At 45.4% G+C, this 72,089-nt stretch overlaps 1 protein-coding gene across 1 annotated transcript; it reads right to left on the bottom strand.

The window, feature by feature from the left end:
• Positions 1–20,775: 20,775 nt before the first annotated feature.
• On the bottom strand, positions 20,776–51,131 carry LOC124720209 (facilitated trehalose transporter Tret1-like). The gene is made up of 4 exons (XM_047245532.1): positions 51,021–51,131; positions 44,149–44,417; positions 25,835–26,362; positions 20,776–21,339 (listed from the first exon to the last, which is right to left on the bottom strand). The coding sequence occupies exons 1-4, from the start codon at positions 51,121–51,123 to the stop codon at positions 20,776–20,778; spliced, it is 1,464 nt and encodes a 487-aa protein (XP_047101488.1). The 5' UTR covers positions 51,124–51,131.
• Between the last annotated feature and the right edge of the window lie 20,958 nt (positions 51,132–72,089).

The raw sequence follows: 72,089 nt of genomic DNA on the forward strand, positions 1-72,089 counted from the left end.
CACTGTACTAGTGCCGACATTGTGCATGCTCTGTTGCCTGTGTCTATGTGCCTGTGGTTCTGTCAGTGTGATCATGTGATGTATCTGACCCCAGGAATGTGTCAATAAAGTTTCCCCTTCCTGGGACAATGAATTCACGGTGTTCTTATTTCAATTTCCAGGAGTGTAGATAACAAATTTGTGATGCCTGTAATTCCAAATATTTCGTTTATTGACACAAAATGCATAAAAGTGTTATTGCCTAACCCTACTACAACACATAGCAAGACAAAAATACAACAATCTTCTGTTTCATTTGAGATCAACTTTGCTCCTTATGATGTTCGTTAGAATTTGAGGCACTTTCTCACTGTATCCATCATTAAAAATTCATGGGTACAGTGAGACACTTTCATGGTTAATTTTTTAAAAAGGAAAGACAATACATTAAAATATTATTGTACCATTTAGAACATTCTTAAGCACAGTATACATGGTTACCATAAGATATTAAACCAATAAAGATTTTTTAAAAGTGTAATTTGGATTTCAAATTTTGTACCTCACTGTTTCCACTCTTCCCCCACTTCATCCAGATATCTCATCCAACCTTGCTACCTGAAACAGCAATTACTGTGTCGAAGTGAAAACTTCATATGTCTCTTCACTTCTGCTGTCACAGTATCTGTATTTCTCTGATAAGTTTTCATATTTGCGTAGGTCTCTTTGTGACCTATTAAGAGAAACAACCTTTAGTAGATGGCAGTAGGTTTGTGCAATGATTTTAATAATTACTAGCAGCAGGAATGTACAGATTACTCGATTCAACTTAACTTCTCCATATCTTAGTTTATTACTGTTTGGATATTTCACGCTAAATATAATTTATAGAAATGCAATTTTTGCCTCTGCTAGTACTACCACTAAATCTACTGCTGCAGCGACAAGTTATAGAACCAAAGATATTAGAACTTTATGTGTGCATTTATTGTAACATGCAGATACTAAATAATTAATTTTTTGTCTACACTACCCAGAACACCAAACAGGCTACTATATCTAAATCATACTGAACGAGGTAGAGCAGTGGATAGCACAATTCGATTGTATTCAGAAAGATAGTGGTTCAAACCTGCGTCCAAGCATCCTAGTTTAGATGTTCGGTCATTTCTCTAAATCACTTCAGCGAAATGCCGGGATGGTTCCTTTCAAAGTGCACGACCTTATTTCCTTCGCCATACTTTGCTAATCTGAGCTTGTGACCTATCTGTAATGACCTCATTTTTGTAGAGACGTTATACATTGATCTCTTCCTCCTACATCTAAATCATAATTTTGTACATTTCAGAGAGGTGGAAGCTCATGACATGAAAGTGATGCTGTAGCAGCTTCCACCAATAGTGCTGCAGAGCCTACAGAAGGAGGAGGAGGAGATTAGTGTTTAACGTCCCATCGACAACGAGGTCATTAGAGACGGAGCACAAGCTCGGGTTAGGGAAGGATGGGGAAGGAAATCGGCCGTGCCCTTTCAAAGGAACCTATCCCGGCATTTGCCTGAAGTGATATAGGGAAATCACGGAAAACCTAAATCAGGATGGCCGGACGCGGGATTGAACCGTCGTCCTTCCGAATGCGAGTCCAGTGTCCTACAGAAGGAAATGACATGGAGTTGCTGCATGAATAAGTGGGGGGGAATTACCATATATTGTAAAGACCATCTACATGTCACAAAACTGGATGTTATCACAGAACTTAGTGGGGAAATGACATTTGAAATTTCAGCAATAAAGCTGTTGGTAAACAAAGTGCCCCTGATTGTTATAGGTCTGTACTGATCTCCTAGTAGTATTGTGGGCAGTTTCTTACAAAACATGGAGAAAAGATAGAAATTGTGTGTAATAAGTATAAGAACATAAGTATTGTTATAGCTGGTGATTTTAATATAGATTCTTTGAAGTATACTAAAGATTTTGAAAAAGTAAATGTAATTCTGTGTAGCTATAATTTGTGAGACAGAGTTAATGGGCCAACCAGACTAACTAAAGACTCCTCTAGCTGTATAGATGAGTTTTACACCAACTTAGATAACTGCAGAGTTGACATAATAAACCTTCATCTCTGTGATCATCTTTGCCAGATAATGAAAATACTGAACATGTAAGATTCACAAAGTACATGTGACACGATGGAAATAAGATGTACAAATGAAAAACGTTTAGAGAAATTGGAGTCAGCACTGCAGTCTGAGACATGGAATGACATATATTGTGCAGAAAATGTTGCAGACAAATGGAATAACTTTTATAACACTCTCTTTGCCCATTTCAATGAAACATGTCCAGTTCCTTTCAAAAAGAAATATACTCAAAACCACATAAGACTTCCTTCAGAAGTAAAACAGCTGAAGAAGAAAAAGTTTATTACTTGGAAAATCTATAAAGAGTTCCCGGACACAACTAGGGACAACTACCAAACATGTCGAAAAGCCTATAAACAAGCACTACATGTATACACAAAGGAAATTGTACAGCAAAAATTTGCTATCTCAGATAACATAAGCAAATCAGTATGGAACTGTGTAAATGAGATAATCAGCAGAAAACCAAAGCCCAGTGTCAACAATATCCAACTAATGACTGATAATGTAAATATTTCAGATCCATATACGATCAGCAATGTTTTTATTACCCACTTGATAGATTCAGGTAACATGCGTGTTACCTCTGACACTGATGATTACAGAACTCTTTACCAGGCACAAAAATCAGTGTATATGTATGAAAAAGATACAACTGAAGTGAGGGAATCATAAATGAAATGCAAAACAAATTCTCTACGGGATGGGATGAAATCTCCACCATTATATTAAAACAATGCAAACATTCACTCATACCCGTTCTGGTCCACTTCTTCAATGAACGTTTGAATAAAGGTGTGTTTCCATCTGAATTAAAATATACAATAGTCAAGCCATTGCACAAAAACGTAGTATCTAACAAAGTCAAAAACTTCCAACCCATTAGCTTAATTCCAATCCTAAGCAAAAGATTATTTCACTATAATTAGGAAACTTTCATGTCAAAGAAAAAGTGCAACTAGAAACCCGACATGGTTTTAGGGAAGGCTATTCAACACCATCTGCCATATGTGATATAGTACATGTGATACTTATGAAATTAGATGAAAAAGAAAGGGTGGCATGTTTGTTCTGGTGGCATGTTTGTTCCTAGATTTATCACAGGCATTCGGCACAGTACCTCATGAACTGCTACTTGAGAAACTGGAAACTTATGGTATCAGAGGAATAGCCAAAAGTCTCATACAGTCATACCTACAAGACAGAAATCAGGTCACACAAGTCACACACAAAGTGGGCAGCGTTATTAATAAGTGCAGCTCTAGTCCAGCTATAGTAAAGTATTGTGTACCCCAAGGGTCAGTTCTGGGTCCTTTATTGTTCATACTATATGTTAATGATGTGCCCACAGAACACAACAACAAGATACTTAATTAAGCGGATGACACAACTGTTGTTAACTGGGGAACCAACAAGAATGTTTTGGCCCAAAATTGTTCTGGCGTCTTATTTGGATTGAAGAATTACTTCCAAAACAATCACTTAAGCTTAGACATCAATAAAACAAATCTAATGGAATTTCAAATACACCACAAACAAGATGAAATACAATGGAGTGCTGTGTCTGATGATGGTTCAGAAACGAAATTGAATGATAAAAATTCCTTCCTTGGTGTAATGTTAGATCAGCATCTCTCTTGGGGCAATCATATCGATTTATTATGCTAAAAACTAAGCCAATCAATTTATGCAATGTGGACAATATCACAAGTTCTTAAATATGAGCAAATGAGTATAATCTACTGTGCTTTAGTGTCTCCATACCTCACATATGGAATTGAAGCATGGGGATGTGCTGCTGCGAAACATGTAAATAGGGTATTCTTCCTTCAAAAAAAGACAGTTAGGATCATGTGCAAGCTTAGATATAATGAGTCCTGAAAAGAAACTTTCAAAATTAAGAAACTACTAACACTCCCATTACCATATACTTATAAAACTATTCAGCTGATGCTAAAATACAAGCAGTACAATCATCTAAATAGAGAAGTGCACATTTACAATACTAGGAGGGCTAATGATTATCACCTGGAAAGAAATAATACAGAAATTGCAGACAAGAGCCCCTATTACATGGGGATCAAATTTCATAACAAACTCCCAAAAAAAGTTAAAAAGCTTAAGTGGAAGCTGCTTTGAAATTGCCTTGAAGGAGTTCCTCAGCAATAATTGTTTTTATAGCATTAAGGAATTCCTCTCAGATGAGTAGAATACTTTCATTTGTATAAATAGTGTTTACATGTACAAAAAAAGCAACATAATTTTTTATCTGTAGGTCTTTTGTATATAACTGTTTCTCACAGTATTATAAGGGGAAATAATCTATATGCAAACTATCCAAAACAGAACCTTGTATTTGTCCATGGAGAATAAACAAATAAATACTGGAACAGCAACTGCCACCACAAACAATGTGGAATCAGGAGGATCTGCTACACCCAGATCTTCAACACCAACAAAATCTAAGGAGACTGAAGATGGCTACTGTCGTGCAGTGCAACTACTTGCAGATACCCTGAAATAAAATGATAATGGTAATGTGGGCAGTTTCATAAAATATCTCGCAACAGTTTATGAGAACTATTAACAAGCATAGACCAAGACTACAGTAGCACATCAATAAATTTTGTGTATGTTACATGTGCGCACACTATTTAAATGAAATTAGATTTCTATCTTGGAAATGAATTAAATCCTTGTGGGAAAGCTTGTGTGCCTCAGCGATACAGGTAGCTGTACCATAGGTGCAACTGCAATGTCAGGCAAATGGGTGGTTCCTGAAGAAGGGCAGCAGCCTTTTCAGTAGTTGCAGGGGCAACAGTCTGGATGACTGACTGAACTGGCCTTTCAACATCAACCAAATGGCCTTGCTGTGCTCATACTGCAAACCACTGAAAACAAGGGGAAAGTACACCTGTAAGATTTCCTGAGAGCATCCAGTTTTGATGTGTGGTTAAATGATGGCATCCTCTTGGGCAAAATATTACAGAAGTATAATATTTCCTCATTTCGATCTCCGTTCAGGTACTAATCAGGAGAGCAGCATTATCAGGAGAAACAAAACTGGGGTTTATGAATCAGAGCGTTGAATGTCAGATCCCTTAATTGGGCAGGTAGGTTAGAAAATTTAAAAAATGAAATGGATAGGTTAATGTTAGATATAGTGAGAGTTAATTAGTTCAGTGGCAGGACAAACTGGACTTATGGGCCATAAATACAAAATCAATAGGCGTAATGCTTGAATAGGTTTAATGATGAATAAAAATTAGGAATGCAGAAAGCTACTATGAACGTCATAGTGAATGCCTACCACAGTAATACAAGTTTATATGCCAACAAGCTCTGCAGGTGATGAAGAGATTGAAGAAATGTATGGTGAGAAAAAAGAAATTATTCAGATAGTTAAGGGAGACTAAAATTTAATAGTTGCTCGGGAATGGAATTTGGTAGTAGGAAAAGGAAGAGGATGAAAGTAGTAGGTGAATATGGATGTTTAAGAATCATGAAAGAAGGCTGTATATGTGAAAAATACCTGGAGCCACTGAAAATTTTCAGATTGATTAGATAACGGTAAGACAGAGGGTTGGGAACCAGGTCGAAGCATATGCCTACGCGGACGGCATTGTTATAGGCTCAAAAAACTTAAAGAAACTACAGGAGACTATAGAAGACGTGGAAAAATGGTGCAGAAAACACAAGTTTGTGATCAACACCGACAAAACGGAAATGATGGTATTCAGACCAGGCGGGCAAATCCCAAAAACGACAAGAATTGCACTACAAGGAAAGCAAATATCTATCACAAAAGATTACAAATATCTAGGGATAACACTCCAGCCTTCCGCAAAGTGCTTCACTAAACACACAACAGAGAAAGTGACACATGCCATCAGAGCGATAAACAAAATAAGTTCCATCAGAACACTAAATCTAGACACAGCTATGGCACTCTTCAAATCAAAAATAATACCGATACTGGCTTATGGGATAGAAATCATATGGATACACCTAAATGAAAAGAACTTAGAAACATTGGAAAGAGTAAAAGCAACCTATATCAAAAGAGCTTTAGGGGTAGCAAAAACCACAAGATCAAGATTAGTCTACCTTCTCGCCCGAGAATCTTTCCTCATCGAGGATCTAAGGACAATGTTCTTACTTCCCAACACATCAGCATCGGAGAACCTACTAAGATCACTACTCAAGAAAAGAGAGGAAGTACCAACGGAATTCTATGGATCTGGGGCCATGATCGACCGCACTTGGACAGCAGCAAATTTTGAGATGAGACACGTACTTACAAGACTCGCAGTACACGGATTCCACCATGAAATTTGTGCAAATACAACATACCATGAACTGTCAAACCTTTGCGAGTGTACACTATGTGGACAGTCTTGTGAGAGATACCATATAGAAATATGCAACAAGAGGACCAGATCAATTAGAGACTATGCAATAAATGATTCAAAAGATAATCTGTTATAATACCTGCACTGAATGTAACCTACTAAGAATTATGCAGACACTCAATACATCCTTGTAACTCACTCTCAAATGATTGTAATCTAATGTATAACTATAATGGCTATTTTGCTGCAATAAATCTCTTAAATTGTATGACATTTCCAGAGGTAGATGTAGACTCTGACCACAATTTATTGGTTACAGACTATAGATTAAAACTGAAGAAACTGCAAAAAGGTAGCAATTTAAAGAGATGGGACCCAGATAAACTGAAAGAACCAGACATTGTACAGAGTTTCAGAGAGAGCATTAGAGAACAGTTGACAAGGACAGGGGAAAGGAGAACAGTAGAAGTAGTATGGATAGCTTTGAGAGATGAAATAGTGTAGACAGCAGAGGATAAAGTGGGTAAAAAGACGAGATCTAGTAGAAATCCTTGGGTAACAAAAGAGATATTGAATTTAATTGATGAAAGGAGAAAATATAAAAAATGCAGCAAATCAAGCAGGCATAATGAAATACAAACATCTCAAACATGAGATCAACAGGAACCGCAAAATGTCTAAGTGTGAATAATTAGAGGACATATGTAAGGACATAGAAGCATAAATCATTAGGGGAAAGATAAGTGCCGCCTACAGAAAAATTATGGAGACCTTTGGAGGAAAGAGATCCACCTGTATGATTATCAAGAGCTCAGATGGAAAACCAGTCCTAAGCAATGAAGGGGAAGCAAGAAGGTGGAAGGAGTATGTAGAGTTTCCGCACAGTGGTGATGTACTTGATGGCAGTGTTATGGAAATGGAAGAGGACATAAATGAAGATGAGGTGGTAGGTCTGATACTGCATGAAGAATTCGACAGTGCACTGAAACACCAAAGTTGAAACAAGGCCCTGAGTGTTCTGTTAGAACTACTGATATCCTTGGGTAAGCAAGCCATGACAGAACTCTTACACCTGGTGAGAAAGATGGGTGACACATTCGAAATACCCTCAGACATCAAGAAGAGTATTATAATTCCAGTTCCACATAAAGCTGCTGCTGACAGATGTGAAAAGTACCGTGCTGAAAGTTTAATGAGTTACCATTGCAAAACACATGCATGGAAGAATCTGGTGGACGATGAACCCAGGGTAGATACATTTCCATTCTGCACAAATGTAGGAAAACGCAAGCCAATACTAACCCTAGTACTTAGAAGCTAAGTTAAGGAAAGACAAACTTACGTTTATAGCATTTGTAGGCATAAAGAGCTTTTTTCAGTGTTGACTGGAACAAGCTCATTCAAATTTTCAAGGTGGTAGGCATAAAATACAAGGAGCGAAAGGCTATTTACAATTTGTACAGAAACCAGATGGCAGTTAAAAGAGTCGAGGGGCACGAAAGGGCAACAGTGGCTGAGAAGGGAGTGAGGCAGGGCTGTAGCCTATCCCCAATGTCATTCAATCTGTACATGTAGCAAGCCCACTCCATGAAAAACACGACCACACCATAACACCACCGCCTCCGAATTTTACTGTCGTCACTACACACGCTGGAAGATGACTTTCACCGGGTGTTAGCCATATCCCCATCCTGCCATCGGATCGCCACATTGTGTTCCGTGACTCGTCACTCCACACAACGTTTTTCCACTGTTCAGTCGTCCAATGTTTACGCTCCTTACAACAAGCGAGGCGTCGTTTGGCATTTATCGGCGCGATGTGTTGCTTATCAACAGTGGCTTGAGCACGAAATCCAAGTTTTCTCACCTCCCGCCTAACTGTCATGTCATCAATCCTGATGCAGTTTGATGGCCTGGAAAGATGTCTGCCTATTACACATTACGACCCTCTTCAACTGTTTTCACTCTCTGTCAGTTCAAATGGTTCAAATGGCTCTGAGCACTATGGGACTCAACTGCTGAGGTCATTAGTCCCCTAGAACTTAGAACTAGTTAAACCTAACTAACCTAAGGACATCACAAACATCCATGCCCGAGGCAGGATTCGAACCTGCGACCGTAGCGGTCTTGCGGTTCCAGACTGCAGCGCCTTTAACCGCACGGCCACTTCGGCCGGCCTCTGTCAGTCAACAGACAAGGTCGGCCTGTACGCTTTTGTGCTGTATGTGTCCCTTCATATTTCCACTTCACCATCATATCGGAATCAGTAGACCTAGGGATGTTTAGGAGTGTGGAAATCTCGCGTACAGACATTTGACACAAGTGACACCCAATTACCTGACCACATACGAAGTCTGTGAGTTCTGCAGAGCACCCCATTCTGGTCTCTCACGGTGTCTAATGACTACCGAGGTGGCTGATATGGAGTACCTGGCAGTAGGTGGCCGCACAATGCCCCTAATATGAAAAACGTATGTTTTCGAGGGTGTCCGGATACTTTTGATCACACAGTGTAGGTTGCCAGAAAGTGTTTGACACGGTGCCCACTGCAGACTGCTATCAAAAGTCCGAGCGTACAGACTAGGTTCCCAAATATGTGAGTGAAGACCTTTTTTTCATTTATTGGGTTTCGGAAATTGCCCACACAGCCATCTCAAAACTGGAAGCATTATAGTGTAATTTGTTGAGACAGCTCAGAGTATACATTGTTTTAAGTCGTACGCTGTTACGATGTTACATAGGCTCAACATAGGACAAATACCGAGATAGAACAGTTTCTACTTCCTCAGTATACTGAAACCATTTAACAGGGCGAAATGTAGCGCAGGAAACACAGGGGTAGTATTGTATGCTACTGGTAACACAGCCTACTCCTACATCCACAGTTAGATGGATACCCTGCATATCACACATAAGTGTCTGGCAGAGGGTTTGTCGAACTCCCTTCACAATAATTCTCTGTCATTCCAATCCCGAACAGCGGACGGAAAAAACAGAGTGCCAATGTCTTTGTGTGCGAGCTCTGATTTCCCTTATTTTATCATGGTTATACTTCTTCCCCATGTCTGGTCGCCGTCAGCAAAATATTTTCGCATTCAGAGGGGAAAGTTGGTGATCGAAATTTCCTGAGAAAAACGCCTTTATTTTAAAGATGTCCAACCCAAATTCTGTATCATGCCAGTGACACTCTCTCCCCTATTTGTCGATGACACAAAACTTGCTGCTCTTCTTTGAAATTTCTTGATGTACTCCGTCAGTCCCATCTGGTAAGGATCCCTCACCACGCAGCAGTATTCTAAAAGAGGACGGACAAACGTAGTGTAGGCAGCACTTTAGTAGATCTGTTGCATTTTCTGTTTGCCAATAAAATGCAGTCTTTGGTTAGCTTCCCCATACCATTTTGTATGTGTTCTTTCCAGTTTAAGTTGTCCGTAATTATAATTCCTAGGTATTTACTTGAATTTAAGGCTTTTAGATTTGACTGATTTATCGTGTAACCGAAGTTTAATGGATTCCTTTTAGCACTCATGTGGATGACCTCACACTTTTCATTATTTAGAGTAAATTGCCAATTTCCCCACCATACAGATATCGTTCCTAAATCGTTTTGCAATTTGTTTTGATCTTCTGATGACTTTACTAGACTAAAAACGAAAGCATCATCTGCAAATAACTTAAGATGGCTGCTCATATACATACAATAACACGTGATAAATCGGTGTTCGTACACAATTGGGACATTCCCAATTCAATCCATATTAATGACTATGTATCTAAACTAGCAATAAAATGTTCTTTTTGTATGTTACACAAGAACTGTTTTCAAAAGCTGCAGCCAGAGAATTGAATATTTGTTTTTGTCTATCAGCACCGTCTAGACTGGAGAACAGTTTACAGGTACGAGATTTGGGTATTACAGCCACACGTACGGTACATTAGGATTCAGACACGTACTTATACAAGGTACATGGTGGCATATGAGAGTGGTTTAAAAAGTTCTCGGAAGCACCACGGGAGGTCAGTGCTAGCGCAACGAGTTCGTCACGTGATATTCACTGGACTGTTGCCTGTAAACACGTGCCACGTCAGAGAGCTGTGGCTGTGACGTGGCTCTGTTGTTGTTCCCACGCAGTGATTTGCGAAGATGGAAAAAATCGAGATTTGAGCAGTGATTAAGTACCTCATAAAGAAACGTATGAAAGCTAAGGACATTCATGCCGGTTTGCAGAGTACACTGGGGGACTCTACTGCTTCATATTCCACTGTTGCCAAGTGGACAAATGAATTTAAATTTGGTCGGGAGAGCGTAGACGATGATCTGCTGAGTGGTCGGCCAAGATGTGTCACTACTCCAGAAATCACTGCAAAAGAGCACGGAGGATCGCCGACTGAAAGTGCGTGAAAGTGCTCACGCTTGCCAGATGTCATCTGAAAGAGTATATCATCACTTTTTAACTGAAGAATTAGAAATGAAAAATTATCTGCGAGCGGGGTGCCGTGATGCTTCATGATGGATCAAAAACGCGTGAGAATGGACATATTGGAACAATGTTTGGCCTGTCTTAGGAGAAATGAGCAAGCTTTTTTGCTCCCATTTGTGACTACAGATGAAACTTGTGTGTGATACTATAGTCCAGAGACAAAACAACAGTCAAAACAGTGGAAACATGCTGATTCTCTGCCACCAAAGAAAGCCGAGACAATTCCTACAGTGGGAAAGGTCACGGTATCAGTGTTCTGTTTGTAGATTGTCTCTCCGCTGGGCAAACAATTACTGGAGAATACTATGCTAACCTCCTGCAGAAATTGAAGCTAGAGATACGCGGGAGAAGGCCAGGTTTACCAAGGAAGAAAGTCATATTCCATCAAGACAATGTGCGCCCGCACACATGTGCCGTCGCTATGGCAAAATTACACGGACTAAGGTATGAACTGTTGCCACCCCCGCCTTATTTACCTGATATGGCTCCTTCAGACTTCCACCTCTTCCCAAAACTAAAAATTTTTCTTGGTGGACGAAGATTCACTTCAAACGAAGAATTAATAGCTGGAGTTAACTACTATTTTGCTGGCCTAGAGGAAACTCATTTTCGAGATGGGCTCAAGGCACTGGAACATCGTTGGACCAAGTACATTAATCTATAAGGAGACTACATTGAAGAATAAAAAAAGTTTCAGTGACATAAGTAGTTTTTTCTATTCCGTTCTGAGAACGTTTCACACCACCCTCATATGCCTTCCTGTAGCAGGGAAAAGAAGGGAACCGGCGGAAAAATGCTCCTATCGGAAAAAGGCGACTATGGTGCTCTTTATTTAAGAGACTGAAAAGTGGAGTACGATCTGCCTCATTCTGGCATCCTTAGCACCTTTAAAAATTTTACCAAAAATGTTGGTGTACGAACATATCCATGGACCCTGCATGTCAGCCGGGGACTGTTCAAGCTGGTGGAGGCTGTGTATGGTGTGGGGCGTGTACAGTTGGAGTGATACGGGACTCCTGATACGTCTAGATATGAATCTGACAGGTGACACGTAAGGAAGCACCCTGTCTGATCACCTGCATCCTTTCACGTCCGTTGTGGGTTCTGACGGACTTGGGCACTTCCAGCAGGGCAATGCGACCCCACAAACGTCCGGAATTGCTGCCATGTGGCTCCAGGAACACTCTTCTGAGTTTAAACACTTCCGCTGGCCACCAAACTTCCCAGACATGAACATTGTTGAACATATCTGGGATGCCTTGCAACGTGCTGTTCAGAAGAGATCTCCACCCCTTCGTACTCTTATGGATTAATGGACAGCCCTGCAGGATTCATGGTGTCACTTCCCTCCAGCACTACGTCAGACGTTAGTTCGGACCATGCCAGGTCGTGTGCGCCACTTCCGCGTGCTCACGGTGGCCTTACACGATATTAGGCAGGTGTACCAGTTTCTTTGGCTCTTCAGTGACACTCATATTAATACGATGAAATATGTAGAAATGAAATGTCGTACCATTTCAGTGTCATAATATTCTACCTATAAGCGTTTACTGGATGCCTATCATCCGTTTCAGATGCAATACTGTTCGAGTAATTTCGGTCATCTTTGGGTTTTCAAGCGCTATACGTTCAAAAACTCACCGGATCAGTTACATTAAAAGTGGTTATTTGAGAATCTTGACGTCTCTTGGGTGAATTTCTGCGGACACACATCATACACACTGTTAGTCATATTTGGAACAGATGCCACACATTTGAGCAGTATTCTAGAATGGATCGCAGACGTCTTTTGTAAGGGGTGTTCATCGTAGCGGTGCTCACTCGCTGCTAGAATGCAATTTTTTCCCTTTATTGTATTTCGATTTCCCCTGAAAGTGGCGGCCTGGCAGCAGCTTATTACGCTGCTCTGCAGCCTACAGACTTTTTAAAACGTAAGAAAGAAGACAAGAAACAATAAAAACAGGCGATAAAACGGTGACTGAAATTGTAAAAGGGTGGAAAATTGAGAAAAGTTAATACATAAAGCAAAGGGCTGGCAAAGCTAAGAAAATACACAGGAAGCAGACAGGTAACATACTAGACAGACAATTTAAAAAAACATGGCGACAGTGTGGTTTCTGTTCGCAAGACATAAAATCACACCCAGCGACAGTATGATGTCTGTTCGCAACACTGAACACTCACTGTAAACACTGTACTAAAATGGCGGCACAAAGATAACACACCATAGCCGAGGGCAGATGGGGGGAGGGGGGGGAAGTGGACCTGGACAGATGAAGGGGAGAACAACGAGGGAAGAGAGTAAAAACGAAAGGGGGGGGGGGAACCAAAGGAGGCAGAGGACTCATAAGGGGGGGGGGGGAGGGGCAGGGCAGACACCAGAGGGAATGAGAAGAGGCAGAGGAGGGAAATGCAAAAGGACTCGGGAGAGAGAAGTGGGGCAGAGAGAGGGTAGGTGGGGGAAAAAAGAGGATGGAAGGGGGGGGAGAGGGAGCCCAGGAAAAGGACAGAGGAAAGGAGGGGATGAGGATCAGAGTTGATAGGAGGGATAAATGGAGGGAGAGAGGGCATCATCCAGGAGGGGGAGTTGATGGAAGCCACCTTGGGAAAGGAGATGGAGGGTATAGAGATTAGAATGCGGTCTGTTATTCTTCATCCATCACTGTAACTTTTAATACATACCTAGAGAACAGATGCTGTACTAGACTAATTTGCGTCAGCTCTATCGAATGAACTCGTAAAATTCACTTTAAAAGTCATTTTGTCTGTTATGGCGCGTCACAAGACACATTTGATGGCCAGTATTTGTTTTGGCTGACAGCTACTCACTGCAAAAACGAAACTGCAACACGAGAGGAAATAGTGACAGCCCACACAGAATCGCACAGGTCCAGTGTGGGCTGTAATTATCATATGCTAGCGAAACCTGGTAGGTATGCTAATGCGTTGATGCGGAATCGATTTATATGGAAAAGAATTAGGCCCATTTTTGGGTAGCACGCACACACACACACACACACACACACACAGGTACTGGGTGGTCCATTGATCGTGTCCGGGCCAAATATCTCACGAAATAATCTTCAAACGAAAAAACTATAAAGAACAAAACTCGTCTAGCTTGAAGGGGGAAACCAGATGGCGCTATGGTTGGGTCGCTAGATGGCGCTGCCATAGGTCAAACGGATATCAACTGCGTTTTTTAAAAATGGGAACCCCCATTTTTATTACATATTCGTGTAGTACGTAAACAAATATGAATGTTCTAGTCTGACCACTTTTTTTCGCTTTGTGAGAGATGGCGCTGTAATAGTCACAAACGTATGGCTCACAATTTTAGTCGAACAGTTGGTAACAGCCAGGTTTTTTAAATTAAAATACAGAACGGAGGTACGTTTGAACATTTTAATTCGGTTGTTCCAATGTGATACATGTACCTTTGTGAACTTATCATTTCTGAGAACACATACTGTTACTGCGTGATTAACTGTAACTACCGCATTAATGCAATAAATGCTCAAAATGATGTCCGTTAACCTCAATGCATTTGGTAATACGTGTAACGACATTCCTCTCAACAGCGAGTAGTTCGCCTTCCGTAATGTTCGCACGTGCATTGACAATGCGCTGACGCATTCTGTCAGGCCTTCTCGGTGCATCACGATAGCAAATATCCTTCAACTTTTTCCACAGATAGAAATTTGAGGACGTCAGATCCGGTGAACGTGCGGGCCACAGTATGGTGCTTCAACAACCAATCCACCTGTCATGAAATATGCTGTTCAATGCCACTTCAACCGCACATGAGCTATGTGCTGGACATCCATCATGTTGGACGTACATCGCCATTCTGTCATGCACTGAAACATTTTGTAGTAACATCTGGTAGATCATTACGTAGGAAATCAGCACACATTGCACAATTTCGATTGCCATCGATAAAATGGGGGCCAATTATTCTTCCTCCCGTAATGCCGCACCATACATTAATCCACCAAGGTAGCTGATGTTCCACTTGTCGCAGCCATTGTGGATTTTCCGTTGCCCAATAGTGCATATTATGCCGGTCTACGTTACTGCTGTTGGTGAATGACGCTTCGTCGCAAAAAAAGAACGCGTGCGAAAAATCTGTTATCGTCCTGTAATTTCTCTTGTGCCCAGTGGCAGAACTGTACACGACGTTCAAAGTCGTCGCCATGCAATTCCTGGTGGATAGAAATATGGTACGGGTGCAATCAATGTTGAGTAGCATTCTCAACACCGACGTTTTCGAGATTCCCGATTTTGTCTGCTACTGATGTGCGGATTAGCCGCGACAGCAGCTAAAACAGCTACTTGGGCATCATCATTTGTTGCAGGTCGTGGTTGACGTTTCACATGTGGCTGAACACTTCCTGTTTCCATAAATAACCTAACTATCGGGCGAACGGTCCGGACACTGGGATGATGTCGTCCAGGATACCGAGCAGCATACATAGCACACCACCGTTGGGCATTTTGATCACAGTAGCCATACATCGACACAATATCGACCTTTTCCGCAATTGGTAAACTGTCCATTTTAACACGGGTAATGTATCATGATTCAAATACCGTCCGCACTGACGGAATGTTACGTGATACCACGTACTTATACGTTTGTGACTATTACAGCGCCATCTATCACAAAGCGAAAAAAGTGATGCAACTAAAACTTTCACATTTGTTTACGTACTACACGAATATGTAATAAAAATGGGGGTTCCTATTTAAAAAAATTAACGCTGTTGATATCCGTTTGACCTATGGCAGCGCCATCTAGCGACCCAACCATAGCGCCTTCTGATTTCCCCCCTTCAAGCTAGACGAGTTTCGTTCTTTGTAGTTTTCTCGTTTGACGCTTATTTCGTGAGATGTTTAGTCTGGTCGTGTCTGTGTGTGTGTTAATTGTAAAATTAATTAAACATTTAAAATACGATTAACAGTATGCAAAAATGGGTGAAGACAACATAAAAAACGATACAGTACCACCCCACACCCCCTCCCTTCCTCCGTCCTTTCCCTGGGCTCCCTCTTGCCCCATTCCATCCTGTTTCTCCCTACCTAACCTCTCCCTACGTCCCTTCTCCCCCCCCCCCCCCCGAGTCCTTTTGTATTCCCATCCTCTGCCTTCCCCACTCCCTGTTGCATCTGCCCAACACCCCCGACCCCGTTTATGAGTCCTAATCCTCCATTGGCTCCTTTCCCCCTTCCCCCACTTCGCTTTTCCTCACCTTCCCCCCTTTTTTATATTCCCATCATCTGCCCAGTTTCCCCCCACCTGCTCTCGGCTGTGGTATGTCATATTTTAGTGCAGTGTTCCAGTGAATGTTCAGCGTTGTTTCGTCTTTACAAGTGTTGTGAACAGAAACCATGCCGTTGCTGGGTGTGAATTTTATGTCTTTTGCGAACAGAAACCAGACTGTTGCGGTGTTTTTTTTTTAATTGCCTATTATTTTACCTGTCTGCTTCAGATGTATTTTATTAGCATGATCATCCCTTTGTTGTATGTTTTAAGTTCCACGATTTTTCCACCATGTTTCCCTTTCAGTCTCAGTTTTTATCGCCTGTTTTTTATTCTATATTATCTTCACCTTTTCAAAACAAAGTCTGTAGGCTGAAGAGTGGGGTACTAAGCTGCTGCCAGCCCGCCCCCTATGGGGGGAATCGAAATTCAATAAAGGAAAAAAAAAGTGAAAGGCAGTCTCTTATATTGTGAATGAGGTACCTGCCAGTTAGTTTTGAGAACTGTCGACAGGGGCGCCACAGAGTGTAGTTGCTGAAAATGTCGGCTTACAAGGCAGCTAAAGCGTTTTGTGTGCTGGAATTTGCCCGCTGCCAATCGTCAGTGACTATTCAAAGGCCTTTGACGTGATACCACCTGTGCCGTTTCCAACAAGACAGTCTACAGACCGCTTCTTTGCCGAGAGAACTGCCAATAGTATCACCTATCTCGAAGTGCATAAATTGTCAATCGTGCCACAACTTGAAACTGAAAGCATCTTTTAACACTACGGCGCCCCCCCCCCCCCCCCCCACGGCACACCTCCACAACTGTGTATATGAGATAACCGGAACGGGATGTTGCCACATCCCAGGATAGGCCGTGATGCAGGCACTCTCCAGGTGCTACTCGAGTGTCCACAGAGGTCGCCGGACTTGACACCTTCAGATTTTTTTCCTGTGGGGTAACATCGAGGTTTGCACTTCTGTCCCAGTTCTACGGCAGAACCTCCAATACTTGCGACACCACAGTGGAGCAGCTGTTCTTACTGTCTACTCAGATATGTTGGGTATGAGCAGAGTTGGACTACCGATTATGTGTACAGTATGAGGAAGGATGGACACACAGAACATTTATAAACATTGTAAAAAATACTGTGAGGTCCGTCTTTCATATACTGTATCATTTATTACGTTATTCTTGGCTGTTTATCTCTACCAAATTTCTGAAATGTTTCACAGACTTTATAATTACTGTGTATATAGACTCATTCCATGACCAAGTAGCTTAGGATAGCATGGTACCACGGACGTGAAATATAAATAAAATTCTTTTTTAAAAGTCTTCTGGAAGCAGTTTGCTCATTTGGCCAAAGAAGTCGATGTTACACACTGAGTGAAAGGAACCTAGGAGTGAAATTGTATTTTCGTGTTGATATTGCCTGTGTAGCAGAAAAAGCTTTTTCGAAACATTTTTACTTGAGTTAAACAATGCAGACACTTATTGACACTCATGGAAATATCGGCATTCTTTGAATACATCTCATCAATGGGATTTCCATCATCTATGACATACAGAAGCGATGGTTATTTTTCTTTTATTATCTTTTCTTACCCTTCACTCAATACGGTTAGTGAGGGATAATAGTGGTACAAAATTATAACGTTTATACTATCAAAAATTTTAGAGGTATACAAAAATTTATCTTAATATATCGACAGAGTCCTTAAAATACATGATTTTAGGTTCAACATGATAATTACTTCACAATCTATAAACTGAATGAAACGATTCATTGTAATTATGTAACGTGAGCAATGCAAAGAGACCAATATGAAGTGAAGGAATAAAAACACACAAACTGTCGATTCTATGTGGTGGGTCTTTGCTTAAAGATTTTTGGAGTCTGGAACAAATGAATATGGAAGTTAAGTACTTTAGTAAACAGGTAGTGAATTAGGTGTGGAATGGATATTGGGCGTGAAGTTGTGAAGGATTTTCTGGAGAGCTGAATGGAGGGATAATAAAAATAGGGATAATGGGTAATAAATGAAAGATTAGGACATAGAAGAGAAAGAGGCGAGTATGGACATGGAGAAAGAAAGAAAGGGCCCGTGACAGCTGGTGGCACAGGTATAAGCCAGAGTCAAAAGGGGTTCAATGAAAATGTTCTAGGAGATGATGTGAAAATTATGTAGGTATAAGGTAGAGGTATGAGCTGTTACAGACGCGGCAGTGTGTAAAGGCAGGAGGTTAGACAAGAAAAGATACTTTGGATGGTATCAGGTATTTTGGAGCTGTAGGATATTCTTATGTGTTCATTCACAGTGAAGAGAGGACATAATTTGATGAGTGGCTAATTGACTCACCTGCGGGACAAGAAAGGGACAGAGAACGAGAAGTGAATGCTGTTTGAAGACTTAAAATACTTGTACAATTTTGGGGTTCAGGTGGCTAAGTCACATTTAAAAAGGTATGCACTTTATACACCAAGGTTTGAAGATGTAATAATAGATTGCAAAGTGGTTAATTTTGGAGACATTGTTCGGTAGAGGGAGTAGCAGATAGCAGATAGCATTGGGAACAGATAGGCTTTGCTGCATTGTGGCTCGATATGACAAATGGGGAAAGTCTTCTGAAGAAAGAAAGGCACGCTATTAGACTGTTACGATAGTACTGATCGGCTTCAAAGTTTTATACCTAAGGCTTCCCAATAGGTTTACAATCATATGTGGAGGTAGTACAGGATGTGAACAGGTAGGCTATTGGGATTAAGGCATCCAGGTAGGGTCTATAGAGCGACAATCGGATAGACCGATTGATACTTGATTCCAGTGATGATGTTTTCTGCAGTGATTTAGCTGTAATGATAGGTTAAAAATGGGAAAGTGATTGTGTGACCATGGAAAGAGTCATTAGACACCAGCACTTGATTCTGACACGGGGAAGTTACTGTGAGCATTGAGAGTGATGGTAGTGCTAGAGATAGGGAAGGTCTTAGCTGTGCCTGTGAGGAAGTCAAGAGGATTAGAATGACTGGAAAAAGGTTTCACAGCTTACAGGAAAGTGACTGGGTAAGATGGTGAATGCTTTAGGGATTGTTGATGAACAGTGGTGTACCTAAGTCGAGCACTGAGAACTTCATCTCAACACACAGATTGTGGACTGTGTCTTCACTTTGTAAGCCTGTAAGAAGGTCACATTGAGGACAAGGATTTGAAGTTTGTGTTCACTGAGTGTCCTCATGAACAGAATCGTGGTTTGCAGAAACACGAGATCTTGTGGGAAAGGAGATTTCAGCAGTGTCGTAGTTTACTTAACGTTAGGGAGTAGTATTCAGGTTAAGGGGAGTGTGATAAGGTTTACGGAAGGGAACTGAGATGGTTGTAAACGACGTGTACTTGATGAATGGCTCTCAGGTATCCAGTTGGATGGCAGTGTTGAGATACCATGAGACATTCCCCAGACTCGCCCAAACCATTTTCAGGCAAAGTCACTATATCAGAAAGTTATGAGTGTGGCGTGTCAGATTATCTCGACAATACCATTCAGCTGGAAACAATATTTCATTAGTAGCTTACACCAGGGACCATTTTATTCACACAGAAGCGTACTGGGTTGGAACAGCAGGTGGCTAAGAGATCAAGGTGGTATATGGAACAGGCGATAAGGTAAAAAATGGTCAAATGGCTCTGAGCACTATGGGACTTAACATTTGAGGTCATCAGTCCCCTAGAAATTAGAGCTACTTAAGCCTAACTAACCTAAGGACATGACACACATCCCCAGACTGAAGCGCCTAGAACCGCTTGGCCACACTGGCCGGCCGACAAGGTAAACTAGAGGGAAGTCCACCAAATTTGTTGGACAGTGGTCAGGCATTTTACATCTTCAGGTGTGGAAGGGAATTGTATAGGTTTGGAGAGGGGAAGAAAGGGGAGAGGGGATGAGTTATATGGGAACAGTTTAGTTATGTATTCTCAATTCGACTATGGCGACAGTCATTATACAATGGTCAAGCCATTTTATGCTAATTCGGTTGTTCCAGAAGTGTTGGTCCAATAAGGCTCAAAATGGCTCTGAGCAGTATGGGACTCAACATATGAGGTCATCAGTCCCCTAGAACATATAACTACTTAAACCTAACTAACCTAAGGACATCACACACATCCATGCCCGAGGCCGGATTCGAACCTGCAACTGTAGCGGGTCCAATAAGACATACAGGATGGTATGTAAGTGTATGGTACGTATATGGTAACTGCTGTACTTGAGAAAAGTCATGAATCGTGATCTGGAGCACTATTTAAATCAGCTAATGAATGTGATAAAGTCCATGAGCTGGAAACTTGTATCATTTTATGGAAAAAAGGTAGTGGCTCAGTTGGAAGAGCATTACTGGTGGCAGATGAAGGCCTGGGTTCCTGTTGTGGTCCAATAGATTGTTCCAAGTGATCAAGTGAATGTCTGATGTTAGAAAAAGTGAGACCGTGTTACTACCATTCGCTGATTCGTGTACGAATGTGGGTTCATCCAGAGGAATGGTGATCACTGTAACATCCAGATTTGTCGAGGTGAGGAGGCTCATCTGCAGGTGCAGGACAAACTCCATACTCGGGCCCCGCCAGACAGCTGCCTCTGCACCTCCTCCAGCGACCGGTCCTTCGTCTCGGGAACCACGAAGAACACGAACAGGGCGCCGGCGACTGCCACGGAGCCGAAGATCCAGAAGGTTCCCTGGACGCCGACGGCGGAGCTGAGCTCGCTGAAGAAGGTGGTGACCAGGAAGGAGAAGGTCCAGCTGACGAGGCAGCAGAGGGAGCCCGCAAAGGCGCGCACCTCGGGGGCGTACAGCTCTCCGAGCAGCACCCAGGTGACGGGCCCCAGCCCCAGCGAGAAGGCCACCACGAACAGGCAGAGGCTGGCGAGGGGCAGCCAGTCCAGGCCCTCGGCCTCGCCACTGGAGTCCAGCTGGAAGTAGGCTCCCAGGAGCAGAGCGCACAGCCCCACCACTGCGGCGGACGCCACGAGCAGCGGCCTGCGCCCCGTGCGGTCCACCACCAGTGACGCCACCAGCGTCGCCACCACCTGCATGGCGCCCACCACCACGGCAGACGTATCTGCCTCCAGGGCTCCGCCCGACGCCCTCTGCGACACCGACATTTCGAAACGTCTCAGGTCCCTGCTTTTGGAAGGCAATGTAGATAACAGAAACAGTAAGGCGGGTAGCACACTGGGATGCAGTCGACAAAGGGTAGGGCAGGGCAGCATGTGCCCACTTCTACGTGGGCCGCGCTGTGGTTCAATAGTTCAAATGGCTCTGAGCACTATGGGACTTAACATCTGTGGTCATCAGTCCCCTAGAACTTAGAACTACTTAAACCTAACTAACCTAAGGACATCACACACATCTATGCCCAAGGCAGGATTCGAACCTGTGACTGTAGCAGTCGCGCAGTTCCGGACTGAGCACCTAGAACCGCTAGACCACCGCGGCCGGCGCTGTGTCTAGGACACAGTTCACTGTGCGAGCACCACACGGGCCCACTCACACAGATGGTGTCTCAGAATGATGATGGTGAAGGTGAAGGTGATGGAGAAATATTGATACAAGGGCAAATCAAACAGTATGTTACACTTCCAAGTTCTGGCCATTTATTAAACCACATACACATAGGGAACACAGCTGCGGCAATATGCAATGTAAGTTCAGTTCCCCATATAGTCTCCAACAGACTGTAAACATTCCTCGGAATGAGCAACCAAGTTTTCGATTCCAGATGCGGAGAAATCACCCCCAGCGCAATGTGACCACCTGGATACAGCTGCTTTCACTTCGTCATTGTTTCGGAATCGTCGTCTACCGAGATCGTCTTTCATCTTGCTGAACACATGATAATCGCATGGCACTAGGCCTGGATCACACACTAGAATCGCTCAGCAGTTCTGCAGTACACTGTTTGATCATTGTTATCAAAGTCCCAATTTCCATTGTTTTGAAGAGAAAGACACTCCTGGAGTCATGATATGATCAGTGTTTGGATATCACCTCATGTCATAGCTGGTGGGGATTGAATGAATCCTGGTGGTACAACAGCACTTCAAGGACATCCTCATCTCTTCCCTCTCATGTGACAGTCTCATGTGCCATTTGTCAACAGGACACTGGTCGTTCACACGTGCCAAATTTCTTCATGAAATTTGTGCAGCATGTTGAGGTAATCACATGGCCAGCACGATCCCAAGATCTATTCCCAACAGAAGATGTGTGGAACCACGTTAAATGTCAATTGTCTTAGTGTCGGCATCCAGATATTAAGGGTCAGGTGAAACACTTGTGGGCCAGCTTGCCTCAGAATACGGTATAACTGTTTCATGGCTTCTTCTCAACCAAATAAGCACATACATCCAGGCCACAGGTAGGGTAACGCCGTACTAGTAAGTGGGCTCATACTGTCAATTTCTTTTTCAATTTGAATTGAATTTGAAATAACTGAAGTAACGCCACACATCCTTCCACCCCGTCAAGTTTCTTCGTTTTTTCCTTCCCCTGGGTGTTCGGCTTTTTGTCAGGCAGTGTATTGTTACTATTATTTAAATTCTAGTAATCTGTAGAATGTTAAATGTAGTTGGTTGGTTGGTTGACTTGAGGGGAAGGAACAAAACAGGAAGGTCACGAGTCCCATTGGATTATGGAAGGATGGGGAACCATCCCAGCATTTCCCAAAGAAATTTAGGGAAATCACAGAAAACGTAAATCAGGATGGCCAGAAGCGGGTTTGAACCACCATCCTCCCAAATGCGAATCCAGTGTGCTAACCACTGCGCCACATCACTCGGTATTAAATGTGAGTTTTGCAGTATGTGATATTGGGGAGGAGTGGTGGGGGGGGGGGGGGGGATATGGTGAGAAACCAACACCAGAACTGAACTGTGGATCTGTTGTTGCAGTCTTCCACACTATGCTGCCCCAAATTCGAAGCTGCACAGCAACAAAGTTACATAATTAATTTTTCATTTGTTCATAGTTACATATCTCTTGTTCTGATTGAAATGCCTCCACCACAGTACCACAGCATGCTGTTAGATGAGCCAAAATAAAATGGCGCTGCCGATTGCCAGATTTGAGATTGGTGGGGTTCATTACTTTCCTGCATTAGTAGGTTAACAATGTGACAACAATCGATGGTGAATTGGTAGAAGCGTACACCAACAGTAAACCACCATATGAGATGTGGTTAGCTGGGAGGAATGCTTTTAGTGCTGCAAAAAAAAAAAAAAAAAAAAAAAAAAAAGCTGAATGAGAAAGAACTATATCTGTGTGATGGAGAAGAAAGTGGAAGAGTGGTGGAGGCACCAATGTTCGGAGACCAGGGGTATCACTGTCAATCTGATAGTGAGAAATGTCAGAATTAGTCACAGATCAGTTTTCAGTATCTTGGATGGCACATTGGGCACGGCAAAGGCCGCCACCCAATGGTTTCCTGACTGCTTATGCCCATTGTAAAGCCCACCAAATTGATGCAGCTGTGAAGATGCAGCAACTCTCTCAGGCCAGTCCAGAGGACTTCTTTAGCTGCCTGATCTCCATGGCCGAAGTACTGGGTGTATTACAGGGACACTGAGACAAAAGAGCAAAGCAAGAAGATGTGCATTCATCACTATCAGAAAACTCGAAAACTCAACCAACATTGGAGAAGCTGATGATGTGTGTGTTCATGACTGCTACAGTGTGGTTGGTCTACTAGCAATTATACTCGTAAGTGTAAATCAGTCACAGGAGCATACAACTGAAATCTCTTGCAAGGTTATGGGAGGTTGTGATGATGAAGTGTAGCGAGAAGCTGTCCAACTTGGTGCCACTGGTCGATGAAAATGCGCAGTCTGTAGGATTCTGTGACCGTTGTCACTGAAGTTGAAATCTGCTGAGTTGTTAGGCCACATCATTTTTCTTCGCATGATCGCCGTTTCGACCCTGTTGCTTGGATCTTCCTCAAGATCTTATGCTGCAGATTGTGCTCAGTCTACAACGGACAGTAAAAGATCCTGAAGTAGATCCCAGCAGAGGGGTTGAAATGTCGATCACTCCAAGAAATATGACACGATCAGGCCGGCTGGAGTGGCCGTGTGGTTCTAGGCGCTACAGTCTGGAACCGCGAGACCGCTACGGTCGCAGGTTCGAATCCTGCCTCAGGCATGGACGTGTGTGTGCTGTCCTTAGGTTAGTTAGGTTTAAGTAGTTCTACGTTCTAGGGGATTGATAATCTCATAGGTTGAGTCCCATAGTGCTCAGAGCCATTTGAACCATTTTTTGACACGATCAAACAACCCAGAACATTTTAACTTCAGTGCCCCAGATTGCCCTGGACAGGTCACAGTCACACAGCGTGTCTCTTTGCTGTGCAGAATTTTTCCTCATCTCCCTTATTCTCCTGATACGGCACCCATGGCCTTCTTGCGTATCCAGAACCAGGACACAGTGATCTTCAAGGTGGAATGTTTCTTCAACAGCCAAAATTCAGTCTTGTACAACTAAGTGATGCACTGTTGGGAAAAATGTGTCACATTCACGGGTGAATATGAAGGGATAGATAACAATACAAGCAATGTTCATGACCACAGCTTCTCAAGGTGCCACAGATGAAATTTTAACCCAATAAGAAGGGGCACTAGATTGTAAAAATAACATTAAAACTAGATTTGTACTCTTGCCCATTATGGCCGCTCTGTGGTCTTTGTGTGGACCCCAGACGATGTTGGGATACCCGGCAATGAACATGTTGACAGCCTGGCCAAACAGGCCACCAGTAAACCATCTCTGGACATTGGCCTCCCGGAGACTGATTTGCGAGCGATGTTACGCCGCAAAGTTTTCCAACTTTGGGACACTGAATGGCGCAACCTGACCACGCCAAACAACCTCCGTCCTATCAAGGAGACGACGAGTGTGTGGCGGTCATCCATGCGGGTCTCTCGCAAGGAGTCCGTTGTCCTGTGCCAGCTGCGCATTGGGCACACAGGGGTGACGCACGGCCACTTATTGCGCCGTGAGGACCCACCTCTATGTCGGTGCGGATCCGCTTTGACGGTGGTCCACATTTTGTTGGAGTGTCCCCTTTTAGCTGTGCTCAGGCAGACGTTAGCGCTACCTGACACGCCCCCTGCCCTTTTAACAAATGACACTGTCATGGCAGGCTTAGTTCTGCGTTTTATTCAGGCAGGGGGTTTTTATCACGTAATCTGAGTGTTAGTTATGTCTTTTTTGTTTTGAGTCTGGCCTTTGGCCTACGATTATAGACTGGGTTTTCGAGTGTTTCTCGGTGTTTGGCTTTTCCTTTATTATCTCTATGGTCAGTCAACCACTGTCACACTCTGTGTGATTTTATTTCGTTTTGTCTGGTCTCTGTGTATGTCTTTCTTGTCTTGTGTCGTCTGTCGTCTTTTCCATAGTCGTTTTTATTCTCTGTGGGTGTTTTCAGTTTTGGACCAAGGGACCGATGACCGTAGCAGTCTGGTCCCTTTAATCCCACAAACCAACTAAGCTAGATTTGTACTAGTGAGGACTATCTTAGATGGCGCATTCTCTTGGCCAAACGTCCCTCACTGTGAATCGTCACGAGAGTCGCTGGCAGCTTTTGCTCACCAGGAAGATATCGGACGCGTAGAAAAGCACAGCATTGATGCCACAGAGCTGGAAGCACGTGACGAGCCCCAGCCCCGCGACGATTCCCCGACCGGCAGCAGGGGTGCTCAGCCCCTCCCGGAGGGACCCGGACCTCCCGTTCCCGGAGTCCTCCTCCAGAGCCGCCCTCGCCTCGGCCAGCTCCGCCTCCACGTCCCAGCGCGGTCCCCTCAGCCAGCGGAGGGTCGCCCGGGCCTCGTCCTCCTGGCCACCCTGCAGCAGGTAGGGGGGAGTCTCGGGCACCAGCGAGAGTGCCACCAGGAAGACCGCGGGCACCACGGCGCAGCCCACGGAGGTCCAGAACAGGCCGGTCACCGCACCCAGCACGTAGACGTAGAGGGTGCCGACGGTGAGCAGCAGCTGGAAGTAGCCGCACAGTGCTCCCCGGACTTCCTTCTGGGCCACCTCGGCGATGTACACCGGCGCCAGCACGTTGAAGGCTCCGCCCGCAGCTCCGGTCAGCAGGCGGCCCACGCACAGCAATGCCAGCTGCGGATAGAGGTTCCCCATGTAATCTTACAGGTATGTCTGGACTCACAATTGGTCACCCCTTCAAATGAGAACACTAATTGAGCGGAACAATATAGATGATTTAAAAGACATCAGCAGCCACTTTGTTGTTCTTGTTGGTCTCCAATTTATACTCTCTGGTCATAAGAACCGAGTCAGTCCTATGTAATGCGGAATTCACCACTAGATATCAACAGAGGTGGGCCCCTACAGTATAAAACGGGGTGAGGAGTATTGTGTTGTCAGCAGAGAAGCAATAATTTTCACGTGATTTTTCAAACCACTTCAGGGAATCCAGCCAGATAATATTTACAGCGACCACCTATAATTATGTGATCAAAAATATCCGGACACCTGACTGAAAATTACTTACAAGTTCAGGGCGCCCTCCATCGGTTCAAATGGCTCTGAGCACTATGGGACTTTAAGCTCTGAGGTCATCAGTCACCTAGAACTTAGAACTACTTAAACCTAACTATCTTAAAGACATCACATACATCCATGCCCGAAGCAGGATTCGAACTTGCGACCGCAGCAGTCACGTGGTTCTGGACTGAAGTGCGTAGAACCGCTCGACCACAATGGCCGGCCCCTCCATCTGTAATGCTGGAATTCAATATGGTGTTGACCCACCCTTAGCCTTGATGACAGCTTCCACTCCCACAGGTCTATGGTCAATCAGGTGCTCGAAGGTTTCATGGGGAATGGTAGCTGAGTCTTCATGGAGTGCTGCATTGAGGAGAAGTATTGATGTCAGTTGGTGAGGCCTGGCACAAAATCGGCGTTCGAAAACATCCCAAGGGTGTCCAGTAGGATTCTGGTCAGGATTCTGTGCAGGCCATCCCATTACAAGGATGTTATCATCGTGTGACCACTCCGCCACAGGCCGTGAATCATGAATGTGTGGTCGATGGTGTTGAAAGATGTAATCGCCATCCCCGAATTGCTCTTCAACAGTGGGAAGCAAGAAGGCGCTTAAAACATCAGTGTAGGCCTGTGCTGTGATAGTGCCACGCGAAACAACAAGGGGTGCAAGCCCCTCAATGAGAAAGACGACCACACCATAACACCATCACCTCCGAATTTTATTGTTGGCAGATGATGTTCATTGGGCATTCGCCATACTCACAAACCTCCCATTGGATCGCCACATTGTGCACCGTGATTCATCACTCCACACGACGTTTTTCCACTGTTCAACCGTCCAATGTTTATGCTCTTTACACCAAGCGAGGCATTGTTTGGCGTTTATCAATGTCATGTATGGCTTATGAGTAGCTGCTCGACCATGAAATCCAAGTTTTGTAAACCCCCACCTAACTGTCATTGTACTTTGGGTGGATCCTGATGCAGTTTGGAATTCCTGTGTGATGGTCTGGATTGATGTCTGCCTATTACACATTACGACCCTCTTCAACTGCCGGCGGACTCTGTCAGTCAACAGATGAGGTCGGCCTGTATGCTTTGTGCTGTACGTGTCCCTTTAAGTTTCCACCTCACTGTCACATCGGACGTTTAGGAGTGTGGAAGTCTTGCATACAGACGTTTGACCCAAGTGATATCCAGTCACCTGACCACATTCGAAGTCCACGAGTTCCGTGAAGCGCCCCATTCTGCTCTCTCACGATGTCTAACGACAAACTGAGGTCGCTGATACGGAGTACCTGGCAGTAGGTGGCAGCACAATGCAACTAATATGAAAAACGTATGTTTCTGGGTTGGTCAGATACTTTTGATAGTGTATTTCGGCTGGAGTATACCCCGTCATTTTCAAGGCACAAACTGCAACAGACAGGCGATGTGCAAGCAAATTTAAAAGCTCAGTTCTCGGAGTAATTCTGGAATGATAACACACACACAAACACACACACACACACACACACACACACACACACACACACACACACTGTCCACTAGTGCCACCAAGGATGACCAAAGTGAGAGGCATCGACAGTAAAAGACTAAGAACTAGCAAGTGAGGTAACATTGTCTTAGGTTAGTGGTGTTTAACGTCCCGTCGACAACGAGGCCATTAGAGACGGAGCGCAAGCTCGGGTTAGGGAAGGATGGGGAAGGAAATCGGCCGTGCCCTTTCAAAGGAACCATCCCGGCATTTGCCTGAATCGATTTAGGGAAATCACGGAAAACCTAAATCAGGATGGCTGGAGACGGGATTGAACCGTCGTCCTCCCGAATGCGAGTCCAGTGTGCTAACCACTGCGCCACCTCGCTCGGTGAGGTAACATTGTCCTTCTGTTTTCTGACACGGGAAAGAGCAGGATTGCAAGCAGATTTTAAACAAAAACCTGCATCCCTGTTTCCAACGCTGCTCGTTACATTAATCTCAACAGCTCCCATAATAACACTGTCCCGTTATCTCGGTATTGTTATGTAACATAGGGTGACCAGTATCCAAACAATGTTCAGCAGTAGCAGATGTAGAATGAGATTTTCACTCCGCAGCGGAGGGTGCGCTGATATGAAACTTCCTGGCAGATTAAAACTGTGTGCCGGACCGACACTCGAACTCGGGACCCGAGTTCGAATCTCGGTCCGGCACACAGTTTTAATCTGCCAGCAAGTTTCATATCAGCACACACTCCGCTGCAGAGTGAAAATCTCATTCTTGAAACATCCCCCAGGCTGTGGCTAAGCCATGTCTCTGCAATATCCTTTCTTTCAGGAGTGCTAGTTCTGCAAGGTTCGCAGGAGAGCTTCTGTAAAGTTTGGAAGGTAGGAGACGAGGTACTGGCAGAAGTAAAGCTGTGAGGACTGGGCGTGAGTCGCGCTTGGGTAGCTCAGTTGGTAGAGCACTTGCCTGCGAAAGGCAAAGGTCCCGAGTTCGAGTCTCGGTCCGACACACAGTTTTAATCTGCCAGGAAGTTTCAGTAGCAGATCTAGGTTTGACCAATATATGCCAAGCTGCAGTTACAAGGAATCCTATATACAACCGTCTTAGGCAGACCAACCCAAAAACACTCTAATTTGAGATGGAGGTCTGAAAACACATTTCACATCGTATTTCCGTAAAATACGACCGATCTTGTTGGAAATTCTTCTTGCGTAAGGCAAACTTGAGGACAATATTATGGAAATGGAAGAGGATGTAGATGAAGATGAAATGGGAGATATGATACTGCGTGAAGAGTTTGACAGAGCACTGAAAGACCTGAGTCGAAACAAAGCCCCCGGAGTAGACAATATTCCATTGGAACTACTGACGGCCGTGGGAGAGCCAGTCCTGGCAAAACTCTACCATCTGGTGAGGAAGATGTATGAGACAGGCGAAATACCCTCAGACTTCAAGAAGAATATAATAATTCCAATCCCAAAGAAAGCAGGTGTTGACAGATGTGAAAATTACAGAACTATCAGCTTAATAAGTCACAGCTGCAAAATACTAACACGAATTCTTTACAGACGAATGGAAAAACTAGTAGAAGCCAACCTCGGGGAAGATCAGTTTGGATTCCGTAGAAACACTGGAACACGTGAGGCAATACTGACCTTACGACTTATCTTAGAAGAAAGATTAAGGAAAGGCAAACCTACGTTTCTAGCATTTGTAGACTTAGAGAAAGCTTTTGACAATGTTGACTGGAATACTCTCTTTCAAATTCTAAAGGTGGCAGGGGTAAAATACAGGGAGCGAAAGGCTATTTACAATTTGTACAGAAACCAGATGGCAGTTATAAGAGTCGAGGGACATGAAAGGGAAGCAGTGGTTGGGAAGAAAGTGAGACAGGGTTGTAGCCTCTCCCCGATGTTGTTCAATCTGTATATTGAGCAAGCAGTAAAGGAAACAAAAGAAAATTTCGGAGTAGGTATTAAAATCCATGGAGAAGAAATAAAAACTTTGAGGTTCGCCGATGACATTGTAATTCTGTCAGAGACAGCAAAGGACTTGGAAGAGCAGTTGAATGGAATGGACAGTGTCTTGAAAGGAGGATATAAGATGAACATCAACAAAAGCAAAACAAGGATAATGGAATGTAGTCTAATTAAGTCGGGTGATGCTGAGGGAATTAGATTAGGAAATGAGGCACTTAAAGTAGTAAAGGAGTTTTGCTATTTGGGGAGCAAAATAACTGATGATGGTCGAAGTAGAGAGGATATAAAATGTAGGCTGGCAATGGCAAGGAAAGCGTTTCTGAAGAAGAGAAATTTGTTAACATCCAGTATTGATTTAAGTGTCAGGAAGTCATTTCTGAAAGTATTCGTATGGAGTGTAGCCATGTATGGAAGTGAAACATGGACGATAAATAGTTTGGACAAGAAGAGAATAGAAGCTTTCGAAATGTGGTGCTACAGAAGAATGCTGAAGATTAGATGGGTAGATCACATAACTAATGAGGAATTATTGAATAGGATTGGGGAGAAGAGAAGTTTGTGGCACAACTTGACGAGAAGAAGGGATCGGTTGGTAGGACATGCTCTGAGGCATCAAGGGATCACCAATTTAGTATTGGAGGGCAGCGTGGAGGGTAAAAATCGTAGAGGGAGACCAAGAGATGAATACACTAAGCAGATTCAGAAGGATGTAGGTTGCAGTAGGTACTGGGAGATGAAAAAGCGTGCACAGGATAGAGTAGCATGGAGAGCTGCATCAAACCAGTCTCAGGACTGAAGAGCACAACAACAAGGCAAAAAGGCAGTAGACTCAGTATTATCATCAGTGACCCGATGCACTGTTGGTCGATAGCGCAACGCACGTTCAATCTATCACTATAACCATTCTGACGGAATGTAGTTTGAAGATGGGCCAGCTCAGTTGGCAAAGTGTCAGTGCCGGAAATGACATGTGCCCTGTGTACCAAGGTACGGAGTACCCCTTCAAATTGAGCTGGATTGTGACAAATATCAGCCTGTGAATAGAAGTCAGTGTGAGTGCGTTTCCGGTAAACTACATTTCCCAATGATCTATTAATCTTACTCCTAATCAAAACGTGAAGAAAGGGAAGGCAACCATCCTCTTCCACCTCCATCATAAAACGAGTGTTCGGGTGGATCGAGTTCAGATGTTCTAGAAAGGTTTTCAAATTCTCCGTACCATGAGACCAAACAACAAAAGTATCATCAACATATATGAAGAAACAGGCGGGTTTGAAAGGCGCTGACTCCAATGCACGTTGCTCGAGGTCTTCCATAAACAAATTTGCAATCACAGGAGACAACGGGCTACCCATAGCACCTCCATCTGTCTGCTCGTAATGCTGGTCACTGAATAAAAAGTACCGTAAGCGGATGTCAACAAATGTCGAAAGACATTAGTTAATTCAACACCAAACCTAAACTCAATTAACCGCAACGAATCAGACAGAGGAACACGAGTGAACAGAGAGACCACATCAAAACTTACTAGAATATCAGTCATTGAAGTGCATTCGCTCCAAACGACATAAGAAATCATCTGAGTTCCTGATACTTGTAAACAGGGATGGAGATTTTTGTTTATGGTATGTAACAATACCGAGATATTGGCATGCAAGTCCAGCTATTGGGACAGTGTTATTAAGGAAGCTGTTGAGATTAAATTAGCGAGCAACCTTGTAAACAGGGATGGAGGCTTTTGTTTGAACTCTGCTATGAATCCTGCCCTCTTCCAAGTCAAAAAACAGAGGGACAAAGTCAATGTTACCTCACCTGCTAGTTCGTAGTCTTTCACTATCGATACCTCTGGCTTTGGTCATCCTTGTGGCACTAGTGTTCAGCGTCTGTGTGTGTGTGTGTGTGTGTGTGTGTGTGTGTGTGTGTAATCTTTCCTGAATTGCTCCAGGAAACGAGGCTTTAAATTTGCCCGTACATCGCCTGTCCGTTGCAGTTTGTGCCTTGAAAATGGCGGGGAGTACCCCTGCTGAGATATCGGCGGTCGCTGTAAATATTACCTGGCTGAATTGCCATAAGTAGTTTGAAAATTGTATAGATCAGGAGAAAATCAGGTCTCACAGATTACATCAGAAATCAGTGACTTCAAATGTGGACTACTCATTGGATATCCCCTGAGTGACAATCATCAGGAACGTTCCAGGCCCTCTAAAGCTACCCTAGTCGACTGTTGGTGACGTTGTTGTGAAGTGGAAATGTGAAGGGACAGCCACGACTAAACCGAGACCAGAACAGACCTCGTGTACTGAAGGAGAGAAACCGTCGTGCATTGTGAAGATCGACTGTTAAGAGAGGACGGAATCTCCAGTGAGTACCAAAGTTCTACCAGCAGTTCGGCTTGCACAGTGATTGTGCAAAAAGGCGTTAAGAATCATGTGGTACAATAGTCGAGCCGGTCTTCAATTAGTAAGCGGCGCTCGAGACGGTGTAAAAAGCGATGGCACTGCACAGTGTATGACTGTATACACGTGGTTTGGAGTGACGAGGAAGGCTGTACCGTGTACCAATCCGGTGGAAGGATTTGTGTCTCTCGAATGCCTTGAGAATGTTGCCCGCCATAAAGTGTAATACCAGCAGTGAAGTATGGAGAAGACGGTGTTACGGAATCTTTCGTGTCTAGGGCGTGGTTTCCTTATTGTACTTGCAGAGGCATACAAACATGTTTTACAGGATTTTTCACTGCATACAGTAGAGGAACATTTGGGAGATGATGATTGTATAAGGACGACACTGTCCCGTTTTTACGACAGCATCTTTAAGGGGACATTGTACGTGAAATTTGTTGAAATTTGACATTTTCTGTTTTCTACTCCATAATGTACTTTGGAGTTTCCTGAACATTTCGGTACATAATACATTAAAATCAGACAATTGTGGGACCTTCAAATAGTATTTTGAATGTTGACGTGTGACTGTCAAATTTCGCGGTTACGCATATACTGGCACAGTTGAGCAGTCATATCTTGGGAACTACACCGTCTAGAAGGCTGTGAATTGCTCTGTTCTGTGCCTACTGCTACGTCTCAGACGTTCGCATTAATAATAAACAAATCAGTCCTTTGTTTCTGATACTAATTTTCGTTCAAAGTAGTGTCGTGTCTGATTGCAAGTCAATAAAATGTGCTGGAAAAGTAGCAGACAAAGTAATTGATGAATTACAGCAATATTATGCGAAGACCATTAGAGATAACTATGACAATTTAGAGAAGATGAAAAGAGCTGTGTGGAGCACTTTCTTTTATCGAATATCAACCGATGAAAAGCCATGTCATGCTTTGTGTCCACCTCCACAAAACACTTGGTGTAAATATAGGCAAGCTGAATTTTCTGACACCCTGCATGAATTTACACATAAAAATTCTCTTCCTTCAGCAGTAATGGAGGCAATCAAAGATATTTACAGAGATTTGGCAAATCCTGAGCTACTAAACAAATCTTTACATAGGAAGACCCAGAATGTAAATGAGTCTTTCAATTATGTTGTGTGGCGGCATGTGCGTAAAAATGTATTTGTTGGCTTTGTGACTCTAAAGTTAGCAGTGCCTCAAGCTGAAATAACTTTTAATGGTGGGAAATATGAAAGAATTAAGGTTCTGGAGAAGTTAGGGGTAAGATTGGGACAGAACACAGCTAAAGGACTGCAGGAAGTGGATGAGCTTCATGTACGTGAAGCAGAGTTAGCTGCTCAGCAAATGACAAAAGAAACCAGAAAGAAGAGGAGGAGGCAAGCACTGGGCTGTTGTGACACTGAAGAAGACACAGGCTATGGGCCAGGGCAATTCTAGAGCATAAAAGACGCAGAAATGTAAGTCAGTATAAGAATTTGTAATAAAAAAGTTTTAAACCTCAATATCTCTGAACTACATTCTTTTGCAATAAATAACCCATTTTCTAAAAAAGTACTCATGGTAGAGGCATGAAATTTTCACAGCATGCCAAGAGTGATATTCAACACATATGGAACTAGAATGATTAAAATATCCTAAGTTGTTTTGTTTTTGTTCATTTATTTACAAAATCTGTCAAAAAATGAGCGTTTGAAAAAAAAAGAGGACATGCCCCACAATACAATTTTAGTAATAATTCTAGTCCAGTATATCTAGAAAAGTGCATTCAATAATTATGGAAAACTGTAAGTTTGTCTCTTAAAGAGTTTCCACGATAATGGGTCACAAAATTAGATAAAATTTAACATTGGCAGCAAAGGAGAAACTGGGTGATCAAAAAGTCAATATAAATTTGAAAACTGAATAAATCACGGAATAATGTAGATGGAGAAGTACAAATTGGCACACATGCATGGAATGACATGGGTTTTATTAGAGCCAAAAAAATACAAAAGTTCAAAAAATGTCCGACAGATGGCGCTTCATCTGGTCAGAATAGCAATGATTAGCATAACAAAGTAAGACAAAGCAACGATTATGTTCTTTACAGCAAATGCTCAATATGTCCACCATCATTCCTCAACAATAGCTCTAGTCGAGGAATAATGTTGTGAACAGCACTGAAAAGCATGTCCGGAGTTACGGCGAGGCATTGGCGTCGGATGTTGTCTTTCAGCATCCCTAGAGATGTCGGTCGATCACGATACACTTGCGACTTCAGGTAACCCCAAAGCCAATAATCGCAGGGACTGAGGTCTGGGAACCTGGGAGGCCAAGCACGACGAAAGTGGCGGCTGAGCACACGATCATCACCAAACGTCGCGCGCAAGAGAGCTTTCACGCGTCTAGCAGTATGGGATGGAGCGCTATCCTGCATAAACATCGTACGTTCCAGCAGGTGTTTATCAGCCACGCTGGGGATGATGCGGTTGTGTAACATATTGGCGTACCTCTCACCCTTCACTGTAGCAGTTACAAAACCAGAATCACGCATTTCCTCGAAGAAAAAAGGCCCGATAACGGTAGATGTGGTAAATACAACCCATACCGTGACTTTTTCGTCGTGCAATGGAGTTTCCACGACAGTTTTAGGATTTTAGGTAGCCCAAATTCTGCAGTTGTGGGCGTTGACAGACCCTCGGAGCGTGAAATGAGCTTCATCGGTCCACAACACATTACTCAACCAATCGTCATCTTCCGCCATGTTTTGAAACGCCCACACCGCAAATGCCCTCCGCTTCACTAAATCGCCAGGTAACAGTTCACGATTCCGATGGATTTTGTACGGATAGCATCGGAGGGTGCGCCTAAGTGCCAACCAAACAGTAGTGTATGGAAAGCCAGTGCGACGTGCGACTGCACGAGCGCTGACTTCTCCGTGCATAGACGAACCCGCTACAGTATCCATTTCTTCCTGAACTGTCTCAGCAGCATTACGCCTTGTGCTCGGTCGGCCACTATGGGGTCTATCGTGTAAACAACCCGTGGCTTCAAACTTCGAAATCATTCTCGCCACAGCTGCATTTGTCAACGGACCTTTACCTGTTCCAATCCCCTTCCTATGGCGATAGGATCGTAACGCTGAACTAGCACATTCCCCATTCTGATAATACAGCTTCAGTAAAGCCGCCTTTTCAGGTAACGTCAACATGCTGCGACTGCTGGCGCATCTGATTCTCTCTCTTTTTTTTTTTTTTTTTACTTTATTGTAATTTTGAAACCTGTACAACAGGCAGGCTGTCAGCAGCACACTACGCTGCTCTTCAGCCATAGAAGACACAAGCAGCAAAAACAGGGAGAAGACACAGAAGTCACAGAGCGGTGGGCAATAAAACAGGAGACACATAGAGACAATCACGGAGCCGGTCACACTCGTCGATAATCCACACTGCTAGCTGATGAGACGACGCACAACCACTGAAGATGATGATGGCACTGGTGAACGAGGGAGGGGACGGTGAACACTAAACACGAAACACGAAACACACAAAACACTGATGGCGGCGACCTCCGCCGCGCGAATGTCCACGTAACGTGTGCGAGTCCGGGGACCTGCCAAGAGGGGTAGAAGGGGTAGGTGGGGGAGAGGGGAGAAAAAGGATGCCAATGGCTGAGGAGTCGGGGGCAGGAGGAGAGGAACAGGGGAGGGGAGGCCCGGGGGAGGAGGGGGGGAGAAAAGGAGGAGGGAGGGAAAAGGGAGAGGAGGGAGGGAGGGTGCCCGGAGGAATAAGTACAGGAGGAGGGTGGGAGGATCAAAGTTGGTAGGAGGGGTAGATGGAAGGGAGGAGGGCATCATCAGGGAGGGGGAGCTGGCGGAAGCCACCTTGGGAGAGGGTAAGGAGGGTGGAGAGATGGAGACCGGGTGGGACGTGCGAATACAGGCGCGGCAGCGGGCGGGGGTGGGAGAGGATCGGGGAGACGAGCGGGTGAGGAGGATCGAGTTTGCGGGAGGTGTACAGGATCCGTATCCTCTCAAGGAAAAGGAGGAGGTGGGGGAAGGGGATGAGATCGTAGAGGATCCGCGTGGGGGAGGGGAGACGGATGCGATAGGCGAGGCGGAGAGCATGGCGTTCAAGGATTTGGAGGGATTTATAAAAGGTAGGGGGAGCGGAGATCCATGCTGGATGGGCATAACAAAGGATGGGGCGGATGAGGGATTTATATGTGTGGAGGATGGTGGAGGGGTCCAGACCCCACGTACGGCCGGAAAGGAGCTTGAGGAGACGGAGGCGGGAACGTGCCTTGGCTTGGATTGTCTGGAGATGGGGAGTCCAGGAGAGGCGACGGTCGAGGGTGACGCCAAGGTACTTAAGGGTGGGAGTGAGGGCGATGGGACGGCCATAGACGGTGAGATAGAAATCAAGGAGGCGGAAGGAAGGGGTGGTTTTGCCTACAATGATCGCCTGGGTTTTGGAAGGATTGACCTTGAGCAACCACTGGTTGCACCAAGCGGTGAACCGGTCAAGATGGGATTGGAGAAGGCGTTGGGAGCGCTGTAGGGTGGGGGCAAGGGCAAGGAAGGCGGTGTCATCGGCAAACTGGAGAAGGTGGACGGGGGGTGATGGCGGCGGCATGTCCGCCGTGTACAACAGGTACAGAAGGGGGGAGAGGACGGAGCCTTGGGGCACACCGGCGGAGGGGAAAAAGGTGTAGGAATCGGTGTTATGGATGGTGACATAGGAAGGACGGCGGGAGAGAAAGGAGCCGATCAGACGGACGTAGTTGATGGGAAGGGCGAAGGTTTGGAGCTTGACGAGGAGACCGGAATGCCATACGCGGTCATATGCACGTTCGAGGTCCAGGGAGAGGAAGATTGCGGAGCGACGGGAATTTAGCTGTTCGGAAAGGAGATGAGTGAGGTGAAGGAGAAGGTCGTCGGAAGAGAAGGACGGCCGAAAGCCACACTGGGTGACGGGAAGGAGGCGGTGCTGGCGGAGATGCTGGTGGATGCGACGGGTGAGGATAGATTCCAGGACCTTGCTGAAGACCGAGGTAAGGCTGATGGGACGGTAGGAAGAGACGGCGGACGGCGGTTTGCCAGGTTTAAGGAACATGAGGATACGGGAGGTTTTCCACAGGTCGGGGTAGTAACCGGTGGACAGGACTACATTGTAGAGCCTGGCCAGGGTGGAGAGGAAAGAGACAGGAGCTTCACGAAGGTGACACGATCGTGACCAGGAGCGGTGTTGCGTTTGGTGCGGAGTGTAACAATGAGATCCTGTGTAGTGATAGGGGCATTGAGTTCCGTGTGTGTAATGTTGTCCAAGTACTGGAAACCAGGAGCGAGGGGAGGGACAGAGGTGTCAGTTCGATCGCGGATATCCGGGAAGAGGGAGTAATCAAACTGGGGATCGTCGGGGATGGAGAAGACATCGGAGAGGTAGGAGGCAAAGTGATTGGCCTTACTAAGGGTGTCAGGGAAGGGGCGATCATCGTGGAGAAGAGGATAGTAGGGTGAGGGTTTAGTTCCGGTAAGGCGATGGAAGGCCGACCAGAACGTGGACGAGTTGATTGGTAGGGTGGCATTTAAACGGGTGCAAGTCTGTCGCCAGTCCCGGCGTTTCTTAGCCGCGAGCAAATTACGAACGTGTCGCTGGAGTTGCCGGTGGCGTCGGAGTGTGTCCGGGTCACGCGTGCGGAGGAAGGCACGGTAGAGACGACGGGATTCACGGAGGAGGAGAACGGCCTGTGGGGGTAAGGTAGGACGGTGGGGGTGGATGGCGACAGTAGGAACGTGGGCCTCCACGGCCTCAGACAAGGTCTGCTGGAGAAAGGAGGCGGCATGGGTGACATCGTCAGGGTGGTGGTAGCTGAGAGGGTGGCTATCGACCTGGGTGGAAAGGGTATCCCGGTAGGCATTCCAGTCGTCTCGGGAATAGTCGTGGACATACTTAGGGGGAGGGTCAGTACGAGGGTCGGGGCGAGGGCGACGACCGTCTGAAACGGTGAGGAAGACAGGGAGATGGTCGCTACCAATAGGCTCCAGGACATCCACCGTTATGCGGCCAAGGAGGTTGGGGGAGGAGAGGATAACATCAGGAGTGGAGTTGGATTCTGGACGGGTATGCCGGGGGAAGGGGACGAGGTCACCTTGAAGGGTGGAGAGGAACCGATGCCATCGACGTAACTGGGCAGCGGAACGACTATGGATGTTGAGGTCGGCGGCGATCACGTAGGAGGAAAAGGTACGATCGACGTGGGAGAGGAAGTCGAAGGGAATAGGAGCGTTGGGGCGGACATAGATGGTGGCGCAGGTAACGGTAAGGCCGGGGAAGAAGAGACTAAGGATCAGGTGTTTGGTGGGGTCGGGAAGGAGAGGTTGGAGCCGAACGGGGATCTGGCGGTGGTGACCAATGGCAACTCCGCCACGCGCAGTCGGGAGGGGATTATCGGAGCGGTGGAGGAGGTAGGGCGAAGTGTGAATGGTGTGGTGGGGTTGGAGGAAGGTTTCATTAAGGAGGAAGGCATCCACGCGGTGGGTGGCAAGGGTGTGCAGGAAGAGGTTCCTGTTGGCGGGTAGGAAGCGGATGTTGTTGAAAAGGATACGTTGCTGTCGCGCCATGATAGGGATTTAGACGAGGGTGTCGAGGCGGGAGAAGGTGAAATGGGCCTGGTTGTTGGAGTAGGTGGCGTACATCTTGAGTTGGAATATGGAACGGGCGGCGAGGGAGATCTGTTGGAGGGTGTGTGGGCGCTGAAAGGGATGAACATTCTGGAGGACGATGGTAAGGAACCTGATGATGTCCTCAGCGGTGGGGGGGGGACGAAGGGAATTGCCAGGAGGGGTGGGGGCGTCCAGGGGACGGACAGGGACGGTGAGTTCAAGAGTGGTTGGAGGGGGTCGGGCTTTACACTTTTGGGAGTAGGTGGGATGGGGGAGATTGCAGGTATTGCAGGAAGGAGGGGATTGGAGGTTGGGGCACTGCCGGAGGAAGTGCGCTTGCCGACAATGCGGGCAGGTGGGGGCCTCGTGGCACTCAGCCGTGGGGTGCGCGTTATAGCGTAGACACCTCTGGCAGCGCAGGGATTGAGGAGGGGAACGGGAGGGGTCGACCTTGTACCGCTGGTTAAAAAGGAGGGCACCCTCCTTCAGGAGACGGTCAATGGAGGGGGCGTGCTCAGAAAAAACCCGCATAAGGCGGGTGGGGCCGGCAGCGTTATGTATGCGGCGAACCGCACGCACCTCCAAATGGGGATGCGCCTGGAGCTCCGCCAACACCTCCTCCTCCGTGATCACTGGACTAAGCCGAGTGATCACGGCGGTGAGAGTTGGCGGGCGACGCGGAGGTTGGGGTTGGAGGGGGGGAGGTGGTGAAGGAGCAGGGGTGAGAGAGGCATGAGGGCCAAAGCGGGCGACAGGGATGCGGGAAAGGAGGTAGGTGTGGAGGGTTGGGCTGGGGGAGGAGATGAGGACCGAATCTCGGCGAGGAGTGAGGAGGGAGATGGGGGCACCAGGACAATGCTGGCGAAGGAAGAGGGTGAGGTTCCGGGCTTCAAGGAGAGAGGGATCAGGACGGGAGAGGAGGTAGCGGTAGGAGGAAGGGGGAGAGGAGGAGGATGAGGGGGCAGGGACAGGCGGGGAGACTTCCATGGCATCATGGGTGGGGGAAGGAGGACGAGGCGCAGCCTTTTTGGAAGCAGAGGAAGCAGGAGTGCCACCGGGGCGCTTGACGGCGGTGGAGGAGGTGTGGGGGATGGGAACAACGGGAATGTGGCGGGGAGGGGCAGGTCCCGGGGCCGGAGTCGGCGCCGGAGATGGTGATGGTGACGGTGACAGTGAAGGCGAAGGCGACGGCGACGATGACGATGACGGTGGCAGTGGCGGCGGTGATGGCGAAGGTGACGGGGAGAGCTGGGCGTGGACAGTGGCCCGACGGGCCACCACCCGAGCCGGAGCTGCAGTGACAGGCTGGGGGAGTGGGGGGAAGGGATCAGAACGAGAGGAGCGGGAGGAAGAAGCGGGAGAGGGGGCGACAAAGATAGAGGGTGAAGGGAGAGTGAGGAGAGGTGGAATGGAAGGAGGGGGGTGGGACTGGGCACACCAAGTTATAGTGGTGGAGGCGGCGGAAGGGGAGGTATAGACAATGGCGGTGGTGGTAGTAGTGACAGTGGTGGTGGGGTTGGACATGACGGGAGAGAGAAACAAGAACGAACAGAACGAAGAGGAGAGGACAGAAACTGGGGACAGACAAAGACGAAGACGGATGAAGACGAAGACGGCCGTAGACCAGGGTCAGGACGGCGGCGATGGCGGCGACCAGGCGGCACCGGATGGCGGCGGCGGCGGCGGCGGCGGCGGGCACCGGATGGCGGCGGCGGCGGCGGCGGGCACCGGCGGCGGCGGCGGCGGCGGCGGCGGCGAGCCCCGGCAGGCGGCGACGGCGTCGGCGGCGTCGGCGGCGGCGATCAGCAGGCGGCGGCGGCGGCGGCGGCGTCGGCGGCGGCGAGCACCGGCAGGCGGCGACCAGGCGGGGGCGGCGAGCCCCGGCAGGCGGCGACGGCGAGGACCGGAAGGCGGCGACCAAGCGGCGGCGGCGGCGGCGGCGAGCACCGGCAGGCAGTATGGACGGCAAGCAGACGACACGGCAGGGATCTTCCACGTCGAAGGCGCACCCTGAGAGTAGCCCAGGCAGTGAAACTCTTCGATGAAGAAGAGAGGGAATCCAACCCTCGAATGTGCTGATTCTCTCTCTCATTACAGCTCCTTTTATACACGATTGTCATGCGCAGTCACTGACGTTTTGCTATCCAGCGCCATCTGTCGGACATTTTGTGAACTTTGTTTTTTTTTTTGTTCTAACAAAACTCAATGTCATTCAAAGCATGTGTGTCAGTTTTTACCTCTCTATCTAAATTATTCCGTGGTTTATTAAGTTTTCAAATTTATACTGACTTTTTGATCACCCGGTACAATGTCCCCTTAAGGCAATTTCTTTTTGGAGCAATACACCACCACTTGTGTCTTGTGCTGTTCGTTTAAGTACAACCCAGGTTTCGGTCTTTCATGTTATTTTGAGGTATTTGATTTTATGCCTTTAACATACATTGCAAGACACTCAGCATGTTGTCAAGTTCAATGTTGGCCAAAAATTAAGAAAAATATTGGTTCCCCACGAAATGTCAGATTTAAAATGGTAACAGATCATTAAATAATCATAGGATCCCGTCGTATTTACTAAAAGCAGGCTTACGTTGGTAAATAAAAGATGAACACATGTCCCTAAGACATAAGGACGTTTTAAGGACATCAGAGTGTATTCATTGTGCGACAGGCAGCAGAAGTGGTAGTATAGGCTGTGAACAGTGGTGCTGGAAGTTTACAAAGCACGTCTCAGTCCAGTCAATTCCACAGGTTATGCAGTCTGCACACGCTACCATAAAACAGTATAGCACTCCGAATGATACCCTCAGCTTACACCATCGCAAAATCGCTTTGGACCTCGCCGTGCCTAGACGTGATGCTACACGGTGACACTTATTGAACTGTATGAACAAAAACGTAAATTAGATAGAAACTACGGCGTGCACACATTTTATTCAACATGTAATCGTCACTACAGATGTTCGGATTTAGGTTATGACATATTCGGTACGCCCACCATCATTAGCGATGATGTGGCGCAGACGAATAGCGAAATTCTACGTGACGGCTGAAGTGTCAGAACGTTGATACTGTCGGTGACCTCCCGAATACCTGTTTTCAGCTCAGAAATGGTATTGGGATTGTTGTTGTACACCCTGCCTTTAGTACAGACGCACAAAATGAGTCGCACGTGTTCAGATCCAGAGGATATGGCAGACAATGGAGGCCCACGCCAGTAGCCTCTGAGTAGCCCAGAATGAGAATACGGTCCCCAAAGTGCTCCTCCAGGACATCAAACACTGTCCAGCTTTGATGGTGTCGAGCTCCGTCTCGCATGCATCACATCTCGTCGAAATCAGAGGCACTTTGGAAAACTGGGATGAAATCATCTTCCAAAACCTTCACATAGAGTTTGGTAGTTACCATGGTATTGAGGAATATCGCACCGATTATTCCGTGACTGGACACTGTCCACCACACAATCCCATGTTTAGGATGAAGAGACTTCGCGATTGTGAAATGCGAATTCTCAGTTCCCCAAATGCGCCAGTTCTGCTTATTGACAAACCCGTCCAAATGAAAGAGGGCTTCATTGCTAAACCAAACGAATTAAAGAAAACCATGCACATACTAATTTCCACGGTGCCCTGAGGCCAACTGTGCAGTTTGAATGTCATTATGCAAACCGTTATTTGATATACACTACTGGCCATTAAAATTGCTACACCAAGAAGAAATGCTGATGATAAACAGGTATTCATTGCACAAATATATTATACTAGAACTGACATATGATTACATTTTCACGCAATTTGCGTGCATAGACCCTGAGAAATCAGTACCCAGAACAACCACCTGTGGCAGTAATAACGACCTTGATACGCCTGGGCATTGAGTAAGAGCTTGGATGGTGTGTACAGGTACAGCTGCCCATGCAACTTCAACAGGATAGCATAGTTCATCAAGAGTAGTGACTGGCGTATTGTGACGAGCCAGTTGCTCGGCCACCATTGACCAGACGTTTCAATTGGTGAGAGATCTGGAGAATGTGCTGGCCAGGGCAGCAGTCGAACATTTTCTGTATCCAGAAAGGCCCGTACAGGACCTGCAACATGCGATCGTGCATTATCCTGCACGGATGCGACCAGCATGATGCTGTAAACAGAACCAGGATTCATCCGAAAAAATGACGTTTTGCCATTCGTGCACCCAGGTTCGTCGTCGAGTACACCATCGCAGGCGCTCCTGTCTGTGATGCAGCGTCAAGGGTAACCGCAGACATGGTCTCCGAGCTGACAGTCCGTGCTGCTGCAAACGTCGTCCAACTGTTGGTGCAGATGGTTGTTGTCTTGCAAACGTCCCCATCTGTTGACTCAGGGATCGAGACGTGGCTGCACGATCCGTTACAGCCGTGCAGATAAGATGCCTGTCATTTCGATACGAGGCCGTTCGTATCCAGCACCGCGTTCCGTATCACCCTACTGAACCCACCGATTCCATATTCTGCTAACAGTCATCGGATCTCGTCCAACGCGAGAACCAATGTCGCGATAGGCTACAATCCGACCTCTATCAAAGTCGGAAACGTGACGGTACGCATTTCTCCTCCTTACACGAGGCATCACAAGAGCGTTTCACCAGGCGACGCCGGTCAACTGCTGTTTGCGTATGAGCAATCGGTTGGGAACTTTCCTCATGTCAGCACACTGCATGTGTCGCCACCGGCGCCAGCCTTGTGTGAATGCTCTGAAAAGCTAATCATTTGCATATAACAGCATCTTCTTCCTGTCGGTTAAATTTCGCGTCTGTAGCACGTAATGTTCGTGGTATAGCAATTTTAATGGCCAGTAGTGTAGTTCAATAAGAACGGTGTGCGGTGTGGTGGTGCAGAGGAGTACAGCAGGACTCACCGAGTCTCCCCAGATGAGGAAGGCCCAGCCGGCCAGGAAGAGGGGGCCCAGGCAGAGCCCGGCCCGCTTGCGGCCCAGCACGTCGGCCAGCCGCCCCACAGGCAGCGAGAACGCCAGCGCCCCCAGCGACATGCAGCCCGAGACCCAGGACAGCTGCCACGACTGGTAGCACTGCGCTCCGGCCGCAGACGCATAGCCGCACTGCAGCTCCGGGATGGCCACGCTGGTCCAGCCCAGTGTCGTGCCCGTGCCCAGCGCCCCGATGCTCACTGCGGACAGGTCCGGGCGGGGCCGAGGTCGGTCTGGGACTCTGGGTGTCTGCTGATGGCTCTCAAACAGTAGAATATCCAGAATGAGATTTTCACTCTGCAGCGGAGTGTGCGCTAATATGAAACTCTCTCGGTCTGGCACACAGTTTTAATCTGTCAGCAAGTTTCATATCAGCGCACACTCCGCTGCAGAGTGAAAATCTCATTCTGGAAACATCCCCCAGGCTGTGGCTAAGCCATGTCTCCGCAATATCCTTTCTTTCAGGACTGCTAGTCCTGCAAGGTTCGCAGGAAAGTTTCTGTTAAGTTTGGAAGGTAGGAGACGAGGTACTGGCAGAAGTAAACCTGTGACGACGGGGCGTGAGTCGTGCTTGGGTAGCTCAGTTGGTAGAGTACTTGCCCGCAAAAGGCAAAGGTCCCGAGTACGAGTCTCGGTCGGGCACACAGTTTTAATCTACCAGGAAGTTTCGTATCAGCGCACACTCCGCTGCAGAGTGAAAATCTCATTCTGGATACCTTTGGAATGTTTTGAATCGCCGAGTTCGTGCCGGGCCTCACTGAATGACATCAATACCTGTCCTCAGCGCAGCACTCCATGAAGAATGGGCTGCCATTCGCCAAGAAACCTTCCAGCACCTGATTAAAAGTGTGCCTGCGAGAGTGGAAGCTGTCATCAAGGCTAAGGGTGGACCAACAGCATACTGAATTCCAGCATTACCGATGGAGGGCGCCATGAACTTGTAGGTAATCAGCCAGGTTTCTGGATAATTTTCCTCATATAGTGTGTTTACTTCTTGGCTTGTAGTCAAGTCCCTCTTTATAGGTTATCAAATTCATATCTCCCATAGGTATACGTTGACTAACCAAAGCATTATGATCAGTGCCCACTACAAGAACAAATGCTGACATCGAGGACACGTTATCCAGTGAGGAAGGTATACATGCTGTAATACCTAGGCTATGCATGGAGATATTTTTTTGTTTTACTGAAGTATACTTTTTCAACGTTGCTGGCACATTAAAACTGTGTGCTGGATAGAGACTCGAACTCGGGACCTTTGCCTTTCGTTGGAAAGTGCTCTACCGGTTGATCTACTCGAGCACGACCCGCGACTCTTCCCCACAGCTCTACTTCCGCGAATACAGCTGCTACCATCCAAACTTCAAAGACGTTTTCGTGTGAAATTTGCAAGACTAGCACTCCAAGAGGAATGGACATTTTCTATTTTGACTGTGCCTCTGCACTGTTTCAAAAGTCTCCATCAGTTACCCATTTATGTAACTTGTTGAAATATAATGCTGTGCCTGGGAATGATGGTGTGCTGATGAAAGCGTTTCATTGTATTCGAAATGAATCACGGTTCGGCACTACCGCAGATGACCATTGCAGTGAGTATTGTGGCGACACAGGGAGAGGTCCAGCCGGCCCGGTGGCCGAGCGGTTCTAGGCGCTTCAGTCCGGAACCGCGTGACCGGTACGGTCGCAGGTTCGAATCCTGCCTCGGGCATGGATGTGTGTGAGGTCCTTAGGTTAGTTAGGTTTAAGTAGTTCTAAGTTCTAGGGGACTGATGACCTCAGATGTTAAGTCCCATAGTGCTCAGAGCCATTTGAACCATTTTTAGGGAGAGTTCCCATCCTTAAAATGTTTTGGAGAGCCACATTAGTGTTACTCCTGGTGAAGAAGTGCGCGAAGCCATCGATTATGGCTTCAGGTCACAGCTGTTGGGGACTGAGTGAATCCTGATGGCACAACAGTGGGCCACAGATTTCCTGCACTCTTAAATTTACACGTAATTTGACTCCATTTTGTAATCACTGAAGTAACTTCACATGCACTCTCAATTCGTTAATTTTCATTTCGTTTCCTGTCCCCTTTCTGGGTGCTCCACTTTTTCTGCCAGGCAGTCTACGGTTTGTCTCTCTCAGTCCTTTGACATTTCAAAGACCAAACTACAATAGATATGATAGTGAAATTACTCCGAAGGCTAGACAATCTCAAAGAATTTCTAACCCCACATCAGTTCTGCCAACAACTGCCGCCAGAGTGTAGCAATGCGCACAAGGAGTAGTGTGATTTTCAGAAAGATAATCGCCGATTACTAAGCAAATAAATTATCGTGGTATGGATGTTCAAATGGTTCAAATGGCTCTGAGCACTATGGGACTTAACTTCTGAGGTCATCAGTCTCCTAGAACTTGGAACTACTTAAACCTAACTAACCTAAGGACATCACACACATCCATGCCCGAAGCAGGATTCGAACCTGCACGACTGTAGCGCCTAGAACTGCTCAGCCACCGCAGCCCGGCAGTATGGATGTGAGGCAGCTGCTGTGAAAACAATTAAAGACTAGTATTATATAGGTTTCTGGCAACTCGAAGTGTTCTGAATCATTTGGGTGGTGCACATCGTAATGTTTCATAAGAGACAGCGGAGGACACGAGAAAAGCATCCCCAGCTCTCTTGTGGTCCCCTTTTTAGATACTCCACGCAGACGTCTGCTCGTAGATACGTATCGTCGGTAGGTTTTCCGGCTTTACTTCCCGACAGCGACGACTCTCCGATAGGGTGCGGGCCTTGTGTTTCGCTATTACTACGAGTCTCGTAAATATCGCTTTTATTTAGTAATTTGCCCGGGCAAAACTCTCCCCTTTTATGATTAAGACAGCCTGCGCCACCTTTCGGAGGGAGTGGGGATGTCAAAGAATCAGAAAAGTTCATATTAAGCAGTCCGTAAAACACGTAAACGTTCACTTCAGTTAGCGTGTCAGTTAATGCCTACGCTTTCCGCTAGATGGTGCTGACTTCTTGCTGAATAGCTTTGGTCCCGTAAAACCTCCACTGATTATTACTAGGTAGATGAAATAAGTACAACACTCTTGTATTTCACTTTCACTCTATATTCGAGGATTAAGATGGTGATGGATGAAGGTCTGTTTAAAAGGTTCCTAGCCTGGAGGAATCTAAATAGTCCGCAAATGCCGAAATGCACGCGCTCTACGTCCAGATTCGCAACTAACGACACACGACACTTTCAAAAGTCCACGCGTTAATATCGGAATACCGGTACCTCTGAATTCACTCGTATCAGCAGATAATTTGAGTTTCTGTCATCTATATGTCCGTAAAGTTCAAATCTAGCACTAAAGTCCTAAAATCCCCTTAATATTCCGTTGCTACCAACAGTCACAGACCGTACACTACATCACTTTTAATCTCCGAAATATTCGAACAGTTTATCGTGAATCTCAACACGATGGAGACCAATCTAATTATTGTCTCGCTGACTGACACGGGTTCCCGCCCTTTAACGAAACGATCAAGGAAAAAAGGCGGCAATAATGACGATCAGGCCTTTTTATAGGTTTTTCATCACAAGAGTTTAACGTCGCCGCCTTCTCCATGACGGAGCTTCCGTGGCTTTGCTGTACTTAGACGTTAAACTAGTTGCTGATATACTATAATTTTGATCTGCTATTACCGAACTCTGATTCTACACTATTTTCCTCTCTAAAAATTCTATTCTTAATGTTAAATTATTCTTTCTATAGCTTTTATCACTGTAATCTGAACCGAGGTGTTACACCCTGTACGAATTCCGCAGGCACCTAGGCAAGTTAATGTGCTCCAGGCGACATTACATCCTGTAGTACAACAACATCTTTGTTTGTATGCTTACGAAGTGCACGGTCTGTAACATTTGATGGCGAATGACAAACCGAGGCGACAACAGTTTTCTACGGATATGCTGCAGCATACTGGCATGAACACCCAGTTCCTGGAAAGACGGCTGTTCTCGGATGAGGCAATCCTTCATGTATCAGGAACGATTAATCGGTATAACATTCAGATCTGGGACTTGCAAAATCTGGACACTATCACTGAACATGTTCATAATGGCGCTAAACTGAACGTCTTGCATTGCTGGACTGTTCTTCTTTGCAGAGAACACACTGAACGGGTCAGTGTGTCTGGACATGTTGGAGCAGTTTGCATACTGTCAGATACGAGGCTGGCAACGCAAAACCATCATCCTACAGGACTAAGTTCCTCTGCATTGGTCAATACCTGTTCACAAGTTAATGGCTAAGAAATTTCCTACTCGCTGGATCAGATGCAGAGGACACAATGCCTGGTCACGTTCCCCTGACTTTACTACGCTCAGTTTCTACATCTACATCTACATCTACATTTATACTCCGCAAGCCACCCAACTGTGTGTGGCCAAGGGCACTTTACGTGCCACTGTCATTACCTCCCTTTCCTGTTCCAGTCGCGTATGGTTCGCTGGAAGAACGACTGCCAGAAAGCCTCTGTGCGCGCTCGAATCTCTCTGATTTTACATTCGTGATCTCCTCGGGAGGTATAAGTAGGGGGAAGCAATATATTCGATACCTCATCCAGAAACGCACCCTCTCGAAACCTGGACAGCGAGCTACACCGCGATGCAGAGCGCCTCTCTTGCAGAGTCTGCCACTCGAGTTTGCTAAACATCCCCGTAACGCTATCACGCTTACCAAATAACCCTGTGACGAAACGCGCCGCTCTTCTTTGGATCTTCTCTATCTCCTGTGGTACGGATCCCACACTGGTGAGCAGTACTCAAGTATAGGTCGAACGAGTGTTTTGTAAGCCACCTCCTTTGTTGATGGACTACATTTTCTAAGGACTCTCCCAATGAATCTCAACCTGGCACCCGCTTTACCAACAATTAATTTTATATGATCATTCCACTTCAAATCGTTACGCACGCATACTCCCAGATATTTTACAGAAGTGACTGCCACCAGTGTTTGTTCCGCTATCATATAATCATACAATAAAGGATCCTTCTTTCTATGTATTCGCAATACATTACATTTGTCTATGTTAAGGGTGAGTTGCCACTCCCTGCACCAAGTGCCTATCCGCTGCACATCTTCCTTCATTTAGCTGCAATTTTCTAATGCTGCAACTTTTCTGTATACTGGGGCATCATCCTCAAAATGCCGCATGGAACTTCCGACACTATCTACTAGGTCATTTATATATATTGTGAAAAGAAAGGCCCCATAACACTCCCCTGTGGCACGTCATAGGTTACTTTAACATCTGTAGACGTCTCTTCATCGAGAACAACATGTTGTGTTCTGTTTGCTAAAAACTCTTCAATCCAGCCACACAGCTGGTCTGATATTCCGTAGGCTCTTGCTTTGTCTATCAGGCGACAATGTAGAACTGTATCGAACGCCTTGCGGAAGTCAAGGAAAGTGGCATCTACCTGGGAGCCTGTATCTAATATTTTCTGGGTCTCATGAACAAATAAAGCGAGTTGGGCCTCACACTATCGCTGTTTCCGGAATCCATGTTGATTCCTACAGAGTAGATTCTGGGTTTCCAGAAACGTCATGATACGCAAGCAAAAAACATGTTCAAAAATTCTACAACAGATCGATGTCAGAGATATAGAGGTCTATAGTTCTGTGCATCTGCTCGACGACCCTTCTAGAAGAATGGGACTACCTGTGCTCTTTTCCAATCATTTGGAACCTTCCGTTCCTCTAGAGACTTGCGGTGCACGGCTGTTAGAAGGGGGGCAAGTTCTTTCGCGTACTCTGTGTAGAATCGAGCTGGTATCCCGTCAGGTCCAGTGGACTTTCCTCTGTTGAGTGATTTCAGTGGCTTTTCTATTCCTTGCACACTTATTTCGATGTCAGCCATATTTTCGTTTGTTGAGACTCGTAGAGGACTGTGTGGATGCAATCATAGCGGATAACATGACTATGTTGAGACATCTGATGGGATTGCAACAGTGCCAGAGCATGTGTTACAAAGAACATGGCAAGAAATTGAAAACAGTCTCGATGTCCTTTCTGTTTCAAATGGTTCAAATGTAGAGGTGTACTGATGATTATTAAATAAATTAATTTAGATGCTATTGCATATGGTGCGAGTTCATCATCATGTGTACTGCACATTTTTCTCCTCACTTTTGAAGTGTACAAGGTCTTACATGGCAGCTAGCTGGAAACCAAACCTGGACAGGTATCCCATGAGAGCTTTCTGAGATTCCAGATTCGTGCAAAAATTATCACTGCTGAGCAGAGTGAAATTTTTGTTTTATTTTGCGAAAGACACGTAAACGTAGAGTTCTCCGACTACTATATCAATGAGTCACAATTGGTACAGGTCAGCTCATAGAAATACCTGGGAGTAGCAGTTTCTAAGGATGTGGAATGTTGTGACCAGTTGGCCTATTTATAGGTAAGTCAGATCACTGACTGTGATTCATTGGTAGAACATTAGGAAAACACAGTAATTGCACAAAGTGGACTGCATACAAGTCTTCTGTGACCAGTCTTAGAGGACTCTGACAAAGTAGGACATTGGCCCACAACCTTGAAGATACAGAGGATAATGGCCTTAGGACATTGACCCTTTTGGGAGATCTGGCAACAGTGTAAGCTTGACCCCTGACTTTTGGAGGATCTGGCAACAATGCAGACTGTCTTTGTGCCAGTACAGCTCCACTACTGCTAGGTGTAACTATTTTTAGGGGTATGGTGTTGAGCAATCACATTGGACCAGCCGTGTGTAAGGCAGTTGTCAGACTTGTACTCACTAGCAATGGCGGCCAGGTGCTGCCTCAGTCTACTGGCTCTTCGGCTTCCTTCAGCTGCATGTTCAGGAGGCGGCTTCATCTCCAGCTCGACAGAAATGGTCATGATGTACTGCCTGCTGTAAAAACTAAACGATTCATTGCTAACATGCATGTGTCAATAGTAAAAGCAATGTGTATTAGTATACTAATGTGAAAGGGACATGTTGCATAGTGATCCTTCAAAATAGGAAAAGTTGTTAATCACATTACAGTAATTATCTGACTAAACTTTTATTCCATTCGGGAGTAATATCCATCATCAACAAGGCAAATGCAGGTATGGTTCCTTTGAAAATGACATATACATCTGGATCTACATCATCAGCTCCATCTGTACTTAGGAAGCTACGTTGCAGTGTGTAGCGGAGGGTACTTTGTGCAGCAGTGTCACTTTCCCATTTTCCAGTTCCATTCGCGAACAGTTCATGCGATGAACGGTTGCTGGTAAGCCTCCATGTGAGTTTGGGTCTCTCAAATCTTACCCTCCTGTCCTTCTCGCGAGATATACAGGATGGAGAAAAATTATGGTTCAAATGGCTCTGAGCACTATGTGACTTAACTTCTGAGGTCATCAGTTGCCTAGAACTTAGAACTAATTAAAGCTAACTAACCTAAGGACATCACACACATCCATGCCCGAGGCAGGATTCGAACTTGCGTCCGTAGCGGTCGCTCGGTTCCAGACCGTAGCGCCTAGAACCGCAAAGCCACTCCAGCCAGCGAGAAAAATTATGTTACGAAATTTTAATCCTGGATACCTGATGCCAGTATGAACCAAAATTACTAATGTTGTGTAGGTCGACAGTGGAGAAATTCTAAACTACAGAAACTTGGCACCACACTCCCCAATTGGCTGCTGGATTGCCCTGTTGCCAGATGCTCTGGACAAGGCATGACCTCGAATGCTTTGCCTGCCAGAGATTGCAATGTATCCGAGATAGCCGGCATGTTCGGTGGTACCACTCCAGCCTTCCGCTCAGGAGGCCTGGGGGCGAATCCGCCAGGGTCCCGACACATCCATTATAGTTTCATGATAAGATGTACTGTAAACAAACCCATTAATAGCTGTTAGTTCGCATACAGAAAGTCTTTTACAAATTGTGTCGGCCCTGAAAAGGGCCTTTTTTTGTAGCAGGACATGTTTACTTAAAGCAGTTGCCCGAACTGGCGACCCCCTGATGCGACACAAGCTTGGTAATGTCGAACGGTGTTTTGTCGAATTCTTTCAAAGATTGGTGGCATGCTGAATGCGATCCATTAATTACTCAATGTTCCTAAGTATTTAGAGTCCGGGTGGGTGAACTAGAACCTCGAAAAATCCCCACAGGTAAAAATCTGGTGGCGTGAGGTCTGGTGATCGCGGGGGCCTACGAGCACCTCTGCCCAATTATCTGGCCGTCGAAGAGTCCATTTAAGTATCCACACACAGCACAAATGTTATGTGTGGGCACCCCATCGTACTACAGCCACACGCGTAGCCGTATGTCCAGGGGAACATCTTCCAGCAGGCTGGGTAGAGTTTCTTGCAAAATGTGAAAGTAATTTGCCCCGGTAAGTCGAGGAGGTAGATGGACCGACCCAATCAGATCGTCAGCCAAAATGCCTGCCCAAACGTTGAGCGAAAATCGTTCCTGGTGTCCGTGGACGTACGTGACATGAGGATTTCCCCTTGCCCAGTAATAAATGTTTCGAGTGTTGTAAAGGCTATCCTGATGGAAGGTGCTCTCGTCAGTAAACAATGCAATGGGGAGGAAGTCGGGATCTCATGCAACACTTTGCAGAAACCACTGGCAAAACCTTAGCCCATGTTCATAGTCCGCCACAGGTTTTATGTCTTGGACAGGGCAGAAACTAAATGGATGCTGGCCGTCATCGCTCAAACCAATGAGTGACCCCCACATCGTGTCCAACCACTCGAGTACTTGTAGACGCTTCCTCAATGTGCTCCAGAACTGTCGCTTCAAATGCAACATCCCGTCGTGTTCGAGGTCTTCCAGCATCACCGTGATATCCTGCTAACGAGCCTGTTTCGCCAAGTCACCGGTGAACTGCTGTAAACGTTTGCGAGTGTGGGTGGCGTCCTGCTGGGTACCGTTCCTCATACAACCGTCCAGCTTCATGCTCATTACCGTCGGCTAGTCCAAAAACAAATACCACATCTCGGTGTTCTTCAAATGAATACTGTGCCACCGTGCTTACTGTGTGACTAGATTGCAGGTGACGTGTGTGTGCTCTGAGGCAAAGCTTGCGTGTGAATGCCTCTGACATGAGGTGGAGACAAATGGCAAGGTCTATTGGACACGTGTGCGTATCATGTTAGGGCAGTGACGGGGTGAGGCAAATTTGTGTGTGTGTGGACTAAGAACCATAGCGCTGCCCGTCAACCGATGAACTTCAACAGGGCAATCCCACAGCCGATCGGAGTGCATGGCGCCAAGTTTCTGCAGTTTAAAAATGGCGCTTGTCGACCTACACAACATTAGTAATTTTGGTCCCTACTGGCATCAGCCATCCTGGGTAAAAATTTTATAACACAATTTTTTTTCTACCCTGTATGTGCACTCATGCTCATAAATTAAGGATAATGCTCATACATGGTGAAACAGCGCTCTGGTGGACGGTTTGCGGGTTTAAATTACCTTGCGGTACGGCCATGCAGTGCATTTGACCTGCGGTCGTCACATGGTGACGCTGGCAGCAGTCCACGTATGCAGAGGTGTGTCAGTCCATGTCAGAGCACGGTGAAGCGAGTAAGTGTACAGGCGTTTTCAGACGTGCTAATGGTGACTGTGTGTTGAAAATGCCTCAAAGAACACATATTGATGACATTATGAGGGGTAGAATACTAGGGCGACTGGAGGCTGGTCAAACACAGCAGGTCATAGCACGGGCTCTCCGTGTGCCACAAAGTGTGATCTCAAGATTATGGCAACGAGTCCAGCAGACACGAAACGTGTCCAGGCGCTACAGTACGGGACGTCCACAGTGTACAACACCACAAGAAGACCGATATATGACCATCAGTGCCCACAGACAGCCACGGAGTACTGCACGTAGCCTCGCTCGGGTCCTTGCTGCAGCCACTGGAATAGTTGTCTCCAGACACACCGTCTACAGATGGCTGAACAGAGACGGTTTATTCAGCTGGAGACCTGCAAGACGCAGTCCACTGACCCATGGTCACAGGAGAGCCCGTAAAGTACGTGGACATTGGAACAGTGGTACCCTGGTTATGTTCACGGATGAGTCCGTGTATAGTCTGAACAGTGATTGTGGCCGGGTTTTCATCTGGTGTGCACCAGGAATCAGATACCAACCCCTTAATGTCCTTGAAAGGCACCTGCATGGAGATCGTGGTTTGATGGTGTGGGGTGGGATTATGATTGGTGCACGTACACCCCTGCATGTCTTTGACAGAGGAACTGTAACAGGTCAGGTGTATCGGGATGTCATTTTGCACATGTCCACCTTTTCAGGGGTGCAGTGGGTCCCACCTTCCTCCTGATGGATGATAATGCACAGCCCCACCGAGCTGTCTTTGTGGAAGAGTATCTTGAAACAGGCGAAACAGGCAAATGGAGTGGCCTGCCTCTTCTCCAGACCTAAACCCCATTGAGCACATCTGGGAAGCTCTCGGTCAATGTATCGCTGCACGTCTTCAAACCCCCACGACACTTCAGGATTTCTGACAGGCACTGGTGCAAGAATGGGAACCTATACCCCAGCATCTGCTCGACCACCTGATCCAGAGTATGCCAACCCATTGTGTGGTCAGTGTACGTGTGCATGGTGATCATATCCCACATTCATGTCGCGGTACATGTGCAGGAAGCAGTGGCGTTTTGTAGCACATGTGTTTTGGGACGGTTTTCTCAACTTATCACCAATACCGCGCCTATGCTATTAGCGCCAGTTTTGTGTAGTGCCACGTTGTGTGGCACCACATTCTGCAATTATTCTTAATTTATGAGCATGAGTGTAGGAGTAAGCAATATATTGATTAACTCTTGTAAGGACTCGAAACTTTAGCAGTAGAGCACACCGTGATGCAGAATGCCTCTCTTGCAGCGTCTGCCACAGGAGTTCACTGAGCCTCTCTGTGGCACTTTCGCGCTCAGTAAATGAGCTTGTAGAGAAATGCACTGCTCTTCTTTGGATCTTCTCTGTTTGTCCTGTCTGGTATGGAACCGAGACTGACGAGCAATATTCAGGCTTTGGTTGAACGAGGCTTTTATAAGCTACCTCCTTCATACGAGGGTCACTCCAAAAAAATGCGGTGGTTAGCACACTGGACTCACATTCGGGAGGACGACGGTTCAATCCCGCGTCCGGCCATCCTGATTTGGGTTTTCCGTGATTTCCCAAAATCGCTCCAGGCAAATGCCGGGATGGTTCCTTTGAAAGGGCACAGCCGACTTCCTTCCCCTTCCTTCCCTAATCCGATGAGACCGATGACCTCGCTGTTTGGTCTCTTCCTCCAAACAATCCAATCCAATCTAAAAGAGATGCACACTATTTTTGTAAAAATACAGTTTTCATTCTGCATGTGTGAAAGCGTACAGTGTGCAGATACATCCTTCCCGCTTGTTTTCAAACTTAGTTCAACCTGTTCCCGTGAGTGGCGCTGTCACAGCATGTCTTCAAGATCGATGCTACACTTGAAGTTCGTCAGAAGCAACGTGCTGTCATAGAATTCCTGTGCTGTGAAAAGAAGACAGTGGGAAACATCCACAAGCGGTTCAAAAAGGTGTACAGAGATGCTGCTGTCGATGGCAGTACAGTTAGTCGGTGGGCGAGCAGGTTACGTGATGAAAGCGGGCACGGCAATATTGAGGATTGTCCTCGCAGCGGCAGGCCTCGTACTGCACACACTCCAGACAATGTACAGAGAGTTAATGAGATGGTGACTGCTGACAGACGCATCACAGTGAATGAATTGTCACACTACGTTGTGATAGGGGAAGGAAGTGTTTGCAGAATACTGAAAGTGTTGGCGTTAAAAAAGGTTTGTGCCTGGTGGGTTACCAGGATGTTGACAGTGGCTCACAAAAAAACAAGAAAAACGGTATGCAGCGAACTTTTGGAACAGTACGAGAATGTTGGAGATGAATTTCTTGGAAGAATTCTGACAGGTAATGAAACATGGCTCCATCATTTGTCACCAGAGACGAAGAGGCAATCAGTGGAGTGGCATCATGCAAATTCACCCAAGAAAAAAAATTCAAAACCACACCTTCTGCTGGAAAAGTTATGGCTACGGTGTTTTTCGATTCCGAAGGACTCTTGCTTGTGGACATCGTGCCAAGTGGAACCACCATAAATTCTGATGCATATGTGACGACACTGAAGAAACTTCGAGCTCGACTGAGTCGTGTTCGACCACAACGGCAAAAGCAGGGTGTTTTGCTGTTGCACGACAATGCACGGCCACATGTCAGTCAAAAAACCGTGGAAGCGATCACATAACTCGGATTGACAACACTGAAACACCCGCCTTACAGTCCTGACCTGGCTCCATGTGACTATCATCTCTTTGGGAAACTGAAAGACTCTCTTCGTGGAACAAGGTTTGAAGATGATGACTCCCTTGTGCACGCTGCCAAACAGTGGCTCCAACAGGTTGCTGCAGAATTGTACCGTGCGGGTATACAGGCGCCGGTTCCAAGATGGCGTAAGGCAGCTGAGAGGGATGGAAATTATGTGGAGAAATGAAAATATTGTTCCTAAAGGCTGTATCTACACATTGTTTAACTTCCAAACATGTACAATAAAAGATGGATTTAAAAAAAAAAATAGTGTGCTTTTCTTTCGGAGTGAGCCTCGTATGTCTACTGCACTTCCTGAGGACTCTTCCAGTCAATATGAATCTTGTATCTGCTTCACCCATGGTGAATTTTATGTGGTCGTTCCACTTTAAACCGCTCCCTACCCACACTTCCTGATATTTTATGCAAGTAATTCCTTCCCGCGATCGTTCTGAAACTGTGAAATCAACACTACATTTGTAAATGTAGGCTTCCGCGGCCGTTGTCACGTTGTTATTGTGGTCTTCAGTCCAGAGACTGGTTTGATGCAGCTCCCCATGCTACTCTATCCTGTGCAAGCTTCTTCGTCTCCCAGTACCTACTGCAACCTACATCCTTCTGAATCTGCTTAGTGTATTCATCTCTTGGTCTCCACGATTTTTACCCTCCACGCTGCCCTCCAATGCTGAATTTGTGATACCTTGATGCCTCAGAACATGTCCTACCAACCGGTCCCTTCTTCTCGTCAAGTTGTGCCACAAACTCCTCCCCAATTCTATTCAGTATCTCCTCATTAGTTATGTGATCTACCCATCTAATCTTCGTTGTCACAGTCAATAAAATTCTTCTGGGTTTGAGGCCGCAGCGTCAACTATAAAATTCCGACGTTTCGGCGACTATTGCAAGACGCCTTCCTCAAGGTGTACTGTTAACTGCCAAACGTGACGACAAGTTTGCGTAGTTTAAAAATCGTGCGATGTCGACCTACACAACATTAGTAATTTTGGTTCCTACATTGCAGTCACCGAGCGAGGTGGCGCAGTGGTTAGCACACTGGACTCGCATTCGGGAGGACGACGGTTCAATCTCGTCTCCGGCCATCCTGATTTTAGGTTTTCCGTGATTTCCCTAAATCGCTTCAGGCAAATGCCGGGATGGTTCCTTTGAAAGGGCACGGCCGATTTCCTTCCTCATCCTTCCCTTACCCGAGCTTGCGCTCCGTCTCTAATGACCTCGTTGTCGACGGGACGTTAAACACTAATCTCCTCCTCCTCCTCCATTGCAGTCATCCTCGATGATTTCATGAGCTTAAGTGTTATAATTAGAGACCAGATTATATGCATTTGCATGTTGCATACGCATCTGCATATTTGGCTCCTTTTCTACGGTTATTGCGTATTTTAACTAAAAACTAGTGACGATACGTATTTTCGCTTTATGTTTACAATATTTTAAAAATTTAGACTGGCGGTCTCTAGCTCTATCTAGTTATGATGTCTCACTGATTGCCCGCACAACTGCGTGTAATCGATAACCGTGAAGCAACTGCGTAGCGAAATCGTTACAGAAGAGGAACAAGCAGAGAGAGTTAATGCTCCTGCTCCCTCGCCCCCGGTTTCTTCCTTCCGCTGTCACACTGAACGCGTCGGCAACAATTGAATAAAACTACGCAAGCTCTTAGTCGCACGTCCATTGTTTCAGTTTAGCTTCCTATTTACTTGTACACGGCTGAACGTGTTTACGGCGTGTAGTGCGTAACGCGTTGTGCGCTACGCCACTCAAAAAACAGAACGTCGTTTCGTGGATAGCTGACCACCCTGGAACACCTAAAAAAAAAAAAAAAAGGCTCTGAGCACTATGGGACTTAACATCTGAGGTCATCAGTCCCCAAGAACTGAGAACTATTTAAACCTAATGTAACAATACGAGTCAAGATAGAGGTAACGGAACTTGAAAAGCGTATTTGCTTCTATTGGTTACGGTAGAGAGATCGATCTTTCGGTCCTGTCTGTATATTTATATATAATATCGCACGAATAAAGGCTGGGCGAGTGTAAAGCTATCGTTAAAAACGCACGCCGCGCGATTTGTTACGATTTGGTCGGTCATAATAATAATAACATGCATTTGAATACAATTAAAATATAACGACGATACCTTTGTGATCCACCAGGAAAACTTATGTGCAAAGAGTATCATTCTAAAAAATGTGATGAGTGTGGTTGTTCGTACAACCAATTATATAAGGAAGCATGGGCTACAACACAGGCTATTTAAAAGCTTTCTTGAGCATGAAAGCCAGTATGGTAGGCTGCCTTATTACAGCGAGGTCCGCTGGCTTAGTCGTGGCGAATTATTAAATCGATTTTTTTGCCTATTAGATGGGATAAATATGTTCATGGAAATAAATACGAGGGCAGTTCAATAAGTAATGCAACACATTTTTTTTCTGAAACAGGGGTTGTTTTATTCAGCATTGAAATACACAAGATTATTCCCCAATCTTTTAGCTACACAACACTATTTTTCAACGTAATCTCCATTCAATGCTACGGCCTTACGCCACCTTGAAATGAGGGCCTGTATGCCTGAACGGTACCATTCCACTGGTCGATGTCGGAGCCAACGTCGTACTGCATCAATAACTTCTTCATCATCCGCGTAGTGCCTCCCACGGATTGCGTCCTTCATTGGGCCAAACATATGGAAATCCGACGGTGCGAGATCGGGGCTGTAGGGAGCACGAGGAAGAACAGTCCACTGAAGTTTTGTGAGCTCCTCTCGGGTGCGAAGACTTGTGTGAGGTCTTGCGTTGTCATGAAGAAGGACAAGTTCGTTCAGATTTTTGTGCCTACGAACACGCTGAAGTCGTTTCTTCAATTTCTGAAGAGTAGCACAATACACTTCAGAGTTGATCGTTTGACCATGGGGAAGGACATCGAACAGAATAACCCCTTCAGCGTCCCAGAAGACTGTAACCACGACTTTACCGGCTGAGGGTATGGCTTTAAACTTTTTCTCGGTAGGGGAGTGGGTGTGGCGCCACTCCATTGATTGCCGTTTTGTTTCAGGTTCGAAGTGATGAACCCATGTTTCATCGCCTGTAACAATCTTTGACAAGAAATTGTCACCCTCAACCACATGACGAGCAAGCAATTCCGCACAGATGGTTCTCCTTTGCTCTTTATGGTGTTCGGTTAGACAACGAGGGACCCAGCGGGAACAAACCTTTGAATATCCCAACTGGTGAACAATTGTGACAGCACTACCAACAGAGATGTCAAGTTGAGCACTGAGTTGTTTGATGGTGATCCGTCGATCATCTCAAACGAGTGTGTTCGCACGCTCCGCCATTGCAGGAGTCACAGCTGTTCACGGCCGGCCCGCACGCGGGAGATCAGACAGTCTTGCTTGACCTTGCGGCGATGATGACACACGCTTTGCCCAACGACTCACCGTGCTTTTGTCCACTGCCAGATCACCGTAGACATTCTGCAAGCGCCTGTGAATATCTGAGATGCCCTGGTTTTCCGCCAACAGAAACTCGATCACTGCCCGTTGTTTGCAACGCACATCTGTTACAGACGCCATTTTAACAGCTCCACACAGCGCTGCCACCTGTCGGAAGTCGATGAAACTGTACGAGACGAAGCGGGAATGTTTGAAAATATTCCACAAGAAATTTCCGGTTTTTTCAACCAAAATTGGCCGAGAAAAAAAAATGTGTTGCATTACTTATAGAACTGCCCTCGTAACGTGTGTTCCTGAATTGAAAGAGCCTTCGTGGAAATGTGATCTCGCGTTCTTAGCAGATTTAACTAGCCATCTGAATGCTTTGAACATTTCACTACAAGATTAAAGATCTGCTAATTACTCATTTCATAGATCGAACACGAACTTTTAAAATGAAATTGATGCTTTGGGTGAGTCAACTGGGAACAAGACATCTAGCTCATTTTCCTAAATTATCATCCGTGCAAGATGTTCACAAAGACTGTGAACGTTATTCACATAGTTTAGTTGCCCTTAAGGAAGAATTTGATCAACGCTTTCAAGATCTGACAGCACTAGACAGTGATTTTGATCTCTTCTCCTCTCCGTATTCAGCGTATATTGAAGAGATTCGTCGTGAGCTGCAACTAGAAATTATTGACCTCCAGTGTGACAGAGAATACAGAGACAAATTTCGGCACAAGAAAAACATTTTGGAATTCTACAGACACTTCCCTCATAATAGATTTCCTCGTTTACACAAACTGGCGGCTACAATAATATCAATGTTCGGTTCCACGTATGTCTGTGAACAACTGTTCTCTGCTATGAAATGTAACAAGACGCGCCTGAGAAACGCATTGTCTGATCGAAATTTAAACTGCACGCTGCGCCTACAGTGCACAAGAACAATTACTCCGAACTTAGACGCAATTGTAAAGGGCAAAAAGTACAAGATAACCGAGAATCCCACACTTCAGTGACATCTTTTATTGTGTAACAGTTCACAAATTAATGTGAATGTAGAGGCATACACTAAGCTAATAAAACTATGTGGCACGTGTACATTCTCCTTTATTTGTCGCAGTAATAATTCGTGAGTGATATCCCTGCAGGTGGCCGCGGATTTACATTGACTGGCGGCAGCTGTTGTGTGCCCCACGTGACCCTCCCCACTCTCCGCTCTGGTCTGGTAGTGGGGGTAGCGTGCTCGCGCCTTGCTGCTCCGTGCTCGCGCCTTGCTGCTCACAGCTTGCTACGCGAGCACGTATGTTGTAAAGCCCTGTTCTAGTTGGACCACTTTTTTCGCTTTGTGATAGATGGCGCTCTAATAGTCACAACCGTAGGGCTCACAATTTTAGACGAACAGTTGGTAACATGTAGGTTTTATAAATTAAAATACAGAACGTAGGTACGTTTGAACATTTTATTTCCGTTGTTCCAATGTGATACGTATACCTTTGTGAACTTATTATTTCTGAGAATGCATGTTGTTACAGCGTCATTACCTGTAAACGCCACATTAATACAATAAATGCTCAAAATGTAACCTTGTAATGTAACCATCAGTCTGTTTTACGTGTGATTTGTTGGTCCCTCTTACCCGTCTTTCGCCTTTTGACTAAACAAGGCGTCTGCCACGTAGAGTCATACGTTTTGAAGACAGTAAATATGCTGGACTGATGGCTACACTTCTGTTTTATCAATACATGACGATACTGAAGATTTTACAATACGTACGAAAACTAATTAAATCTGATAATGTATATTACGGTGTATTATGGAGTTTTATTAAGACCGAGATCTTGTAATTAAGGAAATTTACATGTAACACACTGTATTTCAATATGATTTATTGCTCTGATAAAACATCGCTGTATAATTCTAATTACGTAAAGTAATGTGCAGCACTTGATTCTTTTAGTCAATATGGTCCGTATTTCAATATGTGATTATTTATCTGTTATATCTTCCACAGTTTAGGCCTGAAGATGACGTAGTGTAACGTCGGAACTGGTTGCCTAGAAATAAACCTATACAACGGCGACTGGTATTGTTTTTATTAAACACTGAACAGCCGTAGTCCCATACTCCATCGGAAGATGGAGTTACATTGATCAAATACGATTCTGATGGTATGTAAGGTGTGTTAATTGCAGTTGACCCTAAATAATGAAAAGTGTGAAGTCATCCACACGAATCCGTTAAACTTCGGTTACACTATAAACGACACCAATCTATACGTGGTAAATTCAACTAAATAGCTAGTAATTACAATTACAAACAATTAAATTGGGAAGAAAACACAGAAAATGTTATGCAGAAGGCATACCAAAGACCTTTTTATTGGCAGAACACTTAGAGGATGCAACAGATCTGCTACAGAGACTGCCTACATTACACTTGTCCGTCCTCATTTGGAGTACTGCTGCGCGGTCTGGGGTCCTTACCACATAGGATTGACGGAGTGTGGTATCTTCCAGGGATAGCGTGGCCTGTACATAGGCATGTGGTGGCACATATCTTCCGAAAGGTAACGAGACGTCTTGCGGAATAGACAGCCACGCAGGTTGGCTGCTGTTCTGTTTTGGACACGCAGACCAGATCGCTATTAACATCTACATCTACATGGATAGCTGAAAACCACACTTAAGTGCCTGGCAGAGGGTTCGTCGAACAACCTTCAAAATAATTCCCTATTATTCCAATTTCGAACAGCGCGCGGTAAAAATGAACACCTATATGTCTCCGTGCGATCTCTGATTTCTCTTATATAGATCGGTGTCAGCAAAATACACTACTGGCCATTAAAATTGCTACACCAAGAAGAAATGCAGATGATAAACGGGTATTCATTGCACAAATATATTATACTAGAACTGACATGTGATTACATTTTCATGCAATTTGGGTGCATAGATCCTGAGAAATCAGTACCCAGAACAACCACCTCTGGCCGTAAAAACGGCCTTGATACGCCTCGCCATTGAGTCAAAGAGAGCTTGGATGGCGTGTACAGGTACAGCTGCCCATGAAGCTTCAACCAGTTTCAACATGATACCACAGTTCATCAAGAGTAATGACTGGCGTGTTGTGACGAGCCAGTTGCTCAACCACCATTGACCAGACGCTTTCAGTTGGTGAGAGGTCTGGAGAATATGCTGGCCAGGGCATCAGTCGAACATTTTCTGTATCCAGAACGGCCCGTACAGGACCTGCAACATTCGGTCGTACATTATCCTGCCGAAATGTAGGGTTTCGCAGGGATCGAATGAAGGGTAGAGCCACGGGTCGTAACACATCTGAAATGTAACGTCCACTGTTCAAAGTGCCGTCAGTGGGAACGAGAGGTGACCGAGACGTGTAACCAATGGCACCCCATACCATCACGCCGGGTGATACGCCAGTATGGCGATGACGAATACACGCTTCCAATGTGCGTTCACCGCGATGTCGCCAAACACGGATGCGACCATCATGATGCTGTAAACAGAACCTGGATTCGTCCGAAAAAACGACGTTTTGCCATTCGTGCACCCAGGTTCGTCGTCGAGTACACCATCGCAGGCGATCCTGTCTGTGATGCAGCGTCAAGGGTAACCGCAGCCACGGTCTCCGAGCTGATAGTCCGTGTTGCTGCAAACGTCGTCGAACTGTTGGTGCAGATGGTTGTTGTCTTGCAAACGTCCACATCTGTTGAGTCAGGGATCGAGACGTGGCTGCATGATCCGTTACAGCCATGCGGATAAGATGCCTGTCACCTCGACTGCTAGTGATACGAGGCCGTTGGGATCCAGCACGGCGTTCCGTATTACCCTCCTGAACCCACCGATTCCATATTCTGCTAACAGTCATCGGATATCGACCAACGTGAGCAGCAATGTCGCGATACGATAAACCCCAATCGCGATAGCTACAATCCGACCTTTATCATAGTCGGAAACGTGATGGTGCGCATTTCTCCTCCTTACACGAGGCATCACAACAACGTTTCACCAGGCAACGCCGGTCAACTGCTGTTTGTGTGTGAGAAATCGGTTGGAAACTTTCCTCGTGTCAGCACGTTGTGTGAATGCTCTGAAAAGCTAATCATTTGCATATCACAGCATCTTCTTCCTGTCGGTTAAATTTCGTGTCTGTAGCACGTCATCTTCGTGGTGTAGCAATTTTAATGGCCAGTAGTGTATTTTCGTATTCAGAGAACAAAGTTGGATACCGAAATTTCGTCAGAAGATACCACCGCAACGAGTAACGCCTTTGTTTTAATGATGTCAACCCCAAATCATATATCCTGTCGGTGACACTCTCTCACCTATTTCTGGATAATACGAAACGAGCTGCCCTTCTCTGAACTTTGTCGATGTACTCCGTCAATCCTATATGGTAAGCATCCCACACCGCGCGGCAGTATTTCTGAGCCGGGCGGACAAGCGCAGTGTAGGCAGTCTCCTTAGTAGCTATGTTACATTTCCTGAGTGCTCTGTCAATAAAACCCATTCTCTGCTTCGTCTCCCCCACAACATTTTCTGTATGTTCGTTCTAGTTTAAGTTGTTCGTATTGTAGCTAAATTTACGGCCCTTAGATTCGACAGCATACGACTTGGAAGAGCAGTTGGAAGGAATGGACAGTGTCTTGAAAGGAGGATCTAAGTGGGGTGATGCTGAGGGAATTAGATAAGGTAATGAGACACTTAAAGTAGTGAAGGAGTTCTGCTATTTGGGGAGCAATATTATTGATGATGGTCGAAGTAGAGAGCATATAAAATGTAGACTGGCAATGGCAAGGAAAGCGTTTCTGAAGAAGAGAAATTTGTTAACATCGAGTATAGATTTAAGTGTCAGGAAGTCGTTTCTGAAAGTATTTGTATGGAGTGTAGTCATGTATGGAAGTGAAACGTGGATGATAAATAGTTTGGACAAGAAAAGAATAGAAGCTTTCGAAATGTGGTGCTACAGAAGAATGCTGAAGATTAGATGGGTAGATGACATAACTAATGAGGAGGTATTGAATAGAATCAGGAGAAGAGAAATTTGTGGCACAACTTGACTAGAAGAAGGGATCGGTTGGTAGGACATGTTTTGAGGCATCAAGGGATCACAAATTTAGCATTGGAGGGCAGCGTGGAGGGTAAAAATCGTAGAGGGAGTCCAAGAGATGAATACACTAAGCCGATTCATAAGGATGTAGGTTGCAGTAAGTACTGGGAGATGAAGAAGCTTGCACAGGATAGAGTAGCATGGAGAGCTGCATCAAACAAGTCTCAGGACTGAGGACCACAACAACAACAACAACAGATTCGACCGATTTACCACGTAAGTGAAGTTTAACGGATTCCTTTTAGCAATCATGTGGATGACCCCAAACGTTTCGTTATTTTGGGTCAAAAACGAATTCTCTGACCATACAGATATCTTTTCTAAATCGTTTTGCAATTTGTTTTGATCTTCTGATGACTTTACTAGACGATAAACTACACCGTCATCTGCAAACAACTTCAGATGGCTGCTCAGATTGTCTCCTAAATCGTCTGTGCGGATAAGGAACAGCAGAGGACCTATAACACTACCTTGGATAACGCCAGAAATCATCTCTATTTTACTCGACAACGTCTCGCCAGTTACTACGAACTGTGACCTCTCTGACAGGAAATTAGCTGTGACGAAGCAGGTTGGCATCTCTTTACTTTGTTGTTTCGCCATCTGCCTCCTTAAATTCATTTTGTTTTCATTTTTGGGTCATTACCATTAACATGCATGAGTATAATCTGCATTTCCACAAACGTGTAAGGTTGGTCCTCAGTCTTAAGGAATATAGCACCAGGTCTAATTCTGTGCTTAGTTTTTTCAATGTAATTGATTTCCTACATTATTTTGACCATTCCTAGTTAATATCTTATGCTACAGATAGGGTAAAAAGTGTGAGATTTGCAGAGGAGGATGGCGGGGATTTCCCCCCCTCTGCATCAGACCATCCCCTCATCTGGTTTTAGTTTATGCATCCCAACCTGGGATTTTTATTTCCCACGCACTGGAGTAAAACTTCACACATAATTTAAATTTGTGGAGCCTAACACTGAAAGTTTTTAATTCAGTTTTACTATTAATATGTTTGCTTATTAATTTTGAAAAAGTGTTATGTAGTAGGTAAGCATTTCAACACATTTAGAACTAAACGACAAGACGATGCACGCCACATTTCCGTAGCATGCCACAATGTTGCAGGACGTCGCCCCAGTGTAAACGAGGCTTTAGAGCCAGGTCTGTATTGTACGGCGGATGTGATGTGTTGCGTACCAAACTAAAACCTGCAATCAGATCCAAACGTCGTGGAAAACTGTGAAGAGGTGTCATCCTGCACCAAGATAACGATCGTCCACATTCTGCCAAACGGACAGCCGACGCAATAAAGGAATTGAGATTCGAGGTGCTGGAACATCCACCATACAGTACAGACCTGGCTCCAAGCGATTTTCACATGTTTCAGCCCTTAACGGAAGCACTACAGGGGAGAAGATTTGAAAGTGATGAAGACGCCATCGCTGCGGTGCAAGATTGGTGACAGATGCAACCGATAAACGTATTTTCTGATGAAATAAAAAAAACTCCTAAAACGTCGGGAAAAGTGCATTGAAGTCCAGGGAGGTTACGTAGAAAAATAACGCATGTTTCAGTTTTCTATCATCAGAATAAGTACAGCTTTTCACAAATGTGCCTTTACTTTTTGAATTGCCCTCGTATACCTGTATGTAGATGATTTTGTAAATAAGCTTTACCTATAATGTACTTTTAAAGATATAACAAGGGATGGCTTTTCTGGTAGTGCTTACGCGTGAATAGTGAGTTTCGGCATTAACATCTATTTATAAATAACTGTTTAACCATAGGTAACGCCACGGTCCAAGCTAGTAACATATGTAATTATACTAACCCCCTAAGACATCCCCCTCCCCACTGGTAAAAGCACAAAACGAACACTGGGCTAAAATCAGTAATTGTTTCATGACTTAGATTCTAATGGAAATGAACGTACGTCGAAGATGGGGATGAAATGATGATGAGGACTACACAACGCCCAGTCCCCGAGCGGAGAAAATCTCCTGCCCCAGCCGGGCCATTCCGCCACGCTGACCACTCAGCGGCGGCGGCCTTCTTAAAATGGAAATGAGCGTATGGCAGCGTTGACTGGGAGGCCCCTTTCGGGAAAGTTCGTCCGTCAAGTGCAAGTCTTATTTCATTGGACACCACAATGGGCGACTTACCCGGTGGTTTGGATGAAATGAGGACAACACAACACCCAGTCCCCGAGCGGGGAAAACCTCCAACCCGGCCGAGAATCGAACCCGGGCCCACTTGCATGGGAGGCGAGCACGTTACCACCCAGCTAAGCATGCGGATACATAGATTCTGTTTTTGACTTACAAACGAATATAAATTCCCTACTAATTATAAACATTTGGAAGAAGAACTACTAGGATTCTGAAAGTATTTATTTGGCCCTATTTGAAACCATATTAGCAAAGCCAGTCCTTAATTAATTGCAAAATAATTACCACGTTTGTCAAAAGCTTTGTTTGTATAACTAGATATGTTAATTTCGTTATTTAAACAAATAATTCGGCCTAGCCTTTGTGGTAGAAGGAACTGTTGAAACGAAGGAATTTCTCGATGTATTCAGTTACTTGAATGAGTTATATCACGGTATATTGATAATTTTTACTTATGGACCGTCTGACAGCAACTGAATAAAACACAATTTTAGTGCCATACGCGTTTCGCCTTTATTTTCTGCAAGGCATCATCAGTGGCCTGGAATATGTACGTATGTTAGCTATTTAATTTACATTTTTGTCACTGTGCCTATAGGTTATAAACAGTTCTGGTGGGTGGTATTTCCTATTAAGTAGTAATGTTTTGAACTGGACTTACAGGTTGCGTGGACAATTTCTTACATATTACGCTCCTGTTGCATTTTTGGTGTTGTTCTTCTTCTTATGAATGCCAATTTGCGTTTTTTTTTCCCACATACCACAGCACTATGAACTGAACGCTTGTTTCAATGCAACGTTCTGGTTTCTGTTATCGACTGTCAAATGTTTTTGTCTAAGATCGAATGTTATTGCCAAACTTTCGAGTGTAATTATTGAAGTATCTGTGATCTGTTCGTGTATGCATTTGTGTGTGTGTGTGTGTGTGTGTGTGTGCGTGTGTGTGTGTGTAATATTGTGTGTGTGTGTAATATTGTGTGTGTGTGTATTTTGGGGTGTCAGACGGTCCATAAGCAAAAATTATCAATATACCGTGATATTACATGCAACTGAGGAAGAAAGGACCACAAAAGTTGAAGATGAATGAGTTATGTTTTAACCCTTAAATGCATGATTTCTTATTTCAAGCTGTAAAAATTACCACGTTTAGTTATATTTCCTGCATTACGAAAAAATATTGATAAAATTTTTTAATTAAATTAACAAAGCATTATTGTTGACAATCGCTACAAACACAAAAACAGGTCTGATCTCAAATCTACCGTAAAGACACTCGAATTAACTGTCTACACCATATCTGCTTACGTTTTCAAAATAAAAAAGTTATTTTCAAACCCACAAATCAGTGCAGAAACACAAAAAAAAGTCTCTACTTTCCGCCAGAAAACACAAGCACAGCAGTACATTCACACAGCTGATTGTCGAACAGGGCCAGTTCATCCTGCCATTTACGATCGGTGTGAAGAATTACTAGCAGCTGCAATAGAGTGTAGGCGATACACTTAACTATACAACGAATTTGATACGAAATGTTGCTCAGTATAGGATACATCGAAGAAATGAAGTCTGTAGCTGACCAGCTACACTACGCATTCAAGGGTTAATTGTAATTTCTGTAACTTAAAACATCGAACAATGTATAGTTTCAGGGCCTATTATTTTGGGGGTGTATAAAGGACCGATTTTTGGTCCCGAGACAGTCACTCAGTACACGGCATTCTGGACATCTGGAAGTACGGAATCAATTTGAAATTCAAGGTCAATAGCACTCAGCACTTCGTGCTAGTTGTGTTTCATGAGAACGATGTTTTCTAAATCTGTGTTGACTAGGTGTCGAGGTAATTTATAATACTCGATCACAATACAGGGTGGTCCATTGAACGTGACCGGGCCAGATATCTCACGAAATAAGCGTCAAACGAAAAAGCTACATAGAACGAAACTTATCTAGCTTGAAGAGGGAAACCAGATGGCGCTATGATTGGCCCGGTGGAGGGCGCTGCCATTGGTCAAACGGATATCAACTGCATTTTTTAAATAGGAACCCCCATTTTTATCACATGTCCGTGTAGTACGTAAAGAAATATGAATGTTCTAGTTGGACCACTTTTTTCGCTTTGTGATAGATGGCGCTCTAATAGTCACAAACATATGGCTCACTATTTTAGACGAACAGTTGATAACAGGTAGGTTCTTTAAATTAAAATACAGAACGTAGGTACTTTTGAACATTTTATTTCGGTTGTTCCAATGTGATACATGTACCTTTGTGAACTTATCATTTCTGAGAACGCATGCTGTTACAGCGTGATTACCTGTAAATACTGCATTAATGCAATAAATGCTCAAAATGATGTCCGTCAACCTCAATGCATTTGGCAATACATCTAACGACATTCCTCTCAACAGCGAGTAGTTCGCCTTCCGTAATGTTCGCACATGCATTGACAATGCGCTGGCGCATGTTGTCAGGCGTTATCGGTGGATCGCGATAGCAAATATCCTTCAACATTCCCCACAGAAAGAAATCTGGGGACGTCAGATCCGGTGAACGTGCGGGCCACGGTATGGTGCTTCGACGACCGATCCACCTGTCATGAAATACGCTATTCAATACCGCCTCAACGGCACGCGAGCTACGTGCCGGACATCCATCATGTCAGAAGTACATCGCCATTCTGTCATGCAGTGAAACATCTTGTAGTAACATCGGTACAACATTACATAGGAAATCAGTACACATGGCACCATTTAGATTGCCAACGTGAATTTTCCGCTACCCAATAGTGCATATTATGCCGGTTTACGTTACCGCTGTTGGCGAATGACGCTTCATCGCTAAATAGAACGCGTGCAAAAAAATCTGTCATCGTCCTGTAATTTCTCTTGTGCCCAGTGGCAGAACCGTACACGACGTTCAAAGTCGTCGCTACGCAATTCCTGGTGCATAGAAATACGGTACGGGTGCAATCGATGTTGATCTAGTATTCTCAACACTGTCGTTTTTGAGGTTCCCGATTCTCGCGCAATTTGTCTGCTACTGATGTGCGGATTAGCCGCGACAGCAGCTAAAACACCTACTTGGGCATCATCATTTGTTGCAGGTCGTGGTTGACGTTTCACATGTGGCTGAACACTTCCTGTTTCCTTAAATGGCGTAACTATCTGGCGAACGGTCCGGACACTGGGATGATGTCGTCCAGGATACCGAGCAGCATACATAGGACACGCCCGTTGGGCATTTTGATCACAATAGCCATACAGCAACTCGATGTCGACCTTTTCCGCAATTGGTAAACGGTCCATTTTAACTCGGGTAATGTATCACGAAGCAAATACCGCCCGCACTGGCGGAATGTTACGTGATAACCACGTACTTATACGTTTGTGACTATTACAGCGCCATCTATCACAAAGCGAAAAAAGTGATCCAACTAAAACTTTCACATTTGTTTACGTACTACACGAATATGTAATAAAAATGGGGGTTCCTATTTAAAAAAATTAACGCTGTTGATATCCGTTTCACCTATGGCAGCGCCATCTAGCGACCCAACCATAGCCCCATCTGGTTTCCCCCTTCAAGCTAGACGAGTTTCGTTCTTTGTAGTTTTTTCGTTTGACGCTTATTTCGTGAGATATTTGGCCCGGTCACTATCAGTGGCCCACCGTGTGTATGTTCGAAAGTCCTGCTTCATATGGACGTTAACGATGTGGGCCTGTAATTAAGTGGATTACTCCTTCTAAATTTGTTGAATATTGGTGTGACCTGTGCAACTTTCCAGTCTTTGGGTACGGATCTTCCGTCGAGCTATCGGTTGTATACGATTCTTAACAACGGAGCATCAGCGTACTCTGAAATGAAGCTAACTGATATACAGTCTGGACCGGAAGATCTTCTGGTATTAGGTGATTTCCGTTGCTTCCTTACTCCAAGGATTTCCACTTCTAAGTTGCTCGTATCGGCAGGTTTTGTTGATTTGAATTCTGGAATATTTACTTCCCAGCATTTGGGTACCGACCTTTCGCCGAGCGAGCGGTTGTGTATGATTGTTAAGTACGGAGTTATTGCATCAGCGTGCTCTGAAAGGAACCTACGTTTCTACACAATTTCCGTCAATATTGAGGCACTTGTCATAACGTGGTACCAGTTTTTAAATACCCTCCTCATAGAAGTCTGACGGCTGACTTGTTAACCACTGCATCGCCACGGTTTTGACTTGGTCATCGTCTCGAAGACGCTGACCGCCCAGGTGTTTCTTCAAGTGCAGGAACAGATGGTAGTCACTGGGCGCAAGATCGGGGCTGTACGGAGGATGATCTAGAGTTTCCCATCGAAAAGATGTGATTCGCCACATGTGGACGGGCATTGTCTTACAGCAAAACGATGCCCTTGCTCAACTTCCAGGGACTGTTGCTTTGATTCTGGTGCTACGTAGGCCACCCATGTTTCATCGCCCGTAACAGTCTGGCTTAAGAAACCATCACCGTCGTTGTGGTACCGCTCAAGCAAAGTCAATGCACTGTCTAAACGTTTGGTTTTATGCACATCCGTCTTCCACATCTACATACATACTCTGCAATCCACGATACGGTGCGTGGCGGAGGGTACCTCGTACCACAACTAGCGTCTTCTCTCCCTGATCCACTCCCAAACAGAGCGAGGGAAAAATGACTGCCTATATGCCTCATGCCTCTGTACGAGCCCTAATCTCTCTTATCTTATCTTTGTGGTCTTTCCGCGAAAT

This window comes from Schistocerca piceifrons, chromosome 11, assembly GCF_021461385.2.
Source record: "Schistocerca piceifrons isolate TAMUIC-IGC-003096 chromosome 11, iqSchPice1.1, whole genome shotgun sequence".
Taxonomy (NCBI): Eukaryota; Metazoa; Arthropoda; class Insecta; order Orthoptera; family Acrididae; genus Schistocerca; species Schistocerca piceifrons.

Excerpts from the sequence above, each read along its gene's own strand:
- LOC124720209 (XM_047245532.1), bottom strand. The coding sequence starts at position 51,123 with ATGACCATTTCTGTCGAGCTGGAGATGAAGCCGCCTCCTGAACATGCA. Across the intron at positions 44,418-51,020 it reads GCACCTGGCCGCCATTGCTA|TGAGCATCGGGGCGCTGGGC; the intron begins GTGAGTACAAGT and ends ACCTGTCCGCAG. Across the intron at positions 21,340-25,834 it reads ACGCGTCCGATATCTTCCTG|AGGGCGTCGGGCGGAGCCCT; the intron begins GTGAGCAAAAGC and ends TCGGTGTCGCAG.